At 45.2% G+C, this 72,089-nt stretch overlaps 9 non-coding genes across 9 annotated transcripts; 1 reads left to right on the forward strand and 8 right to left on the reverse strand.

The window, feature by feature from the left end:
* The first annotated feature begins 16,130 nt into the window (after positions 1 to 16,130).
* On the forward strand, positions 16,131 to 16,202 carry trnat-ugu (transfer RNA threonine (anticodon UGU)). Its single transcript has one exon. It is a non-coding gene; the product is annotated as a tRNA-Thr (tRNA).
* Positions 16,203 to 23,854: 7,652 nt separating this feature from the next.
* On the reverse strand, positions 23,855 to 23,936 carry trnas-aga (transfer RNA serine (anticodon AGA)). The gene has a single exon. It is a non-coding gene; the product is annotated as a tRNA-Ser (tRNA).
* Positions 23,937 to 24,604: 668 nt separating this feature from the next.
* On the reverse strand, positions 24,605 to 24,687 carry trnal-uaa (transfer RNA leucine (anticodon UAA)). Its single transcript has one exon. It is a non-coding gene; the product is annotated as a tRNA-Leu (tRNA).
* A 1,299-nt stretch (positions 24,688 to 25,986) lies between these two features.
* On the reverse strand, positions 25,987 to 26,068 carry trnas-aga (transfer RNA serine (anticodon AGA)). Its single transcript has one exon. It is a non-coding gene; the product is annotated as a tRNA-Ser (tRNA).
* A 12,094-nt stretch (positions 26,069 to 38,162) lies between these two features.
* Positions 38,163 to 38,244, reverse strand: trnas-aga (transfer RNA serine (anticodon AGA)). Its single transcript has one exon. It is a non-coding gene; the product is annotated as a tRNA-Ser (tRNA).
* A 2,912-nt stretch (positions 38,245 to 41,156) lies between these two features.
* Positions 41,157 to 41,238, reverse strand: trnas-aga (transfer RNA serine (anticodon AGA)). Its single transcript has one exon. It is a non-coding gene; the product is annotated as a tRNA-Ser (tRNA).
* A 671-nt stretch (positions 41,239 to 41,909) lies between these two features.
* On the reverse strand, positions 41,910 to 41,993 carry trnal-uaa (transfer RNA leucine (anticodon UAA)). Its single transcript has one exon. It is a non-coding gene; the product is annotated as a tRNA-Leu (tRNA).
* A 2,187-nt stretch (positions 41,994 to 44,180) lies between these two features.
* On the reverse strand, positions 44,181 to 44,262 carry trnas-aga (transfer RNA serine (anticodon AGA)). The gene has a single exon. It is a non-coding gene; the product is annotated as a tRNA-Ser (tRNA).
* A 666-nt stretch (positions 44,263 to 44,928) lies between these two features.
* Positions 44,929 to 45,011, reverse strand: trnal-uaa (transfer RNA leucine (anticodon UAA)). The gene has a single exon. It is a non-coding gene; the product is annotated as a tRNA-Leu (tRNA).
* Positions 45,012 to 72,089: the final 27,078 nt, after the last annotated feature.

The following is a 72,089-nucleotide window of genomic DNA, read 5'->3' on the forward strand; positions in this document are numbered from 1 at the left end:
ATTGAACAGTTTGCCGTCTGCTCTCTGCACTGAACCCTAGTATCGGATCAGAAATATTTGTTCATAGAGTAAGACAGCTGCTTGGAGCTGAATCATTATTGGATATTGTCCAATATTACAGAGTGTATTGGTGACCTATCTGTCAGCGCTGCTTTCCACAGATCAGTGTCATTAACTATAACCAGCAGACCTTAAAACTCCTGTTACCTGTGAACAAGTAACTTGAATTGTCTTTCCCAAGGGTTTCTATCTGTTTCAGCATTGTTTTTCCAAGTTGTTTTCTGTTGAGGTTCTGATCAGTTGTTTTGAGAACCGAAAGCCAGTTCGAAGCTTTTCGAAGCTTCTACTCATCGTTGCTTTCATTCTTATCAGTTGTTGTTGAAAGCTGAAGCTTCTCAAAGTTTCTGCACATTGCTGCCTTTGCAGTTTAAACTTTCAATGCCCAAATGTAATGTCCAAAGGGGCAAAGTTAACTCTTTCATTCACGGTTCTCTCTCGTCTCCTCTTCAAATCTGCCGTCATCACCCCATCCTCAAAAAAAATCCATGACCCCTCGGTCCTTGTAAATTACCGCCCCCATCTCCACCCTCCCTTTCCTCTCCTTGAACGTGTTGTCGTTTCCAAAATCTGTGCCCATCTTTCCTGCAAATGCATTAGAAACCTCTCCAATCAGGTTTCCACCGCTGCAACAGCACTGAGACGGCCCGAATCAAAGTCACAAATGACATCCCATGTGACTGACCGTGGAAAACTATCCCTCCTCTTCCTTCTCGGCCTGTCTGCAGCCTTTGACACGGGTGTCCACACCATCCACCTCCAACGCCTCTCGTCCGTTGTCCAACTGGGTGGGACTGCCCTCGCCTGGTTCCATTCCTATCAATCCAGGCTGAGCCAGAGAATCTCCTCCAATGATTTATCTTCCCGCCCCCGCACCGTTATCTCTGGTGTCCCAAAAGGAACAATCCTTGACCTCCTCCTATTTCACATATTCAAGCTTCCCCTCGGTGACATCATCCGAAAACACAAAGTCAGATTCCACATGTAAATGACACCCAGCTGTTTCTCACCACCGCCTCTCTCGACCCCTTCACTGCGAATCCAACGTCCAGTCCTGGATGAGCAGAAGTTTCGTCCATTAGAAAGACTGAAGCCATTGTCTTCGAACCCCATCAAAAATTCCGTTCATTCGCTCCTGATTTCATCCAGTTCCCTGGTCACTGTCTGAGGCTGAACCGGACCAGTAGGCGTTCTATTTGACCCTGAGCTGAGCTTCTGATCCCATAATCCTCTCCATCACCAAGATCGCCGACTTCCACCTCCCGAACATTGCCCGTCTCCGCCCCTGCCTCAGCCCATCTACTGCTGAAATCCTGACCCATGGTTTTGTTACCTCCGGACTCGACTATTAACTTGAGCTCATCCAAAACTCTGCTGCCCACATACAAACTCGCACCAAGTCCCGTTCACCCATCACCCCTCTGCTTGCTGACCTGCATTGGCTCCCGGTCGAGCGAAGCCTCAATTTAAAAATTCCTAAACTCGGGTTACATAGAATTACATAGAATTTACAGCTCACAAACAGGCCATTCGGCCCAACTGGTCCATGCCGGTGTTTATGCTCCACACGAGCCACCTCCCATTCTACTTCATCTCACCCTATCAGCATATTCTTCCATTCCTTTCTCCCTCTTGTGCTTAGTTAACTTCCCCTTAAATGCATCTATTCTATTCGCCTCAACTATTCCTTGTGGTAGCGAGCTCTACATTCTAACCAGTCCCTGGGTAACTCAGTCTCTCCTGAACTGCTTATTGGATTTGTTGGTCATTATCTTATATTTATGACCACGAGTTTTGTCCCTCCACTCCACCACAAGTGAAAAAAAGGAGAGAAAAGAGTCCCAGCCTGTTCAGCCTCTCCTGATAAGTATATCCTCTCAGTTCTGGTATCATCATTGTAAATCTGTTTTGCACTCACTCCAGTGCCTTTAAACCATTGTTATTAATGGAGATCACAACTGTGCACAATACTCCAAGAGTGGACTAACCACTGGTTATAAATCACTGGTCAGGCCTCAGCTGTCCAATTGTCTCCAATTATGGGCATCACACTTTAGGAAGGATTTCAAGTCCTTGGAGAGGGTGCAGAGGAGATTTAGTAGAATGTTCCCAGGGATGAGCGACCAGGCTGCTGCTTTTACTCTCAGTCTGATGTACAATTCCCTGTTTTTCTCTTCCTTACAGTGAACTTAGTAACGATTGTGATCCTGTCTCGAGGAAGCTGCGGTCTCTCCAAATGTGTCACTCGTTACCTGGTGTCCATGGCAGCGGCGGATCTGCTGGTCGTTATCACTGATCTGATATTCAGGCAAATTCCTATTCTTTATTGGACTCAGTTTCAGTTGATTTGGGGATTTAAATTGTGTAATATCCACGCCGTCCTGCTTTACGCAGCCACAGACTGTTCTGTCTGGTTCACAGTCACTTTCACCTTTGATCGATTTGTGGCTATTTGTTGCCAGAAGCTGAAAACAAAATATTGCACCGAGAAAACGGCGGCTGTGGTTCTGGGAACAGTGAGTGTGCTGTTCTGTGTGAAGAACACTTTCTGGTACTTTATGCTTGGAGGTGAATATTGGATAAGTAATTCTCCCTGGTTTTGTTTTGCATCACGTTATGTTCGTTATTCACAGGTGTGGACAGCAATTGAATTCCTTCATTATATTGCAACCCCATTTGTTCCATTTGTTCTGATTCTGCTGCTCAATGCTTTCACCGTCAGACACATTTTAGTGTCGAGCAGAGTCCGCAGGAAACTCCGGGCCCACAGCAGTGGGGAGAGTCCCAGTGACCCAGAGATGGAGAAGAGAAGGAAATCCATCATTTTACTGTTTGTTATATCGGGGAATTTTATCCTGTTATGGGCGGTGTTTCTGTTGTTTTCTGTTTGGAAACGATTATATGTGTTAGACTTTATTCCTGTGATTCTACCTAAATTTGTACAAGAACTGGGATTTATGCTCCAGCTCCTGAGTTGCTGCACCAACACGTGTATTTATGCCGTGACCCAGACTAAATTCAGAGAGGCGTTGAAGAATGTGGTGAAATATCCCTTTACTGGAATTGTTAAATTCATTAAATAATGAGAAGACTTTCCATCATCACAAGGTGTTGGTCTGGTGTTCTGCCCAATCCCCTCATCTCTGTGATACAAACACAGTGCGGCAGGTTTTCATCTTTCACCGCCCTGATTTAGTGACAAACAGGGACGGTGGAGGTGGGGAAGTCCGCGGAGATCAGTACCGCTTGATACCTGCTGGTTTTCAGCCCCGTTAAGTCCTCTGGTGCGGCCTGGGGCGGGTGGATGAAGCTCCCGTCCGCCAGGCTCTTGTTTCATGTGTTTGCACAAAGCGGGCGGGCGGGGCACACATGCAGCCCGTGGTGTGAGGACCAGAGAATCATATTTTAAGAATAATATTACTTCACCTTTGGAACAGGGGAACAGGAGTCGGCCATTTCAACCCTCGAGCGTGTTCCCCCATTCTATTCGATCAAGTTCGATCTGTATATTAACTCAATTTACCCGCCTTGGAATTGTAACACTTAATACCCTCGACTAACAAAAATCGATCAATCTCAGTTTTGAAATTTTCAATTGATCCCCAGCCTCAACAGCTTTTTGGAGGAGAGGGTTCCAGATTTCCACTGCCCTTTGTGTGAAGAAAAGCTTTCTGACATCACCCCTGAACGGACTGCCTTTAATTTTAAGGTTATGCCCCCTTGTTCTGGACTCCCCCACCAGAGGAAATAGTTTCTCTCCATCAAATCCTTTAATCATCTTCAATACGACCATTAGATCAGGCCTTAATCTTCTATACTGAAGGGAATACAAGCCTGGTCTGTGCAGTCTGTCTTCATAATTTAACCTTTTTAGCCCCGGTATCATTCTGATGAATCTTTGCTGTACCCCCTCCAAGGCCCATATATCCTTCCTGAGGTGCGCTGCCCAGAAGTGAATTCAGTCTCCAGATGGGGTCGAACCAGAGCTCAGCACAGCTTTAACATAACTTCCACCCTTTGTGTTCCAGCCCTTTTTGATCAGGCTCAAAGTTCCATTCGATTTTCAATTATTTTTTGTACCTGTCCTTCAGCTTTTCGTGATTTCTGGACTTTGACCCTGCAATCTCTCTGCTCCTCCACAGTCCCGAGCATCTCACCATTTAGATACCCTGATCTATCTTTCTTAGGTCGAAAGCGGATGACCTCACACTTTCCCACCTTGAACTCCATCTGCCACAGTTTTGCCCGTTCATTTGATCTTTCAACGTCCCTTTGCAACTATCTGCTCCCATCTACAATATTTATTGTGCTTCCGAACTTACTGTCGTCAGCGAACTTTGATATACGGCTCTCTATTCCTTCATCCAAGTCATTTATAAACATAGTAAAAAGCTGAATCCCCAGGACAGATCCCTGGGGACACCACCAGTCACATCCTGCTGATTTGAGTCCATACCCATTATCCCCACTCTCTGTCTCCTACCTCCTAACCAATTCCCTATCCAAGCCAATGGTTTGTCTCCAATTCCATGCACTCTCGATTTTGTCAACAGACTCTTAAATGGAACCTTGTCGAACGCCTTCTGGAAGTTCATATAAATAATATCCATAGACACTCCTAATCTACCACATTAATTAGCTCCTCAAAAAAATCAACTAGCTTCGTTAGACATGGTAGCAGGAGAGGTCGATAAGGTGGTTGAGAAGGCAGATGGAATGCTTTTCTTTTGTTAGCTGAGGCATGGAACATGAAAGCAGGGATGTTATGCTGGAACTGTATAAAACACGAGTTAGGCCACAGCTTGAGTACTGCGCACAGTTCTGGTCACCACATTACAGGAAGGATGTAATTGCACGAGAGAGGGTGCAGAGGAGATTTACAAGGTTGTTGCCAGGATTGGAGAATTTTAGCTGTGATGACAGATTGGATAGTCTGTGGTTGTTTTCCTTGAAACAGAGGAGGCTGAGGGGTGATTTGATTGAGGTGTACAAAATTATGTAGGGCCTAGGTAGAGTGGATCAGAAGGACCTATTTCCCTGAGTGGAGGGATCAATAACCAGGGGCACAGTTTTAAAGTGATTAGTAGAAGGATTAAAGCGAAAATGAGGAAAATATTTTCAACCACAGGGCGGTGGGGGCCTGGAACTCACTGCCTGAGAGGGTGGTAGAGGCAGAAACCCTTCACTCATTTGAACAATACCTGGATGTGCACCTGAAGAGCCGTGACTTGCAGGGCTACGGACCAAATGCAAGAAAGTGGGATTAGGCTGGGTGGCTCGTTTCTCAGCCGGCGCGGACAAGATGGGCCGAATGGCCTCCTTCTGTGCCGTAAATTTTCTATAATTCTATGATTCTAAGAGGTCCAGAATCAATTTACAGCTTATTGAGTTAGACTTGTCACTGTCCCGGAAACTCCCTGTCCCTCAGTATCTGTGTCCGGGGAGAAGCTGATGGATTTGTGTGACCTTCTTCAGGTGAATCTTTGTGCTCATCGAGGTGATGGATGTCAGAGCCCGGAAATGGGACATTTAATCAGTCCGAGCACCTCTTGTCAGTATCCGGGACTCTCAGGTCAGGCACAGAGCAGTTCGCATACAGCAACGACAACTTGCATTTATGTCGCGCCTTTAACATAATAAAAGGTCCCAAGGTGTTTCACAGGAGCGATTATCAAACAAAATTTGACTCCGAGCCACAGAAGGAGATATGAGGACAGGTGACCAAAAGCTTGGTCAAAGAGGTAAGATTTAATGAGCGTCTTAAAGGAGGAGAGAGAGGCGGAGATGCGGAGAGGTTTAGGGAGGGAATTACAGGGATTCGGGTCAAGGCAGCTGAAGGCACGGCCGCCAATGGTGGAGTGATTTAGGACAAGGGCAGAAATCTCGGAGGGTTGTAGGGCTGGAGGAGGATACAGAGATAGAGAGGGACGAGACCATGGAAGAATTTGGAAACAAGGATGAGAATTTTAAAATCGAAATGTTCCCAGACCGACCAAAAGCAAGCACAGGGGTGATGGTTGAACAGGAATTGGTGCGAGTTGGAATACGGGGAGCAGAGTTTTGGATCAGCTCAAGTTTATGGAGGGTGGAAGATGAGAGGCCGGCCAGGAGATCATTGGAATAGTCAAGTCCAGAGGTAACAAATGCATGGATGAGGGTTTCAGCAACAGATGAGCTGAGGTGGGCTGGAGATGCGCAATGTTACGGTGGTGGAAGGAGGCGGTCTTGGTGATGGAGAGGATATTTTAGTAAATCTCTCTCTACACTGTCCCATCAAACACTCCCATGGCAGGTACAGCACGGGTTAGATACAGAATAAAGCTCCTTCTGCACTGTCCCATCAAACACTCCCAGGGCAACGACAGCACGGTTTACATTTTTTTTTCGTTCATAGGATGTGGGCATCGCTGGCAAGGCCAGCGTTTATTGGCCATCCCTGATTGCCCTTGAGAAGGTGGTGGTGAGCCGCCTTCTTGAACCGCTGCATTCCGTCGGGTGAAGGTTCTCCCACAGTGCTGTTAGGAAGGGAGTTCCAGGATTTTGACCCAGCGACGATGAAGGGACGGCGATATATTTCCAAGTCGGGATGGTGTGTGACTTGGAGGGGAACATGGAGGTGGTGGTGTTCCCATGTGCCTGCTGCTCTTGTCCTTCTAGGTGGTCAAGGTCGCGGGTTTGTGAGGTGCTGTCGAAGAAGCCTTGGCGAGTTGCTGCAGTGCATCCTGTGGATGGTACACACTGCAGCCACAGTGCGCCGGTGGTGAAGGAAGTGAATATTTAGGGTGGTGGATGGGGTGCCAATCAAGCGGGCTGCTTTGTCCTGGATGGTGTCGAGCTTCTTGAGTGTTGTTGGAGCTGCACTCACCCAGGCAAGTGGAGAGTATTCCATCACACTCCTGAATTGTGCTTTGTTGATGGTAGAAAGGCTTGGTGGAGTCAGAAGGTGAGACACTCGCCGCAGAATACCCAGCCTCTGACCTGCTCTTGTAGCCACAGTATTTATGTGGCTGGTCCAATTTGATTCTGGTCAACGGTGACCCCCAGGATGTTGATGGTGGGGGATTAGGCGATGGTAATGCCGTTGAATGTTAAGGGGAGGTGGTTAGACTCTCTCTTGTTGGAAATGGTCATTTCCTGGCACTTGTCTGGCGCGAATGTTACTTGCCACTTATGAGCCCAAGCCTGGATGTTGTCCAGGGCTTGCTGCATGCGGGTTCGGACTGCTTCATTATCTGAGGGGTTGTGAATGAAACTGAACACTGTGCAATCATCAGCGAACATCCCCAATTCTGACCTCATGATGGACTATAGTGGAATCAACGGATATGGGGATCGGGCGGGAAAGTGGAGTTGAGGAAGAAGATCAGCCATGATCATATTGAATGGCGGAGCAAGCACGAGGGGCCGAATGGCCTACTCCTGCTGCTATTTCTTATGTTCTTATCTTCTTATACAAAATCACAGATGGCGTAATGAATGTTGATTTCAGAGAGTAAGGATGGAGGAAGGAGGGAGAGTGTGTTGAATGGGGAATTTACAGCTGAGAATGGACAGGAGACGACCGAATATTCTACAGAAACACCAACAACTTGTATTTATACTGAGCATTTAACAAAGTAAAACATCCCAAGGTGCTTCACAGGAGTGAAATCAAATAAAATTTGATGGTAGAATTTGAAACTGGTGACATGAAACGAGAATTGTCTGTTCTGAAATTCTATCCTGTAATTAAAGTAGGAACTTTGGTAAACTCCTTTTACAGGATATTAGAAGGGGAGGATTTACAGATGGGAAACTCAAACCAAACATCACGTCAAGGTCTGACAGTCACTCGATTCATCAGGACCTGAATATCATCGGCCTTTGGATGTAGAAGGAAAAATCACCAATCACAGCAGTGAGAAACTGTACACGTGTTCTGTGTGTGAACGTCCTTTCAGCCAATCGTCCAGCCCATGAGACACAAACACAGACGTGCCGGGAATCAACAGTGTAAATCTGGGGACTGTGCGAAGGGGTTCAGTTGCTGGAAACTCATCGACCCAGTCACACGGGGAGAGGCCGTTCGCCAGCTGAGTGTGGGAATGGATTCACTCGCTCATCTCACCTACTGCCACACCAGAATCTTCGTAATGGGGAGAATCCGTTCACCAGCTCTGTGTGGGGGATTCACTCGATCATCCCATTTACTGACACACCGGCAAGTCACACCGGAGAGAGACCGGTTTGAGAAAAAGTACTAGGTAAACTAATGGGTCTTAAGGCTGACTAGTCCCCGGGAACTGATGGCTTGCATCCAATGGTCTTAAAGGAAGTGGCTGCAGAGATAGTGGATTGGAAAACCGCAAACATAACGCCCCTATTCAAGAAGGGAGTGAGACAGAAAGCAGGTAACTATAGACCAGTTAGCCAAACATCTGTCATTGGGAAAATGCTAGATTCCATTATGAAGGAAGTAGTAGCAGGACATTTGGAGACTCATAATACAATCAAGGAGCGTCAACGTGGTTTTATGAAGGGGAAATCATGTCTGACAATTTATTAGAGTTCTTTGAGAATGAAACGAGCAGGGTGGATAAAGGGGAATCAATGGATGCAGTATATTTGGATTTCCAAAAGGCATTCGATAAGGTGCCACATAAAAGGTCACTGCACAAGATAAGAGCTCATGGTGTTGGGGGTAATATACTGGCATGGATAGAGGATTGGCTAACAAACAGAAAACAAGGATAAAAGTGTCATTTTCTAAATGGCAATCTGTAACTAGTGGGGTGCCGCAGGGCTCAGTGCTGGGGCCTCAACTATTTACAATATATATCAATGACTTCAATGAAGGAACAGAGTGTCTTGTGGCCAAATTTGATGATGATACAAAGATAGGTGGAAAAGCAAGTTGAGATGAGGACACAAAGTGTCTGTAATGGGATATTGACGGGTTAAGTGAATGGGCAAAAATTTGGCAGATGGAACATAATGTGGGAAAATGTGAAGTCATCCACTTTGGGAGGAAAAATAAAAAAACAAACTATTATTTGAATGGAGAAATACTACAGAATGCTGCGGTACAGAGGGATCTGGGTGTCCTTGTACATGAAACACTAAAAGTCAACATGCAGGTGCAGCAAGCAAACAGAAGATTGGCCTTTATTTCGAGGGGGATGGAGTATAAAAGCAGGGAAGTCATGCTACAACTGTACAGAGTGCTGGTGAGACCATACCTGGAGTACTGCGTACAGTTCTGGTGCCCTTATTTAAGGAAGGACATACTTGCATTGGAGGCAGTCCAGTCTGCCAGGATAAAGAGAGAGTTTTTGAAATCGAAAAGTTCAGATTTAAATGAGCTGAGTTTTACGAATGCATGAACACAGGTTGTTTCTGGGTGGTGTGGTCAAGGTTCAATCTAATGGCAACTGGTCGGAAAACTCAGTTGCCATTGTGGACGGGCCTCACTGAATGCCTTCAGAGATCTTTTATCCCAACTCCAGAGATTTGAGATGTTAAATTACAATTAGTGAATTAGACCCTGTCTCCAAACCCCCAATTTATCTCTCTCACACAAACAAGCACAAACTGATTTTTATTGTTTCATGTCCTGTAGTGTAAAATGGCTTTTAACAACCGTGAGAGGTCGAAGACCGGCGGCGGTTCAGCCTTTATGAGGGAGATGACCGAGCATGAAGAAAGGGCCACTCAGCTGCAGGGCAACACTTCCAGTTTAGTGCCTGGTGACCGATCAGACACTGGAGCGAGGAAAGGTGAGTTTCACATTCCTCTATTGGCCAGCTGCATGTTTAAAACCTGTGTGTTGTCTGAAGGATGGGAAAAGGAGATTCGAGTCTGACCATGCTCGTGCAGCGTGTGGGCGTCTGTGATGTGACCGATGAACATGCTTCACCAGTGGAACATTTTGTTCTTCCTTCCCACAGGTGCACAGCCGTCTGAGGACACTCGGGCTGCAGAAGGTGGTGAGTCGGCGGCTGCAGAGCTTGATGGTGTTTGTGCTGCAGAGAGTGATGGTGTTTGGGCTGCAGAGGGTGATGGTGTTTGGGCTGCAGAGAGTGATGGTGTTTGGGCTGCAGAGGGTGATGGTGTTTGGACTGCAGAGAGTGATGCTGTTGGTGCTGCAGAGAGTGATGGTGTTTGTGCTGCAGAGAGTGATGGTGTTGTGCTGCAGAGAGTGATGGTGTTTGGGCTGCAGAGAGTGATGGTGTTTGGGCTGCAGAGAGTGATGGTGTTTGGGCTGCAGAAGGTGATGGTGTTTGAGCTGCAGAGGGTGATGGTGTTTGTGCTGCAGAGGGTGATGGTGTTTGGGCTGCAGAGAGTGATGGTGTTTGGGCTGCAGAGGGTGATGGTGTTTGTGCTGCAGAGTGTGATGTTGTTTGGGCTGCAGAGGGTGATGGTGTTTGGGCTGCAGAGGGTGATGGTGTTTTTGCTGCAGAGGGTGATGTTGTTTGGGCTGCAGAGGGTGATGTTGTTTGGGCTGCAGAGGGTGATGGTGTTTGGGCTGCAGAGAGTGATGGTGTTTGTGCTGCAGAGGGTGATGGTGTTTGGGCTGCAGAGAGTGATGGTGTTTCAGTTCCTGAGTCCACCTGCCACCCTCAAGGTGTTGATGTGGGGGGAGCGCTTTACTATGAGGAGCCTCACCTGACCGCCTCTCCAACTCCCGGCCCCTCTGGCTCTGTGCGAGATACACACAATCCCTGAGTCCGACCTGTCGGGGTGTGAGGCACCGATGCGAGTTGGGATAGATGCGCCCCAGTCCCCCGTGAGTCGACGTTGACGTAATCCCCCCTTCCCCCTCGCCCCCCATGTTGATGATGAATTGGGAGAGGACATCATCGGTCAACAAGTGAGACGATTGACGGCTGATGAGAGCGACAAGTGCCGTGACTGTTTCGTCTCCATGAGACAGGAGATCAAGGATGCTGGACACGACATTCGCGCCCAGCTGGCCCATACTTGACTGAACATTGCCCAGCTGGCCCATACTGGACGGAACATTGCCCAGCTGGCCCATACTGGACTGAACATTGCCCAGCTGGCCCATACTGGACAGAACATTGCCGAGCTGACAAATATTCACAAGGCTCTCGTACATTTCATGGAGTTGAATGCGAGCACGGCTGTGCTGCACCCGAAGCCCGTGACACACCCCGTGCCACTTCCTGCCGCAGACAGAGTACAGGCCCAAGAGCCAGGAGCTCTTCCTGCACCTGACGCTACTTTTATTCATGTCCCCGTGGAACAGCAGCACTCCAGCTCCGAACTCCCTGATTACAGCCATTTTGTAAGGCACAGATTTCGTGCCCTTGGCTCAAGAGGGGCTCGATCACACGGAGGGATGGGGGCCAGGAGGAAATAGGATGCTCCTCGAGTGAAGAGTTCGCCTCATCTTGTTCAGAGTGTCACAGCGACCCTCGAGCATGCCGCAAGGGGGCGTCTGTAAATCTCATTTCTGTTTGTTCGGTTGGTGTTTTGGTTGTTTGTTTTTATTCGCTTGTTGATATTTTGTGATGTAATGAATCTCTCCTGATTGTTTGTCTGATAATTTTTGTTGCTGCTGCTGCTGCCCTTCAAACTTAATCAGAAGTCATTTGTAATTGTTCGAAGATTTTCTGAATATAAACCATGTTAGCATCACAATTGCTTTCCAACAAGAAAATTAATAAGTTAACGGAATTTTTATTTAAAGTTTTTCAATACACACCTCAATGTTCACAATAAAGTTTTACAATAATTAACTGCCTCAAAATGTTAATGTAAAGTTTTGCACTAATTTTTTGATGCTGCAATTGAAGCTCACTGTTTCACTTTCAATCTCGCTTGTCCTGTTATCTGCTTTCCTGGGAGGGGGCGAGGAGGCAAGTACCCATTTTCATCGATGTCTAAAAGCATCAGCCACTGGGTGCTCTCCCGCTGCCCTGTCCCCTGCAGCCACGGTTTCCTCGGGGGTGGCGGTGGGGGAACCAACAATGGCCCCAGCAACATCCGGGTTGTCATCCTGCATCTCATCCATTCCCAGAGGCATCTCGTCTTCCTGGTCAAAGGTCAGTCCTTCCCGCAGGGTAAAGTTGTGCAATGCGCATCAGACAACCACAACCCTGGACACCTTGACAGGTGAGTACGGCAAAGATCCCCCGACCTGTCCAAGTATCGAAAGCGTGATTTCAGCTCCCCGATTCTCCTCTCCACGACTTGGCGTGAGCACACGTGGGCACGGTTGTACCTCTCCTGAGCTGGACTATTGGTCCTGTGGTAGGGTGTCATCAGCCACGGCTTCAGCGGGTAGCCCTTATCACCTGAAATCCATCCAGATCCTTGCTGCTCTCCGGTGAAGGTATCATTGCAAGTCTGAGTGGTGAAGGACGAAGGCATCATGGGCACTTCCATTGTGATCTGTATTTACACTCATGATCCACAGGTCGGCATCGCAAAGGATCCTCACATTTAACCAATTAAACCTCTTCCTGTTGTTGTTAGTGACAGGTGCCTCATTGGGTGCCTTGAACGTCACATGGAATCCGTCGACAGCCCCTTGTAATCTGGGAATCCAGCGCTCCTGTGGAACGCGGTAAACCTTTCCCTTTGAGAATCCAGCGATCCTGTGTTACGCGGTAGACCTCTCCCTTTGGGGAAATCAGCGATCCTGTGGAACACGGTAGATCTCTCCCTTTGGGGAATCCAGCGATCCTGTGGATCACGGTAGATCTCTCCCTTTGGAGAATCCAGCGATCGTGTGGAACGCGGTAGACATCTCCCATTGGGGAATCCAGCGATCCTGTGGAACACGGTCGACCTCTCCCTTTACCGCGCTGGGGACATGTCAAGTTTGATCAACTGGGAAACCGCGTGGAATATCGCGCCCGTGACCTCATGAATCCACTCTCACAGGACTCTGGGTGATTGTGTATCTGTGACCTGATGAATACAGACTCCCGCAGGGCTCTGGGTAATGGTGTATCTGTGACCTGATGAATTCAGACTCTCACAGGGCTCTGGGTGATGGTGTATCTGTGGCCTGATGAATTCAGACTCTCACAGGGCTCTGGTGATGTTACACATGTCACCAGGGCCTGACTGAAATGACCCACATGCCACTGACGAGGCCCTGCAGGAAGTAGAATGTGGCTGAAGGTCCTCTTGTAACATCTCATAGAGGCGGCCGATTGCCTCCTTGCTAAAACGAAGTCTCCACACAGATATCTCTTCCGATAACAATGTGGTTGGTGTGGTGTATATGGACTTTCAATTGGCGTTTGATAGAGTGCCGCACGGTCGGCTTATGATCACGATTGCGGCCCATGGAACAAAAGGGGCAGTAGCAGCATGGATATAGAATTGACTTTGGGACAGGAAACAGAGAGAAGTGGTGAACGGTTGTTTTAGGACTGGAGGGAGGTGGATAGTGGTGTTCCCCAGTGTGGGTCCTGGGACCACTGCTTTTATTGATATATATTAATGACTTGGACTTGGGCGTGCAGGGCTCAATTTCAAAATTTGCAGATGAAACAAAACTTGGAATGGTCGTAAACAGCGAGGAGGATAGTGATAGACTTCAAGAGGATATAGACAGGCTGGTGGAATGGGCGGACACGTGGAAGGTGAAATTTAATGCAGAAAAATGCGAAATGATACATTTTATTGGGAAGAATGAGGAGACGCAATATAAACTAAAGGGCACAAGTCTAAAACGGGTCGAGGAACAAAGAGATCGGGGGCTTTATGTGCACAAATCTTGAAAGGTGGCAGGGCATGTTGAGAAACCGTTTAAAAAAGCAATGGGATCCTTGGCTATATAAATAGAGGCACAAGTACAAAAGTATGGAAGTCATGATGAACCTTTATAAAACACTGGTTTGACCACAACTGGAGTATTGTGTCCAATTCTGGGCACCGCACTTTCGGAAAGATGTGAAGGCCCTGGCGGGGTACAGAAGAGATTTACTCGAATGATTCCAGGGATGAGGGACTTTAGTTACTTGAATGGACTGGAGAAGCTGGGGTTGTTCTCCTTGAAACAGAGAAGGTTGAGAGGAGATTTGATCGAGGTATTCAAAATCATGAAGGGTCCAGACAGAGTCGATAGAGAAGAAGTGTTCCCATTGGTGGAAGGGTCAAGAACTAGAGGACATGGCTTTAAGGCGATTGACAAAAGAACCAAAGGTGAAAAACTTTTTTACACAGCGAGTGGTTCGGATCTGGAATGCACTGCCCGAGGGGGTGGTGGAGGCAGATTCAATCATGGCTGAAAAAATGCAGGGCCACGGGGACAGTGACGAGCTGGAATGTTCTTGCACAGGGCCGGTACATACTCGATGGGACGAATGGCCTCCTTTCGTGCTGAAACCTTTATCTAACGGTATGATGTGAATGGGAGAAGAGTGACAATGAGCACTGTCAAAATGTAACCGAAATAACAACTCGCTGGAGTGCGGTTCGAACCCACGAGAACATAAACCCAGCGGATTTTAAGTAAAACGCTTGAACCACTCGGCCACTCTGTTCACTGTGTTTTTATATAATGTGCTTGAGTGTCATTTCTTCCATCTCTTTGTCAGTCAAGGTCCAGAATGAAATGATGTCGGGAGCAGGGAAAGAGAGACACTCTGAAAAGCGTTGAAGAAGTGACACATTACACATACACATACACGGACAGGTACCCACATGTGTAGGTAGAAACGCAGAAATGAAATCTTTGGATAGTAAGCTCTGAACCGTTGTCGGCAGGATTCAAAGCTGCGCGGGGAGATCCCAATGGATTTCTAATCGATCGCCTTAACCACATGGCGACGACGACTTGATTTCAGTTAAATGCTGCTCACTGGAAATTGCAACGATCCCTCCGTGCTGTAACCTTTCTCTGATGCAAATGGATGAAGAGTGACAATGAGCAGTATCAAAATGAAACAGCTACGAGGAGTGTGGAAACACGCTGATATAAAACAATTGGATTTTAAATCCAACGCCTTAAGCACTAACGATCGTTAGTCTTTAGCTTTTTCCACACCGACAGAAGCTTTTAGAGTCCGTTATGTTTCTTGCCAGTTGACTCTCATTTTCTATTTTCCCTTTCATCATCAATTTATTGGTCCTCCTTTGTTGAATTCTAAAATGCTCCCAATCCTCAGGTTTACTGCTTTTTCTGGCAACTTTATTTGCCTCTTCCTTTGATTTAATACTATCTTTAATTTATCTTGTTCGCCACGGTTGGACCACTTTTCCTGTTGGGTTTTTGTGCCTTAAGGAATATATATTTGTTGCAGTCTATCACTATCCTCTTCACTGTTCACTACACTTCCAAGTTTTGAGTCACCTGCAATTTTTTTAATTTTGCCCTGTACACCCAAGTCCAAGTCATTAATATATGTCAAAAAAGCAATGGTCCCAATACCGACCTAAGAGGAACACCACTGTACACCTCCCTCCGTCCGAAAAACTTTCACTTGCAATTGATCTCCAATATTTGATGTGGAAAATACACTGAAAATCTAACTCGGACCATCCGACTTTCCACAATTTAATTTCACTGATATTCCAGCGATTTTAAAACCTGCTCTCTGCGTCACTCTTCACCTCGATTTCAGAACCCGAATAATATGCAAGTAATGAATACGCAGAATCGAGCTGTTTGCAGACCCGGGCTAATTCAGCCGCTCTAAACGGAGAGAAAGAGAGAGAGAGACATACAGAAAGAAATTTGTTTCCAATATTTGATGTGGAAAATACATTGAAAGACTAACTCGGACCATCCCAGTTTCCTGAATTTAATTTCACTGATATTCCACCGATTTTAAAACTCTCTATTAAGGTCTCTCTCTCTGCATCTCTCTCCCCGTATCTCCATCTGTCTCTATCTCTCTCTCTCTCTCTCTTTCTGTCTGTCTCTTTCTATCTCTCTCTCTGTGACTCTTTCCACAACGGCCCGTAAAATAAACTGTCATGAAATTATTCGTTCAGGCGGAATAGTAGAAATCCATTGTTCCTCGATTAGTCGATTGTCGCAATCAGTTGCATAAACCTGTTGATCTGACTTCACCCGCTGAAGAGCATTATCATCGGGGTTTTGCTCGCGGGGTGCGGTGGCCAAGTGGAAAGGCGTCGGTCTTGTAAACCGAAAAGCGCGGGTTCGAACCCCGTCCGTATTTGTTTCAAGCTTGAATTTTTAATGAAATGACCTATTTGATGACAGTTGTTTCACTTCCCACGGGCCACTGTTGAAAGAAGACTCACCGTTCACATTTCCATCTCTCTGTTAGTTCAGATCCAGAATAAAGTGATGTGGGGTGCGAGGAAAAGAGTGAAAAAGAGAGACACTCAGAAAGAGAGAGAGACACTGCGACAGAAAGAGACTGTCTGAGTCTGTGTCAGTCTCTCTCCCTCCATCTGTCCAATACCCGCAGATTTGAGAATCACAGGGTCAAAGAAGGAAACAGATTGGAGAAAATTGAGCCTGTGTCCTGTTTCAAAACCGAATCCCAGGAAAACGGCTCTGGTGGAATCGTTAAATGGTTCAGGTTTTTCAGACGAGTTTGACCTCCTCCCTGAGATGGCGAGACACGGGGACGTGGGGCGATTAAAAGTCTTCGGAAAAATCATTTCTAAATGGATATTCTCCATCGTGGTGAGATATCCCCCCTGAGCCAGGGATTCAATTCCCCGATAGGGAGGAAGCATTTTTAAGACGCTAACTACAAATTTTACTTCTTTGCCTCACTTCTTCTTCAAAAACGACAGAAAAATAGAACAGAAAAAGAATGAAACAGGTGATTGTCACTTTCAGAATATTATTGAGCGGAGACTGTTTGGGGACTGAATTCTTGGGGCCCGTCTGTTGCAGAGCACAAATGTGTTCCGATCTGTTTCCTTCTTTGACCATGTGATTCTCAGATCTGCGGGAAGTAGAGAGAGGGAGGGGGAGAGACAAACAGAGAGAGAGAGAGAGAGACTGAAACAGAGAGAGAGAGAGAGAAAGACTGATCCTGAGAGACACCTTGAAATATTGGGGGGAGAGGGAGAGAGAGAGATTTAACGATTATGCCTGTGTCTGTAATGTGCCTAAATATGTGTGTATGTCTCACTTTTTCTGAGCTTTTCTGAGTGATTCTCTGTTTCTCTGTCTTTCTCTGTCTGAACTCTCCCCCGCGCTCCCCACATCACTTTATTCTGGACCTTGACGAACAGAGAGATGGAAATGTGAAAGATAAGTCTTCTTTCAACAGTGGCCCGTGGAAACCAGGGTTCAATTTCCCCACCGGGAGGTTACATTTTTGTTGCCTTTAAAGCTTCACTTTCATTCCTCTTGCAATTTATCTCCAAGTGGAGGTTTACGAGAAAGATCCCACATACAACAATGAAATGGATGGTCAGTTAATCTGCGCTTTGGTGGTGTTAGTTGAGGGAGGAAGGATAATTTCCTTAATAATGGATTCTCGCATTTTCATTTTAGACACACACATACACAGCCATGTACACACGCAGACACTGATACATAGACAGATACTAACACACACACAGACACACACACACACACACAGGTACACTCACTGACAGACAGACACACGTGTAGATTGAACCGCAGAGATGAAAGGTCATCAGATAAATGATTAAAATAGATTCACTGAAATTTGAATCCTGTTTAACGCCATCTGTGGTGAGTGTCCTTTACTGACCCACACCAGTTCTTCGTTACTGTACTGGTGAGTATCACCGCTTATCACGCAAGTGACCGGGGGTTCAATTTTCCAACGGGGAGGTTGCACTTTCGCTGCCTTTAGAAGTTTCACGTTCATTTCTCTTGCAATTTATCTCTAATATTTGATGCGGAAAATACACTGAAAGGCTATCACGGACCACGAGGCACCGGACACAACAAAGGCAAACCAAGCCCAGTCGACAATGCAAAGTCCTCCTCACAAACATCTTGGGACTTGTAACAAAATTGGGAGAGCTGTCCCAAGAATAGCCTGACATAGCCATACTCACAGAATCATACCTTTCGGCCAACGTCCCAGACTCTTCCATCACCATCCCTGGGTATGTCCACTCCCACCGGCAGGACAGACCCACCAGAGGTGGCGGTACAGTGATATGCAGTCAGGAGGGAGCCCTCAACATTGACTCCGGACCCCATGAAATCTCATGGCATCAGGTCAAACATGGGCAAGGAAACCTCCTGCTGATTACCACCTAGCGCTCTCCTTCAGCTGATCAATCAGTCCTCCTCCATGTTGAGCACCACTTGGAGGAGGCAGTGACGGGAGCAGGGGCACTCTGGGTGGGGAACTTCCATGTCCATCACCAAGAGTGGCTCGGTAGCACCACTAAATTTAGCGAATTGTAATAAACGAAATGGTTGAAATAGAGTCACTGAAACTTGGAGCTCATCTAACGCCATCCGTGGTGATTGTCCTTGACCGACTCACGGCAGTTCCTCGTTCGTATAGTCTGTCCAGCGGGAGACCGGGGAGGCCCAACTTTAACTGCTTTTAAAAGACAGAGATACAATCTGAAAAACGTTGAAGAAGTGAGACACATTACACACACACATATAGAGCGACCTACACACCCAGACACTGATACACAAACAGGTACACACACTGACAGACAGGCGCACCCTTCACCTCGATGTCAGAACCACAATAATTTGCAAGTAGTGAATACGCAGAATCGAGCTGTGAGCAGACCCGGGCTAATTCAGCAGCTCTAAACAGACAGAGAGAGAGAGAGAGATACAGAAAGAAAGAGAAACAGAGAGCGAGACACAAGAAGAGAGACGGAGAGTGAGAGAAGCCTTGATAAGGACGCAGAGGAGGTTTACCAGAATGATCCAATATACAACAATGAAATGGATGGCCAGTTAATCTGCTTTTAGGTGGTGTTAGTTGAGGGAGGCAGGATTGCCGTCCAGGTTTCCAAATTTGCGCACAGCAAGGTCCCATTAATAGCAATGAGAAAGTACCAGGTACATAATGCAGATGTAAAAAGAGTGTCACTGAACAGTATGAAAGTGTAAATTAAAAAGCTACAAGGAGTGGGCTTCAAACCGCAGAACTGCTCGAGGTGTCAGCAGTCGCTCAGTGGGCAGCACTCTCGGCAGCCAGCACACAATCTGCTGAAAGAAGGCTTGTCTTTCACATTTCCATCTCTTTGTCAGTCAAGATGAAATGATGTGGGGAGCGGGGGAAAGAGAGACAGAGAGAACGAACGACAGAGAAACACTCTGATATGCGTTGTAAAAGTGAGACACACACAAGCAGACACCCACACTGACAGACAGACACACTCGTGCAGATTGAAACGGAGAGATGAAAGGTTTGAAAAGAAAGCTCTGAACCGTAGTCGGCAGGATTCGAACAGACGCGGGGAGAATCCAATGGATTTCGGGACGACGACTTCACCTGTTCTAAATGCTGTTTACATTAAAATTACAAAGACCCATCGCTCTGTAACAGACGAGCATTAAGAATCAGGATGACTGTGTGTGTAATGTACCTGTATTTGTGTGTCTCACTTTTTCGAAGCTTTTCTGAGTGAGTCTCCGTTCCTCTGCCTTTCTTCGCTCTGTCACTCTCTCCCGCGCTCCCCACATCACTTTATTCTGGACATTGAAGAACAAAGAGATGGAAATGTGAAAGGGAAGTCTTCTTTCAACAGTGGCCCGTGGAAAGTTAAGTAAATTGTCATCAAATAAATGGTTAAAATAGATTCACTGAAACGTGAAGCTTGTCTGACGCCATCTGTGGTGAGTGTCCTTAATTAGCCCACGGCAGTTCCTCGTCAGTATAGTGGTGAATATCCCCGCCTGTCATGCAAGAGGCCGGGGCTTAATTCCCCGACGAAATATATCAAATCCCATTGCCTTTAAAAGCTTCACTTTCATTTCTCTTGCAATTCATCTTCAACATTGGATGCGTGAAAAAACACTGTTAAACTAACTCGGACTATCCCACTTTCCACAATATAATTTCACTGACATTCCAGCGATTTTAAACCTTCCTCTCTGCGTCACCTTGATGACAGAACCACAATAATGAGCAAGAAATGAAAGGCAGAATCGCGTTGTTTTATTTTATTCGTTCATGGGATATGGGCGTCGCTGGAGAGACCAGCATTTATTGCCCTCCCTAATTGCCCTTGAGAAGGTGGTGGTGAACCGCCTTCTTGAACCGCTGCAGTCCGTGTGGTGAAGGTTCCCCCACAGTGCTGTTAGGAAGGGAGTTCCAGGATTTTGACCCAGCTCCGATGAAGGAACGGCGATATATTTCCAAGTCGGGATGGTTTGTGACTTGGAGGGGAACGTGCAGGTGGTGTTGTTTCCATGCGCCTGATGCCCTTGTCCTTCTGGGTGGTAGAGGTCGCGGGTTTGGGAGGTGCTGTCGAAGATGCCTTGGCGAGTTGCTGCAGTGCATCCTGTAGATGGTACACACTGCAGCCACTGTGCGCCGGTGGTGGAGGGAGTGAATGTTTATGGTGGTGGATGATCCTGAGGACCTTCTGCAGCAGTGTCCTGGGGCTGAGATGATTGGCCTTTGGCAACCACCAATCATCTTCCTTTGTGCTTTGTATGTCTTCAGCCACTGGAGAGTTTTCACCCTGATTCCCATTGACTTCAATTTTACGAGGGCTCCTTGGTGCTACTCTCTGTCAAATGCTGCCTTGATGTCAAGGGCAGTCACTCTCACCCCACATCTGGAATTCAGCTCTTTTGTCCATGTTTGGACAAAGCCTGTAATGAGGTCTGGAGCCGAGTGGTCCTGGCGTAACCCAAACTGAGCATTGGTGAGCAGGTGCCGCTTGATAGCACTGTCGACGACACCTTCCATCACTTTGTTGATGTTTGAGAGTAGACAGATGGGGCGGTAATTGGCCGGATTGGTTGTGTCCTGCTTTTTATGGACAGGACATACCTGGGCAATTTTCCACATTGTCGGGTAGATGCCAGTGTTGTACCTGTAATGGAACAGTTTGGCTGGAGGCGCCGCTACTTCTGGAGCACAGTTCTTCAGCACTACAGCCGGGATGTTGTCGGGGCCCGTAGCTTTTATTGTGTCCACTGCACTCAGCTGTGAGACACACACGCACAGACACATTACACACACGCAGCCATGTACAAACAGACACTGATACACAGATAGATAATCACACGTCCAGTTACACACACTGACAGACAGACACACACGTGTATGTTGAAACGCAGATATGGAAGGTTTGAAAAGAAAGCTGTGAACCGTTGTCGGCAGGATTCGAAGCTGCGGGGAGGCCCCAATAGATTTCTGGTCCATTGCCTTCAGCACAACGACTTAACCTCAACTAAAACCTGCTCACTTAATATGGTAACGACCCATCGCTCTGCAACACACGGGCACCAAGGTTCACTCGGCCTGTGTGTGTAACGTGTATGTTTGTCTCACTTGTTCTGAGCTTTTCTGAGTGGGACTCCGTTTCTCTGCCTTTCTCGCTCTCTGTCACTCTCTCCCGCGCTCCACACATCACTTTATTCTGGACCTTGACTAACAAAGAGATGGAAATGTGAAAGGTAAGTTTTCTTTCAACAGAGGCCCGTGGAAAGTTTGTGTGCAACGTGCCTGAGTGTCACTTCCACGCTTTTCTGAGTGTCTCACAGTCTTTCATTCTCCCTGTCATTTTGTCCCCAGCTCCCCACATCATTTTGCTCTGCACCTTGACTAACAAAGTGATGGAATTGTGAAATGTAAGACCTCTTTCAACAGAGACCCATGGAAAGTTAATCAAACTATCATCGAATAAATAGTTTAAAAAGATTCACTGGAACGTAAAGCATGTTTAAGACCACCTGTGGGGAGAGGACATTCACTTCGTGCATCAGTTCTCCGTTAGTGGGAGCACGCGGAAGACCGAGGTTCAATTGTGCCATTAAAAGTTTCATTTTTATTTTTCTATCCATTTATGTACAATATTGGATGCAGAAAATCTATTGATAAAAGTTTCCCACCTTCCCGAAATTAATTGCACTGATATTCCAGCGAATCTCAGATCACTCTTCTCTGCTCCACTCTGGCCTTTGAGTCTGAAGATTGTGGTTTCAAGCCCCAACCCACCAGAGAGCTGAGCAGAGCAGAAGTTCCCAAACCGGGAACCGGACAAGGTTGTCAAGGGGTCTGAGAAGAGGGAGGCCAGTGAAACTCACAAAACAGGAGATGCCTGCAATACCAATCGTCTCCAGTGGTAGCGCTGCAGCTGTCCCCCCTACTCTCTCAGGTTGATTCAATCACTGTTGCCCACAACAAGAATTTGCATTGATACAGAGACTTTAACGCAACAAAATGCCCCAAGGCACTTCACAGCAGCGTAATTGGACAAAACATTGACGCAGAGCCGCAAGACTTGCATAGTTATCAGCCGTCGCTCAGTGGGCGGCACTCACGGGAGCCAGCACACAATCTGTTGAAAGAAGGCATGTCTTTCTCAGATTCCATCTCTTTGTTCGTCAAAGTCCAGAATGAAAAGATGTGGGGAGCGGGGGAAAAAGTGACAGAGAGACACTCTGAAAAGCGTTGAAGAAGTGAGACACACACACACACAAAACAGACACTGATATACAGACAAATACTCACACAAACAGGTACACACACTGACAGACAGACACACACGTGTTGCTTGAAACGCAGACGTGAAAGGCTTGAAAAGAAAGTTCTGAACCATAGTCGGCAAGACTCGAACCTGCCCGGGGAGACCCCAGTGAATTTTTTATCCATCGCTCGAAACAACCCCCGCCACGACTGCTTGAGTTTAGCGAAATGCTGCCCACTTAAAATTGCAACGATCCATCCCTCTGCAACAGACGGGCACAAAGAACGACCATGCCTCTGTGTGTAATGTGTGTGTGTCTCACTTTTTCTCAGCTTTTCAGTGAGAGTGTTCGTTTCTCTGTCTTTCTCACAATAGTCCAACATTCCGTTTGCCTTCCGGATTACCTGCTGCACCTGTGTGTTGACTTTTTGTGTTTCGTGTACGAGGACACCCAGATCCCTCTGTACCGCAGCATTTTGTTGTATTTCTCTGTTCAAATAATATGTTGCTTTTTTATTTTTCCTCCAAAGTGGATGAATTTACATTTTCCCACGTTATATTCCATCTGCCAAATTTTTGCCCATTCGCTTAACCTGTCAATATCCCTGTGCAGATACTTTGTGTCACCCTCACAACTTGTTTTTCCACTTATTTTCGTATCATCAGCAAATTTGGCCACAATACACTCTGTCCCTTCATCCAAGTCATTGAAATATATTGTAAATAGTTGAGGCCCCAGCTCTGATCCCTGTGCCACCCCACTAGTTACAGATTGTCATTTTGAAAATGACCCTTTTATCCCGACTCTTTGTTTTCTGTTAGCCAATCCTCAATCTATGAGCTCTTATCTTGTGCCTGTTATTCTCTGCGAGGTAAAGGCCAGAAGCAGTGGCTGCAGCGTGGCAGGAAGCGGCAGAAGGCACGGGTGGGTGCAAGCGTGGAGAATAACAAGCAGCAGGGATATCACCTTTTATGTGGCATCTCATCGAATGCCTTTTGGAAATCCAAATATACTGCATCCATTGGTTCCCCTTCATCCACCCTGCTCGTTACTTCCTCAAAGAACATTAATAAAATTGTCAGACACGATTTCCCATTCATAAAACCATGTTGACTATTTTAGATTGTATTGTGAGTCCGCGAATGTCCTGCCACTACTTCTTAATAATGAATTCTCGCATTTTCATTTTACACACACTCGCATTGGTTGAAGAGCAGAGATAAAAGCAATGAAAAGAAAAATCTAAACCGGAGTCGGCAGGATTCGAACCTGCGCGGGAAAACCCCAATGGATTTCTCGTCCATCGCCTTAACCACTCGGCCACGACTACTGGTTTAAAACCTAATGCTGCTCACTTAAAATCGCAATAATCCAGCGCTCTGCTGCACAGAGCCACATAACTGGTATCGGTATCAACCGTCGCTCAGGGCGTCGGATGTCCATGCCAGTTACTCGTTTGCATAGTGGTGGGTATCCCTGCCTATTACACGGTCGACCTGGCTTCAAATACACCTGGACGATGAACTTCTTCTACCTTTAAAGTTTTCATTTTTCTCCAACATTGGACGTGTGAAAAAACACACATAAAATAACTCAGACAATCCCACTTTCCACAGAATAATTTCACTGATATTTCTGCGATTTTGAATCTCACTCTCCGCGTCACCTCGATGTCAGAACCACCATAATGAGCAAGAAATGAAAGGCAGAGTCGCGTTGTGAACAGACCCGGGCTAATTCAGCACCCCGACGGGGGGATGGCGGCAGATTCAATCATGGCTTTCAAAACGGAACAGGATAAGTACTTAAAAGGAAAAAATTGCAGCGCTACGGGGATAGGGCTGGCGAGTGGGACCAGCTGGATTGGTCTTGCATCGAGCCGGCACGGACTCGATGGGCGGAAAGGCCTCCTTCCGTGGTGTGAACTTTCTGTGATTCTGTGATGCAAATGGAAAAGGAGAGTCAATGAGCAGTATCAAAATTCAACTGAGTAATACATACCAGGAGTGGGGTTCGAACCCACGCGGGTATAAGCCCATTGGATCTTAAGTCCAACGCCTTAACCACTCGGCCATCCTGGTGCATTCGCACGTTTGTCCTATGTGTGATGTACCTGACTGTCACTTCTTCTACGCTTTTCTTTGTCATTGAATAAATGGTGGGAAAAGATTCACTGAAGTTTGAAGCGTGTCTCACTCCATTTGTGGGGAGTGTCCATCACCCGCTCACGCCAGTTCCTCGTTAGTGCAGTGCTGAGTATCCCCGTCTGTCAAGCGGTTGATCCAGGTTAAATTCTCCTGTGTCGAGGTTCCAGTGCTGCTGCCTTTAAAAGCTTCACTTTCATTGATCTTGCAATTTATCTCCACTATTTGATGTGGAAAATACACTGAATGTCGAACTCGGACCATCCCACTTTCCACAATTTAATTTCACTGATATTCCAGCGATTTTAAAACCTGCTCTCTGCCTTGCCCTTCAACTCGATGTCAGAACCCCAATAATTTGCAAGTAATGAATACGCCGAATCGAGCTGTGAGGAGACCCGGGCTAATTCAGCAACCAGAAACAGAGAGATAGAGAGAGAAATAGAAAGAAAGGGAAACAGAGAGCGAGACACAGGAAGAGAGACGGAGCCTGAGAGAGGCCCTGATCAGGGCGCAGAGGAGGTTTATCAGAAAGATCCCGCATACAACAGTGAAATGAATGGCCAGTTAATTTGCATTTTGGTGGTGTGAATTGAAGGAGGAAATTAAGCTAATTGTCATCAAATAAATGTTTGAAATATATTCACTGAAATTTGAAGGCTGGCTAACGCCATCTATGGTGCGTGTCCATCACCAGACGACACCAGCTCCTCGTTCGTATAGTGGTGAGCATCCTTGCCTGTTATTCGTTGCACCCGCGGTTCAATTTCCCGACCGGTGGCGGAAATTTTGCTGCCTTTAAAAGCTTCATTTTCCGTCCTGTGCCAGTTCCTCGTTGGTGTCGTGGTGAGGGACAGGGAGAGACAGAGAGAGAAAGGCATCGGAAAGGGCGGAGAGGAGGTTCACCAGAAAGATCTCACAAACAGCAATGAAATGGATGGTCAGTTCATCGGCTTTTTGGTGGTGTTGATTATCGTCCAGGTTTCGAAATTCAAATATACTGCATCCATTGGTTCCCCTTCATCCACCCTGCTCGTTACTTCCTCAAAGAACTCAAATAAAATTGTCAGACACGATTTCCCATTCATAAAACCATGTTGACTATTTTAGATTGTATTTTGAGTCCGCGAATGTCCTGCCAATACTTCTTAATAATGGATTCGAGCATTTTCATTTTACACACACTCGCATTGGTTGAAACGCAGAGATAAAAGCTGTGAAAAGAAAAATCTAAACCGTAGTCGGCAGGATTCGAACCTGCGCGGGGAGACCCCAATGGATTTCTAGTCCATCGCCTTAACCACTCGGCCACGACTACTTGTTTAAAATTTAATGGTGCTCACTTAAAATCGCAATTATCCAGCGCTCTGCAACACAGAGCCACAGAACTGGTATCGGTATCAACCGTCGCTCAGGGCGTCGGATGTTCATGCCAGTCACTCGTTTGTACAGTGGTGGTTATCCCTGGTCGACCTGGCTTCAAATACACCTGGACGATGAACTTCTTCTACCTTTAAAGTTTTCATTTATCTCCAACATTGGACGTGTAAAAAACACACATAAAATAACTCAGACAATCCCACTTTCCACAATATAATTTCACTGATATTTCAGCGATTTTAAATCTCACTCTCCGCGTCACCTCGATGTCGGAACCACAATAATGAGCAAGAAATGAAAGGCAGAGTCGCGTTGTGAACAGACCCGGGCTAATTCATCACCCCGAGTGGCTGATGGAGTCAGATTCAATGATGGCTTTCAAAACGGAACGGGATAATATTGAAAGGAAAAAAATTGCAGTGCTAGGGGGATAGGGCGGGGTAGTGGGACCAGCTGGATTGGTCTTGCATGGAGCCGGCACGGACACGATGGGCCAAAAGGCCTCCTTCCGTGCTGTCACCTTTCCATGATTTTGTGATGCAAATGGCAAAAGAGAGTCAATGATCAGTATCAAAATCTAACGGAAATATCATCTCACAGAAATGGGGCTCGAACCCACGCGGGTAAAAACCCATTGAATTTTAAATCGAAACCCTGAACCACGCGACCATCCTGGTCCTTCCACAATCTTGTTCTATGTGTAATGTGCTTGAGTGTCACTTCTTCTACGCTTTTTTTGTCATCAAATAAATGGTTGGAATGGATTCATTGAAATTTGAAGCGTGTCGAACGCCATCTGTGGGAAGTGTCTATCAACTGCTCAAGCCAGTTCCTCGTTCGTGTTGTGCCCATGTCTCCCCCATGTCTCCATCTCTCTCCCTCGTTATCCCCATCTTTCACGCGGTTGATCAGGGTTCAATTCTCCAATGTCGAAGTCCCGGTGTTTCTGCCTTTAAAAGCTTCACTTTCATTGATCTCCACTATTTCATGTGGAAAATACACTGTAAGTCGAACTCGGACCATCCCACTTTCCACAATTTAATTTCACTGATATTCCAGCGATTTTAAAACCTGCTCTCTGCCTCACCCTTCACCTCGATTTCAGAACACTAATAACGTGCAAGTTATGAATACGCAGAATCGAGCTGTTTGCAGACGCGGGCTAATTCAGCCGCTCTGAACAGAGAGAAAGAGACATACAGAAAGGAATTTATTTCGAATATTTGATGTGGAAAAAACATTGAAAGATTAACTCGGACCATCCCACTTTCCAAAATTTAATCTCACTGATACTCCAACGATTTTTATACTCTCTATTAAGGTCTCTCTCTCTCTCCCCCCATGTCTCCATCTCTCCATCTCGTTTTCTCTCTCTGTCTCTTTCTATCTCTCTGTCTGTGAATCTTTCCACAATGGTCCGTTAAATGAACTGTCATGAAATTATTAGTTCAGGCGGAATAGTCGAAATCCAATGCTCCTCAATCAGTCGATTGTCGCAATCAGTTGCTAAAAGCTGTTGATCTGACTTCACCCGATGAAGAACATTATCATCCGTTGTTTGCTCGTGGGGTGCGGTGGCCAAGTCGAAAAGCGTCAGTTTCATTAAACAGAGAAGCGCGGGTTCGATTTCCGTCCGTACTTGTTTCCACATTCAACTTTAAATGAAATGACCTATTTGATGACAGTTTCTTTAACTTTCCACGGGCCACTGTTGAAAGAAGACTCACCGTTCACATTTCCATCTCTCTGTTCGTTAAGATTCAGAATAAAGTGATGTGGGGTGCGAGGAAAAGCGTGATAAAGAGAGACACTCAGAAAGAGAGAGAGACACTGGGACAGAAAGAGACTCTCTCGGTCTGTCTGAGTCTGTGTCAGTCTCTCTCCCTCCATCTGTCCAATACTCGCAGATTTGTGAATCACAGGGTGAAAGAAGGAAACATATTGGAACACATTGAGCCTGTGTCCTGTTTCAAAACCGACTCCCAGGAAAACGGATCCGGTAGAATCGTTAAATGGTCAAAGTTTTTCCAGCAAGTTTGACCTCCTCCCTGAGATGGCGAGACTCGGGGACGGTTTCGGAAGGCTTCAGAAAATTCATTTCCAATTGGATATTCTCCATCATGGTGAGATATCCCCATTAGCCAGGGATTCAATTCCCGGACGGGGAGGAAGCATTTTTAAGAGGCCAACTGCAATTTTTTCTGCTTTGCCTCGCTTCTTCTTCAAAAACGACAGAGGAAAATAGAACAGAAAATGAATGAAACGAGTGATTGTCACTTTCAGAATATTATTGAGTGGAGACTGTTTGGGGACAAATGTGTTCCGATCTGTTTCCTTCTTTGACGCTGTAATTCTGAGATCTGCGGGTATTATAGAGAGGGAGGGGGAGAGACAAACAGACAGACAGGCAGAGAAACAGAGACTGAGAGAGAGAGAGAGAGAGAGAATCAGAAAGAGAGAGAGAGAGAGGCATAGACTGATCATGAGATACACATTGAAACATATAGGGAGGGAGAGAGAGAGGTTTAACGATTATGCCTGCGTGTGTAATGTGTCTAAATGTGTGTGTGTGTGTGTGTGTTTCTCACTTTTTCGAAGATTTCTGAGTGAGTCTCTGTTTCTCTGTCTTTCTCTCTCTTTCGCTCTCTCCCGCTCTCCCCTCATCACTTTATTCTGGATCTTGTCTAACAGAGAGATGGAAATGTGAAAGGTCAGTCTTCTTTCAACAGTGGCCCGTGGAAACCAGGGTTCAATTTCACGACCGGGAGGTTACAGTTTTATTGCCTTTAAAAGCTTCACTTTCATTCCTCTTGCAATTTATCTCCAAGTGGAGGTTTACCAGAAAGATCCCGCATACAACAATGAAATGGATGGTCAGTTAATCTGCGTTTTGGTTTTGTTAGTTGAGGGAGGAAGGATAATTTCCTTAATAATGGATTCCAGCATTTTCTTTTTAGACACAAAGATACACAGCCATGTACACACGCAGACACTGATAGACAGACAGTTACACACACACACAGGTACACACACTGAGAGACAGACACACACGTGTAGATTGAAATGCAGAGATGAAAGGTCATCAAATAAATGGTTAAAAAAGATTCACTGAAATTTGAAGCGTGTCTAACGCCATCTGTGTTGAGTGTCCTTTACAAACCCACACCAGTTCCTCGTTAGTAAACTGGTGATCACGCGGGTGATCAGGTTCAATTCTCCAACGAGGAGGTTGCGCTTTCGCTGTCTTCAAAAGTTTCAATTTCATTTCTCTTGCAATTTTTCTCTAATATTTGATGTGGAAAATACCGTGAAAGACTAACACGGACCACGAGGCACCGGACACAACAAAAGCAAACCAAGCCCAGTCGACCCTGCAAAGTCCTCCTCACAAACATCTGGGGACTTGTGCCAAAATTGGGAGAGCTGTCCCAAGCAATAGCCTAACATTGCCATTCTCACAGAATCATAACTTTCAGCCAACGTCCCAGACTCGTCCATCACCATCCCGAGGTATGTCCACTCCCACCGTCAGAACAGACCCACCGGAGGTGGCAGTATATGCAGTCAGGAGGGAGTGACGCTGGGGGTCCTCAACATTGACTCCGGACCCCATGAAATCTCATGGCATCAGGTCAAACATGGGCAAGGAAACCTCCCGCTGATTTCCACCTACCGCCCTCCCTCAGCTGATGAATCAGTCCTCCTCCATGTTGAGCACCACTTGGAGGAATCACTGACGGGAGCAGGGGCACTCTGGGTGGGGAACTTCAATGTCCATCACCAAGAGTGGCTCGGTAGCACCACTAAGTTAAACAAATTGTAATGAACTAAATGTTTAAAATAGAATTAGTGAAACTTGAAACGCATCTAACGCCACCTGTGGTGATTGTCATTGACCGACTCACGGCAGTTCCTCGTTCGTATAGTCTGTCTCGCGGGAAACCGGGGAGGCTCAACTCTTACTGCCATTAAAATACAGAGAGACGCTCTGAAAAACGTTGAAGAAGTGAGACACATTACACATACACATATATACAGCCGCGTAAACACATAGACACTGATACACAAACAGGTACACGCACTGACAGACAGGCGCACCCTTCACCCCGATGTCAGAACCACAATAATGTTCGAGTAATGAATACGCAGAGCTGTGAGCAGATCCGGTCTAATTCAGCAGCTCTAAACAGAGAAAGAGAGAGAGAAAGAGAGAAAGAAAGACAAAGAGAGACATGCAGAAAGAAAGAGAAACAGAGCGAGACACAGGAAGAGAGACGGAGAGTGAGACAGGCCTTGATCAGGGCGCAGAGGAGGTTTAGCAGAAAGATCCCACATACAACAATGAAATGGATGGCCAGTTTATCTGCTTTTTGGTGGTGTTAGTTGAGGGAGGAAGGATTACCGTCCAGGTTTCCAAATTTGCGCACAGCAAGGTCCCATTAATAGTAATGAGAAAGTCCCAGGTACATAATTCGGATGTAAAAACTGTGTCACTGAACAGTATGAAAGTGTAAATTAAAAAGCTACCAGGAGTGGGCTTCAAACCGCAGAACTGGTCGAGGTGTCAGCAGTCGCTCAGTGGGCAGCACTCTCGGCAGCCAGCACACAATCTGCTGAAAGAAGACTTGTCTTTCACATTTCCATCTCTTTGTCAGTCAAGATGAAATGATGTGGGGAGCGGGGGAAAGAGAGACAGAGAGAAAGAAAGAAAGAGAAACACACTGAAAAGCGTTGTAAAAGTGAGACACACACAAGCAGACACCCACACTGACAGACAGACACACTCGTGCAGATTGAAACGGAGAGATGAAAGGTTTGAAAATAAATCTCTGAACCGTAGTCGGCAGGATTCGAACATACGCGGGGAGAATCCAATGGATTTCGGGTCGACAACTTGACCTGATCGAAAAGCTACTCACCATAAAATTACAAAAATCCATCGCTCTGTAACAGATGAGCATTAAGAATCAGGATGCCTGTGTGTGTAATGTACCTGTATTTGTGTGTCTCACTTTTTCGAAGCTTTTCTGAGTGAGTCTCCGTTCCTCTGCCTTTCTCTCTCTGTCACTCTCTCCCGCGCTCCCCACATCACTTTATTCTGAACATTGAAGAACAAAGAGGTGGAAATGTGAAAGGTAAGTCTTCTTTCAACAGTGGCCCGTGGAAAGTTAAGCAAATTGTCATCAAATAAATGGTTAAAATAGATTCACTGAAACCTGAAGCGTGTCTGACGCCATCTGTGGTGAGTGTCCTTAATTAGCCCACGCCAGTTCCTCGTTCGGACAGTGGTGAATATCCCCGCGTGTTATGCGAGAGGCCGGGGTTTAATTCCCCGACGAAATATTGCCTTTAAAAGCTTCACTTTCATTTCCCTTGCAATTTATCTTCAACATTGTATGTGTGAAAAAACACTGATAAACTAACTCGGACTATCCCACTTTCCACAATATAATTACACTGATGTTCCAGCGATTTTAAATCTTGCTCCCTGCGTCACCTCGATGACAGAATCATAATAATGAGCAAGAAATGAAGGCAGAGTCGAGTTGTTTTATTTTATTCGTTCATGGGATCTGGGCGTCGCTGGAAAGACCAGCATTTATTGCCCATCCGTAATTGCCCTTGAGAAGGTGGTGTTGAGCCGCCTTCTTGAACCGTTGTGGTCCGTGTGGTGAAGGTTCTCCCACAGTGCTGTTAGGAAGGGAGTTCCAGGATTTTGACCCAGCTACGATGAAGGAATGGCGATATATTTCCAAGTCGGGATGGTGTGTGACTTGGAGGGGAACGTGCAGGTGGTGTTGTTCCCATGTGCCTGCTGTCCTTGTCCGTCAAGGTGGTAGAGATCGCGGGTTTGGGAGATGCTGTCGAAGATGCCTTGGCGAGTTGCTGCAGTGCATCCTGTAGATGATACACACTGTCGCCACTGTGCGCCGGTGGTGGAGGGAGTGAATGTTTAGGGTGGTGGATGGACCTGAGTAACTTCTGCAGCAGTGTCCTGGGGCTGAGATGATTGGCCTTTGACAACCACTGACCATCTTCCTTTATGCTCGGTATGTCTTCAGCCACTGGAGAGTTTTCACCCTGATTCCCTTTGACTTCAATTTTACGAGGGCTCCTTGGTGCCACACTCGGTCAAATGCTGCCTTGATGTCAAGGGCAGTCACTCTCACCCCATCTCTGGAATTCAGCTCTTTTGTCCACGTTTGGACAAAGCCTGTAATGAGGTCTGGAGCCGAGTGGTCCTGGCGTAACCCAAACTGAGCATTGGTGAGCAGGTGCCGCTTGATAGCACTGTCGACGACACCTTCCATCACTTTGTTGATGATTGAGAGTAGACTGATGGGGCGGTAATTGGCCGGATTGGTTGTGTCCGGCTTTTTATGGACAGGACATACCTGGGCAATTTTCCACATTGTCGGGTAGATGCCAGTGTTGTAACTGGACTGGAACAGTTTGGCTGGAGGCGCCGCTAGTTCTGGTGCACAAGACTTCAGCACTACAGCCGGGATGTTGTCGGGGCCCGTAGCTTTTGTTGTGTCCACTGCACTCAGCTGTGAGACACACACGCACGCAGCCATGTACAAACCGACACTGATACACAGATAGATAATCACACGTCCAGTTACACACACTGACAGACAGACACACACGTGTAGGTTGAAACGCAGATATGGAAGGTTTGAAAAGAAAGCTGTGAACCGTTGTCGGCAGGATTCGAACTTGCGGGGAGGCCCCAATAGATTTCTGGTCCATTGCCTTCAGCACAACGACTTCACCTCAACTAAAACCTGCTCACTTAAAATGGCGAACGACCCATCGCTCTGCAACACACAGGCACCAAGGTTCACTAGGCCTGTGTGTGTAATGTGTATGTTTGTCTCACTTGTTCTAAGCTTTTCTGAGTGGGTCTCCTCTTTCTCTGCCTTTCTCTCTCTCTCTGTCACTCTTTCCCGCGCTCCACACATCACTTTATTCTGGACCTTGACTAACAAAGAGATGGAAATGTGAACGGTAAGTTTTCTTTCAACAGAGGCCCGTGGAAAGTTTGTGTGCAACGTGCCTGAGTGTCACTTTCACGCTTTTCTGAGTGTCTCGCAGTCTTTCTTTCTCCCTGTCATTTTTTCCCCTGCTCCCCACATCATTTTGCTCTGTACCTTGACCAACAAAGTGATGGAATTGTGAAATGTAAGACCTCTTTCAACAGAGACCCGTGGAAAGTTAAACAAACTATCATCGAATAAACAGTTTAAAAAGATTCACTGGAACATACAACATGTCTCAGACCACCTGTGGTGAAAGGACATTCACTTCGTGCATCAGTTCTCCGTTAGTGGGAGCACGCGGAAGACCGAGGTTCAATTGTGGCATTAAAAGTCTCACTTTTATGTTTCCGGCCATTTATCTGCAATATTGGATGCAGAAAATCTATTGATAAAATGTTCCCACCTTCCAGAAATTAATTGCACTGATATTCCAGCGAATCTCAGATCTCTCTAATCTGCTCCACTCTGGCCTTTGAGTCTGAAGATTGTGGTTTCAAGCCCCACCCCACCAGAGAGCTGAGCAGAGCAGAGGTTCCCAAACCGGGAACCGGACAAGGTGATCAAGGGGTCTGAGAAGAGGGAGGCCGGTGAAACTCACAAAACAGGAGATGCCTGCAATACCAATCGTCTCCAGTGGTGGCGCTGCAGCTCTCCCCTCGACTCTCTCAGTTTGATGCAATCACAATTGCCCACAACAAAAATTGGCATTGATATCGAGTCTTTAACGCAGCAAAACGCCCCAAGGCGCTTCACACCAGCGTAATCGGACAAACAATTGACGCAGAGCCGCATGACTGGTATAGTTATCAGCCGTCGCTCAGTGGGCATCAGTCTTGGCAACTAGCTCACAATGTGTTGAATGAAGGCTTGTCTTTCACATATTCCATCTCTTTGTTAGTCAAAGTCCAGAATGAAATGATGTGGGGAGCGGGGGAAAGAGTGACAGAGAGACACTCTGAAAAGCGTTGAATAAGTGAGACACACAGGGACAGACACAATACACACACGCTGACTCAGCAGACACTGATACACAGATAGATACTCAAACACACAGGTACACACACTGACAGACAGACACACACATGTCGGTTGAAACGCAGACGTGAAGGGTCTGAAAACAAAGCTCTGAACCTGCACGGGGACACCCCATTGAATTTTTTATCCATCGCCCGAAACAACTCGGCCACGTCTGCGAGAGCTCAGCTAAATTCTGCTCACTTAAAATTGCAACCATCCATCGCGCTGCAACAGACGGTCACCAAGAACGACCGTGCCTCTGGGTGTAATGTGTGTGTGTCTCATTTTTTCTCAGCTTTTCTGTGTGAGTGTCTTTCTCTCAATCGTCCAATATTCCGTTTGCCTTCTGGATTACTTGCTGCACCCGCATGGTGACTTTTTGTGTTTCATGTACGATGACACCCAGATCCCTCTGTACTGCAGCATTTTGTAGTATTTCTCCGTTGAAATAATATTTTGCTTTTTTATTGTTCCTTCCAAAGTGGATGACTTCACATTTTCCCACCTTATATTCCATCTGCCAAAGTTTTGCCCATTCGCTTAACCTGTCAATATCCCTTTGTGTCACCCTCGCAACTTGCTTTTCCACCTATTTTCGTATCATCAGCAAATTTGGCAACAATACACTCTGTGCCTTCATGCAAGTCATTGATATATATTGTAAATAGTTGAGGCCCCAGCACTGATCCCTGCGGCACCCATCAGTTACCGATTGCCATTTTGAAAATAACCCTTTAATCCCGACTCTTTGTTTTCTGTTAGTTAGCAAATCCCCAATCGATGTAATACAGAGAAATGATATTGGGACAAAGCATCAAGATAATGAAACAGTTTGGGTGGAGATAAGGAATAATAAGGGAAAAAAAAACATTAGTGGGCGTAGTATATAGGCCTCCTAATAGTCGCAACTCTGATGGAAGAAGTATTAATCAGGAGATAGTCGGGGCATGTAATAAGGGAACAGCCATAATTATGGGGGATTTTAATTATCATATTAACTGGACAAATCAAATTGGGCAGAGCAGCCTTGAGGACGAGTTCATTGAATGCATCAGGGATGGATTTCTTGAGCAGTATGTAACTGATCCTACAAGGGGGCAGGCAACCTTGGACCTGGTCCTGTGTAATGAGTCAGGATTAATTAATAATGTCCTAGTTAAGGATCCCCTTGGAACGAGCGACCACAACATGGTTGAATTCCATATCCAATTAGAGGGTGAGAAGGTTGATTCTCAAACAAGCGTACTGAGCTTGAATAAAGGAGACTATGATGGTATGAGAGCGGAATTGATTAACGTGGACTGGGAAAATAGATTAAAGGGTAAGACGGTACATGAGCAGTGGTGTTCATTTAGGGAGTTATTTTACAACTTTCAAAATAAATATATTCCACTGAGGAAAAAAGGGTGTAAAAGAAATGACAGCCATCCGTGGCTAAGTAAAGAAATCAAGGATAGTATCCGACTAAAAACAAGGACATATAAGGTAGCCAAACTTAGTGGGAGGATAGAAGATTGGGAATTCTTCAAAAGACAGCAAAAAGTAACTAAAGGATTGATTAAGAAAGGGAAGTTAGATTATGAAAAGAAATTAGCAAAAAATATAAAAACAGATAGCAAGAGTTTCTATAGTTATATAAAAAGAAAAAGGGTGGCTAAGGCAAACATAGGTCCCTTAGAGGATGAGACCGGGAAATTAATGGTGGGAAACATGGAGATGGCAAAAATGCTGAACAAATATTTTGTTTCAGTCTTTACAGTAGAGGACACTAAGAATATCCCAACACTGGACAAACAGGGGACTCTCGGGGGGGAGGAGCTAAATACGATTAAAATCACTCAGGAGATGGTACTCAGTAAAATAATGGGACTCAAGGCGGATAAATCCCCTGGACCTGATGGCTTCCATCCTAGGGTCTTGAGGGAAGTGGCAGTAGGGATTGTGGATGCTTTGGTGATAGTTTTCCAAAATTCCCTGGACTCAGGAGAGGTCCCGGCAGATTGGAAAACTGCTAATGTAACACCGTTATTTAAAAAGGGTAGTAGGCAGAAGGCTGGAAATTATAGGCCAGTTAGCTTAACATCTGTGGTGGGTAAAATTTTGGAGTCTATTATTAAGGAGACAGTAACGGAACATTTAGATAAGCATAATTTAATAGGACAAAGTCAGCATGGCTTTATGAAGGGGAAGTCATGTCTGACAAATTTGCTTGAGTTCTTCGAGGATATAACGTATAGGGTGGATAAAGGGGAACCAGTGGACATAGTGTATTTAGACTTCCAGAAGGCATTCGACAAGGTGCCACATAAAAGATTATTACTTAAGATAAAAAATCAGGGGATTGGGGGTAATATTCTGGCATGGGTGGAGGATTGGTTATCGAACAGGAAGCAGAGAGTTGGGATAAATGGTTCATTCTCGGACTGGCAACCAGTAACCAGTGGTGTTCCACAGGGGTCGGTGCTGGGTCCCCAACTCTTTACAATCTATATTAACGATTTGGAGGAGGGGACCGAGTGCAACATATCAAAATTTGCAGATGATACAAAGATGGGAGGGAAAGTAGAGAGTGAGGAGGACATAAAAAACCTGCAAGGGGATATAGACAGGCTGGGTGAGTGGGCGGAGATTTGGCAGATGCAATATAATATTGGAAAATGTGAGGTTATGCACTTTGGCAGGAAAAATCAGAGAGCAAGTTATTTTCTTAATGGCGAGAGACTGGAAAGTACTGCAGTACAAAGGGATCTGGGGGTCCTAGTGCAAGAAAATCAAAAAGTTGGTATGCAGGTGCAGCAGGTGATCAAGAAAGCCAACGGAATGTTGGCTTTTATTGCTAGGGGGATAGAATATAAAAACAAGGAGGTATTGCTGCAGTTATATAAGGTATTGGTGAGACCGCACCTGGAATACTGCATACAGTTTTGGTCTCCATACTTAAGAAAAGACATACTTGCTCTCGAGGCAGTACAAAGAAGGTTCACTCGGTTAATCCCGGGGATGAGGGGGCGGACATATGAGGAGAGGTTGAGTAGATTGGGACTCTACTCATTGGAGTTCAGAAGAATGAGAGGCGATCTTATTGAAACATATAAGATTGTGAAGGGTCTTGATCGGGTGGATGCAGTAAGGATGTTCCCAAAGATGGGTGAAACTAGAACTAGGGGGCATAATCTTAGAATAAGGGGCTGCTCTTTCAAAACTGAGATGAGGAGAAACTTCTTCACTCAGAGAGTGGTAGGTCTGTGGAATTTGCTGCCCCAGGAAGCTGTGGAAGCTACATCATTAGATAAATTTAAAACAGAAATAGACAGTTTCCTAGAAGTAAAGGGAATTAGGGGTTATGGGGAGCGGGCAGGAAATTGGACATGAAGCTGAGTTCGGATCGGTCAATGCCCTGTGGGTGGCGGAGAGGGCCCAGGGGCTATGTGGCCGGGTCCTGCTCCGACTTCTTGTGTTCTTTAGATTTGTGGTTGGGATCAGATCAGCCATGATCTTATTGAATGGCGGAGCAGGCTCGAGGGGCCGATTGGCCTACTCCTGCTCCAATTTCTTATGTTCTTATGTTCTATGAACTCTTATCTTGTGACTGTTATTCTCTGCGAGGTAAAGGTCAGAAGCAGTGGCAGGAAGCGGCAGAAGGCACGGGTGGGTGCAAGCGTGGAGAATAACAAGCAGCAGGGATACCACCTTTTATATGGCACGTTTTCGAATGCCTTTTGGAACTCCAAATATACTGCATCCATTGGTTCCCCTTTATCCACCCTGATCGTTACTTCCTCAAAGAACTCCAATAAAATTTTCAGACACGATTTCCCATTCATAAAACCATGTTGACTATTCGAGATTGTATCATGAGTCCGCGAATGTCCTGCTCCTACTTCTTAATAATGGATTCGAACATTTTCATTTGACACACACTCGGATCGGTTGAAACGCAGAGATGAAAGGTCGGAAAAGAAAACTCTGGACCGTAGTCGGCAGGATTCGAACTTGCGCGGGGAGACCCCAATGGATTTCTAGTCCATCGCCTTAACCACTCGGCCACGACTACTTGCTAAAAGTACAATGCTGCTCACTTAAAATCGCAATAATCCAGCGCTCTGCGACACAGAACAGCAGAACTGGTGTCGGTGTCAGCCGTCGGTCAGGGGGTCGATTGTTCACGCAAGTTACTCGTTTGTATAGTGGTGGGTATCCCGACCTATTACATGGTCGACCTGGCTTAAAATACACCTGGACGATGAACTTCTACGACATTTAAAGTTTTCATTTATCTCCAAAATTGGACGTGTGAAAAAACACTGATAAACGAACTCGGACAATCCCACTTTCCACAATCTAATTTCACTGATATTTCAGCGATTTTAAATCTCACTCTCCGCGTCACCTCGATGTCAGAACCACAATAATGAGCAAGAAATGAAAGGCAGAGTCGCGTTGTGAACAGACCCGGGCTAATTCAGCATCCCGAAGTGGCTGATGGAGGCAGATTCAATGATGGCTTTCAAAACGGAACGGGATAAGTACTTGAAAGGAAAAAAAATTGCAGTGCTCGGGGGATAGGGCGGGGTAGTGGGACCAGCTGGATTGGTCTTGCATGGAGCCGGCACGGACACGATGGGCCAAAAGGCCTCCTTCCGTGCTGTCACCTTTCTCTGATTCTGTGATTCAAATGGCAAAAGAGAGTCAATGATCAGTATCAAAATATAACGGAAACAGCATCAACCACAAGTGGGGCTCGAATCCACGCGGGTAGAAACCCATGGGATTTTAAATCTAACGCCTTATCCACTCGGCCATCCTGGTCCTTTTACAATCTTGCTCTATGTGTAATGTACTTGAGTGTCACTTCTTCTACGCTTTCCTTTGTCATCAAATAAATGGTTGGAATGGATTCAATGAAATTTAAGCGTGTCAAACGCCATCTGTGGGGAGTGTCCATCAACTGCTCACGCCAGTTCCTCGTTCGTGTTGTGCTGAATATCCCCATTTGTCACGCGGTTGATCAGCGTTCAATTCTCCAATGTCGAAGTCCCGGTGTTTCTGCCTTTAAAAGCTTCACTTTCATTTATCTCCACTATTTGATGTGGAAAATACACTGAATGTCGAACTCGGACCATCCGACTTTCCACAATTTAATTTCACTGATATTCCAGCGATTTTAAAACCTGCTCTCTACCTCACTCTTCGCCTCGATTTCAGAACACTAATAATGTGCAAGTTATGAATACGCAGAATCGAGCTGTTTGCAGACCCGGGCTAATTCAGCCGCTCTAAATAGAGAGAGAGAGACAGACAGAAAGGAATTTATATTCGAATATTTGATGTGGAAAAAACATTGAAAGACTTACTCGGACCATCCCACTTTCCAAAATTTAATCTCACTGATTCTCCAACGATTTTAAAACTCTCTATTAAGGTCTCTCTATCTCTCTCTCCCCATGTCTCCATCTCTCTCCCTCGTTTTCTCTCTCTGTCTCTTTCTATCTCTCTCTCTGTGAATCTTTCCACAATGGCCCGTTCAATGAACTGTCATGAAATTATGACTTCAGGCGGAAAAGTCGAAATCCATTGCTCCTCAATCAGTCGATTGTCGCAATCAGTTGCTGAAAGCTGTTGATCTGACTTCACCCGATGAAGAGCATTATTATCCCGTTATCGATCGAGGGGTGCGGTGGCCAAGTGACGAAGCATCGGTTTGCTAAACAAAACCGCGCGGGTTCGATCCGCGTCCGTACCTGTTTTCAGCTTCAAATATTAATGAAATGATCAATTTGATGACAGTTTGTTTCACTTTCCACGGGCCACTGTTGAAAGAAGACTCACTGTTCACATTTTCATCTCTCTGTTCGTTGAGATCCAGAATAAAGTGATGTGGGGTGCGAGGGAAAGAATGATCAAGAGAGACACTCAGAAAGAGATTCTCTCGGTCTGTCTGAGTCTGTGTCAGTCTCTCTCGCTCCATCTGTCCAATACCCGCAGATTTGAAAATCACAGGGTCAAAGAAGGAAACAGATTGGAACACATTGTCCCTGTGTCCTGTTTCAAAACCGACTCCCAGGAAAACGGCTCCGGTTGAATCGTAAAATGGTCAATGGTTTCTCTGTCTTTCTCTCAATATTCCGTTTGCCTTCTGGATCACCTGCTGCACCTGTATTTTGAATTTTTGTGTTTCATGCACGATGATACCCAGATCCCTCTGTACTGCAGCATTTTGTAGTATTTCTCCATTGAAATAATATTTTGCTTTTTTATTTTTCCAGCCAAAGTGGATGAATTCACATTTTCCCACCTTATATTCCATCTGCCAAATTTTTGCCCATTCGCTAAAACTGTCAATATCCCTTTGTAGATACTGTGTGTCACCCTCGCAACTTGCTTTTCCACCTATTTTCGTATCATCAGCAAATTTGGCCACAATGCACTCTGTCCCTTCATCCAAGTCATTGATATATATTGTAAATACTTGAGGCCCCAACACTGAGCCCTGCGGCACCCATCAGTTACCGATTGCCATTTTGAAAATGACCCTTTAATCCCAACTCTTTGTTTTCTGTTAGTGAGCAAACCCCCAAACTATGAGCTCTTATCTTGTGCCTGTTATTCTCTGCGTGGTAAAGGTCAGAAGCAGTGGCAGGAAGCGGCAGAAGGCACGGGTGTGTGCAAGCGTGGAGAATAACAAGCAGCAGGGATATCACCTTTTCTGTGGCACCTTATCGAATGCCTTTTGGAAATCCAAATATACTGCATCCATTGGTTCCCCTTTATCCACCCTGATCGCTACTTCCTCAAATAACTCGAATAAAATTGTCAGACACGATTTCCCATTCATAAAACCATGTTGACTATTCTAGATTGTATGATGAGTCCACGAATGTCCTGCTCCGACTTCTTGACAATGGATTTTCATTTTGCACACACTCGTATCGGTTGAAACGCAGAGATAAAAGGATAACTCTAAACAGTAGTCGGCAGGATTCGAACCTGCGCGGGGAAACCCCAATGGATTTCTAGTCCATCGCCTTAACCACTCGGCCACGACTACTTGCTAAAAGCACAATGCTGCTCACTTAAAATCGTAATAATCCAGCGCTCTGCGACACCGAGCCGCAGAACTGGTGTGGGTATCAACCGTCGGTGAGGGGGTCGGTTGTTCACGCTCGTTGCTCGTTTGGATCGTGGTGGGTATCCCTACCTATTACTTGGTCGACCTGGCTTCAAATACACCTGGACGATGAATTTCTTCTGCCTTCAAAGATATCATTTATCTCCAACATTGGACGTGTGATAAAAAGACTGATGAACGAACTCGGACAATCCCACTTTCCACAATCTAATTTCACTGATATTTCAGCGATTTTAAATCTCACTCTCCGCGTCACCTCGATGTCAGAACCACAATAATGAGCAAGAAATGAAAGGCAGAGTCGCGTTGTGAACAGACCCGGGCTAATTCAGCATCCCGAGTGGCTGATGGAGGCAGATTCAATGATGGCTTTCAAAACGGAACGGGATAAGTACTTGAAAGGAAAAAGGTTGCAGTGCTAGAGGGATAGCGCGGGGGAGTGGGACTAGCTGGATTGGTCTTGCATAAAGCCGGCACGGACACGATGGACCAAAAGGCCTCCTTCCGTGCTGTCACCTTTCTCTGATTCTGTGATGCAAATGGCAAAAGAGAGTCAATGATCAGTATCAAAATGTAACGCAAACCGCACCTACCAGGAGTGGGGTTCGGACCCCACGCGGGTATAAAACCATCGGATCTTAAATCCAACGCCTTAACCACTCGGCCATCCTGGTCCTTTCATAATGTTGCTCTATGTGTAATGTGCTTGAGAGTCACTTCTTTTACGGTTTTGTTTGTCATCAAAGAAATGGTTGGAATGGATTCAATGAAATTTGAAGCGTGTCCAACGCCAACAGTGGGGAGTGTCCATCAACTGCTCACGCCAGTTCCTCGTTCGTGTTGTGCTGAATATCCCCATCTGTCACGCGGTTGATCAGCGTTCAATTCTCCAATGTCGAAATCCCGGTGTTTCTGCCTTTAAAAGCTTCACTTTCATTGATCTCCACTATTTGATGTGGAAAATACACTGAAAGTCGAACTCGGACCATCCGACTTTCCACAATTTAATTTCACTGATATTCCAGCGATTTTAAAACCTGCTCTCTGCCTCACTCTTCACCTCGATTTCAGAACACTAATAATGTGCAAGTTATAAATCCGCAGAATCGAGCTGTTTGCAGACCCGGGCTAATTCAGCAGCTCAAAATAGAGAGAGAGAGACATACAGAAAGGAATTTATTTCCAATATTTGATGTGGAAAAAACATTGAAAGACTAACTCGGACCATCCCACTTTCCAAAATTTAATCTCACTGATACTCCAACGATTTTAAAACTCTCTGTTAAGGTCTCTCTATCTCTCTCTCCCCATGTCTCCATCTCTCTCCCTCGTTTTCTCTCTCTGTCTCTTTCTATCTCTCTCTCTGTGAATCTTTCCACAATGGCCCGTGAAATGAACTGTCATGAAATTATTAGTTCAGGCGGAATAGTCGAAATCCAATGCTCCTCAATCAGTCGATTGTCGCAATCAGTTGCTAAAAGCTGTTGATCTGACTTCACCCGATGAAGAACATTATCATCCGTGTTTGACTCGTGGGGTGCGGTGGCCAATTGGAAAAGCGTTGGTCTCATTATAATAGAAAAGCGCGAGCTCGATCCCCGTCCGTACCTGTTTCCAGCTTTAACTTTTAATGAAATGACCTATTTGATGACAGTTTGTTTCACTTTCCACGGGCCACTGTTGAAAGAAGACTCACTGTTCACATTTCCATCTCTCTGTTAGTTAAGATCCAGAATAAAGTGATGTGGGGTGCGAAGAAAAGAGTGGGAAAGAGAGACACTCAGAAAGAGAGAGAGACACTGGGACAGAAAGAGACTCTCTCGGTCTGTCTGAGTCTGTGTCAGTCTCTCTCCCTCCATCTGTCCAATACCCGCAGATTTGAGAATCACAGGGTCAAAGAAGGAAACAGATTGGAACAAATTGAGCCTGTGTCCTTTTTCAAAACCGACTCCCAGGAAAACGGCTCCGGTTGAATCATTAAATGGTCAATATTTTCTTCTTCTTTCTCTCAATAGTCCAATATTTCGTTCGCCATCTGGATTACCTGCTGCACCTGCATGGTGACTTTTTGTGTTTCATGTACGATGACACCCAGATCCCTCTGTACTGCAGCATTTTGTAGTATTTCTCCGTTGAAATAATATTTTGCTTTTTTATTGTTCCTGCCAAAGTGGATGACTTCACATTTTCCCACCTTATATTCCATCTGCCAAATTTTTGCCCATTCGCTGAACCTGTCAATATCCCTTTGTGTCACCCTCGCAACTTGCTTTTCCACCTATTTTCGTATCATCAGCAAATTTGGCAACAATACACTCTGTGCCTTCATGCAAGTCATTGATACATATTGTAAATAATTGAGGCCCGAGCACTGATCCCTGCGGCATCCGTCAGTTACCGAATGCCATTTTGAAAATGACCTTTAATCCCGACTCTTTGTTTTCTGTGAGTTAGCAAACCCCCAATCTATGAGCTCTTATCTTGTGCCTGTTATTCTCTGCGTGGTAAAGGTCAGAAGCAGTGGCAGGAAGCGGCAGAAGGCACGGGTGTGTGCAAGCGTGGAGAACAACAAGCAGCAGGGATATCACCTTTTATGTGGCACCTTATCGAATGCCTTTTGGAAATCCAAATATACTGCATCCATTGGTTACCCTTTATCCACCCTGATCGTTACTTCCTCAAATAACTCTAATAAAATTGTCAGACACGATTTCCCATTCATAAAACCATGTTGACTATTCTAGATTGTATGATGAGTCCGCGAATGTCCTGCTCCGACTTCTTGACAATGGATTTTCATTTTGCACACACTCGGATCGGTTGAAACGCAGAGATTAAATGACAAAATGGTAACTCTAAACCGCAGTCGGCAGGATTCGAACCCGCGAGGAGAAATCCCAATGGATTTCTAGTCCATCGCCTTAACCACTCGGCCACGACTACTTGCTAAAAGCACAATGCTGCTCACTTAAAATCGTAATAATCCAGCGCTCTGCGACACCGAGCCGCAGAACTGGAGTCGGTATCAACCGTCGGTCAGGGGGTCGGTTGTTCACGCTCGTTGCTCGTTTGGAAAGTGGTGGGTATCCCGACCTATTACATGGTCGACCTGGCTTCAAATACACCTGGACGATGAACTTCTTCTGCCTTTCAAGATATCATTTATCTCGAACATCGGACGTGTGATAAAAAGACTGATAAACGAACTCGGACAATCCCACTTTCCACAATGTAATTTCACTTATATTTCAGCGATTTTAAATCTCACTCTCCGCGTCACTTCGAAGTCAGAACCACAATAATGAGCAAGAAATGAAAAGCCCCGAGTCGCGTTGTGAAGAGACCCGGTCGAATTCAGCATCCCGAAGTGGCTGATAGAGGCAGATTCAATGATGGCTTTCAAAACGGAAAGGGATAAGTACTTGAACGGAAAAAAAAGTGCATTGCAAGGGGGATAGGGAGGGGTAGTGGGACCAGCTGGATTGGTCTTGCATGGAGCCGGCACGGACACGATGGGCCAAAAGTCCTCCTTCCGTTCTGTCACCTTTCTCTGATTCTGTGATGCAAATTGCAAAAGAGAGTCAATGATCAGTATCAAAATGTAACAACTACCAGGAGTGGGGTTCGAACCCACGTGGGTATAAACCCATTGGATCTTAAGTCCAACGCCTTAACCACTCGGCCATCCTGGTCTTCTCAGAATCGTGTTCTGTATGTAATGTACTTGAGTGTCACTTCTTCTACGCTTTTCTTTGTCATCAAATAAATGGTTGGAATGGATTCAATGAAATTTGAAGCGTGTCTGACGCCATCTGTGGGGAATGTCCATCAACTGCTCACGCCAATTCCACGTTGGTGTCGTGTTGAATATCCCCATCTGTCACGCGGTTGATCAGGGTTCAATTCTCCAATGTCGAAGTCACGGTGTTTCTGCCTTTAAAAGCTTCACTTTCATTTATCTCCAATATTTGATGTGGAAAATACACTGAAAGTCGAACTCCGACCATCCCACTTTCCACAATTTAATTTCACTGATATTCCAGCGATTTTAAAACCTGCTCTCTGCCTCACTCTTCACCTCGATGGCAGAACCCGAATAATGTGCAAGAAATGAAGACGCAGAATCGAGCTGTGAGCAATCCCGGGCTGATTCAGCAGCCCGCAACAGAGAGAGAGAGAGAGAGAGAAACAGAAAGAAAGAGAAACAGAGAGCGAGACACAGGAAGAGAGACGGAGAGTGAGAGAGGCACTGATGAGGGCGCAGAGGAGGTTTGCGAGAAATATCCCACATACAACAATGAAATGAATGGCCAGTTAATCTGCGTTTTGTTGGTGTTAGTTGAAGAAGGAAGTTTCGAAAATTGTCATCAAATAAATGTTCAAAATAGATTCACTGAAATTTGAAGGGTGTCCAACGCCATCTGTGGTGAGTGTCCATCACCAGATTACACCAACTCCTCGTTAGTATTGTGGTGAGTATCCTCGCCTGTAACTCGAACACCCGCGGTTCAATTCCCCGACCGAAAGTGGAACTTTTGCTGCCTTCAAAAGCTTCACTTTTCGTCCTGTGCCAGTTCTTCGTTGGTGTGGTGGTGAGGGACAGAGAGAGAAAGACATCGGAAAGGGCGGAGAGGAGATTCACCAGAAAGATCTCACATCCAGCAATGAAAAGGATGGTCAGTTCATCTGCTTTTTGGTGGAGTTCATTATCGTCCAGGTTTGGAAATTTGCGACCAGCAAGGCCCCACAAACAGCAATGACAGAGTAACAGGTGCATGAGGCAGATGGAATAAGAGTTTCAATGAGCAGTATCAAAATGTAACGGAAATAACAGTTATCAGAAATGGGTTTCTAACCCACGCGGGTATAAACCCGTTGGATTTTTAGTCTAATATTTTAACCCCACGCCTCCATGCTTGTCGATGTGTTGAGATGGTGCTGAGTATCCCCGAGTGGTTAAAGCGATGGATTGGAAATCCATTGGGATCTTTCCGCGAAGGTACGGATCCTGCCGACTGCGGATGCCATTATCAGCGGTTGAACATGCAGCAAACTTCTCATTCTTCAGTGAATTAAAAATGCACGGCTTTGAACACTTCGAGTTTAATGCGCGTTGGAATTGATCTGCAAGATTTCACGAAATCGACGACAGAAATAGAACAAAGAATGTGCCAAATGACCGATAGTCTGTCTCTCTCTGTGTGTTTGAGTCACCCGATGTGTTTATGTCTGTTTGGGTGTGTGTGTTGGTGTGTGCGCGCGCCACACATTTTCTCCGTTTTTCTGAAGGGGTCTCTGTCTCTTTCTTTCTCTCCCTCACTCTCTCCCGCGTTCCTCACATAATTTGACTCTGGACATGATCCAACAAAGAGATGGAAAAGTGGTCGTTCATCTTCTTTCACCAGTTGCCCGTGGAAAGATAAATAAAGTGTCATTAAGCACCAGGCCGAGCGGTTAAGGACTTAAGATCCAATTGGTTCACAACCGGGTGAACCCCACTCCAGGCAGCTCTTTAATTTAATCCCGTTACACTTTCATACTGCTCAATTCCACTCGTTTCCCATCTGCATTATGTACCTGTTACTTTGTCATTGCGGTTTGTGGGACCTTGCAGTGCGCATGGCTGGAAACCTGGACGATAATCTTTCCTCAAACAATATCACCAAAAAACAGATGAACTGTTGGTTCTGATATCGAGGTGAAGGGTGAGGCAGAGAGCAGCTTTTAAAATCGCTGGAATATCAGTGAAATTAAATTGTGGAAAGCGGGATGGTCCGAGTTTGTCTTTCAGTGTATTTTCCGCATCCAATATTACAGGTAAATTACAAGAGAAATGAAAGTGAATCTATTAAAGACAGCAAAAGTGTAACCTCCCTGTCGGGGAATTGAATCCTGGTCTTCCGCGTGGATTTTTCTCTCTGAATACACAGATTCCAATGTTGAAAACGTGACAGGAACATTCTCTCCAACACGAATTATATATAAGACACTTGGAAATCCATGAACAGACATTGATAGCCTCATGGTAGCACTGGGTCTGGATATGGAATGGCCGGTTCAAATCACTGGAGAATGACAAGAATCCCATCGTTTTAATTCTGTTTGGGAATCAAGTCACTTATTTAAATTTTTTAAATAAAGCATGAAGCAATATAAGGGCATAAGAACATAAAATAGGAGCAGGAGTAGGCTACTGGGCCCCTCGAACCTGCACCGCCATTCAATAAGATCATGGTTGATCTTCGACCTCAACTCCACTTCCCGCCCGATCCAAATATCCCTTGATTCCCCGAGAGTCCAAAAAATTATCGATCTCAGTCTTGAATATATTGAATGACTCAGCATCCACAGCCCTCTGGGGTTGAGAATTCCTCAGATTCACAACCCTCTGCGTGAAGAAATTCCTCCTCATCTCAGTCTTGAATGGCCGACCCCTTACCCTGAGACTATGCCCCCTACTTCTCGACTCTCCAGCCAGAGAAATCAGCCTCTCGGCATGTACCCTGTCAAGCGCCCTCAGAATCTTATATGTTCCAATGAAATCACCTCTCATTCTTCTGAACTCCAGAAAGTATAGTCCCATTCTACTCAACCTCTCTTCATAGGACAAACCTCTCACCCCAGGAATTAATCTAGTGAACCTTCGTTGCACCGCCTCAAAGGCAAGTATATCCCTCCTTAGATAAGGAGACCAAAACTGTGCGCAGTACTACAGGTGAGGTCTCACCAATGCCCTGCACAACTACAGTAAGACTTCCTTACTCTTGTACTCCAACCCCCTTGCAATAAACGCCAACATGCCGTTTGCCTTACTCATTGCTTGCTGCACCTGCATAATCACTTTTTGTGTTTCTTGTTGGAGGACACCCAATTCTTCCTGAACACCAAATGTTACTAATTTCTCAACATATAAAAATATTTTGCTTTTCTATTTTTCATACCGAATTGTAAAACCTCACATTTCCCCACATCATACTCCACCTGGCACCTTGTTACCCATTCACTTAGCCTGTCTATATCCCTTTGCAGACTCTTTGTGTCCTCCTCACAGCTTACTTTCCCACCTAGCTTTGTATCATCAGCAAACTTGGATGCATTACACTCGGTCTGTTCATCTAAGCCATTGATATAGATTGTAAATAGCTGAGGCCCAAGCTCCGATCCTTGCGGTACCCCACTAGTTACAGCCTGCCAACCTGAAAATGACCCATTTATCCGCACTCTATTTTCTGTCCGTTAACCAATCCTCTATCCGTGCTAATGGATTATCCCAACTCCATGAACCCTTACATTGTGCAACAACCTTTGATGTGGCATCTTATCGAATGTCTTTTGAAAATCCAAATGTACGACATCCATTGGTTCACCTTTATCTATCCTGCCAGTTGCATCCTCAAAAAACTCTAATAAATTTGTCAAACACGATTTCCCTTTCATTAAACCATGTTGACTCTGCCGAATCATATTATGATGTTCTAAGTGCCCTGTTAACACTTCCTTAATAATGGATTCCAGCATATTCCCGACAGCAAGAGGTCAGGCTAATTGGCCTGTCGTTCCTTGTTTTTTCTCCCCCTCCCTTCTTGAAAAGCGGGATAACATTTGCTGCATTCCAATCCACTGGGACCATTCCAGAATCTAGAGATTTTGGGAAGCTCATAACCGATGCATCCACTATCTCTGCAGCCACCTCTTTTCGAACTCACGGATGTTGGCCATCAGGTTCAGGGGATTTGTCGGCTTTTAGTCCCATTAGTTTGTCCAGTACTTTTTCTCCAGTGATATTAATTGTATTAAGTTCCTTCCTCTCATTTACCCCCTGGTTCCCCATTATTTTTGTTGTGCTTTTAGTGTCTTCCACTGTGAAAACAGAGAAAAAAATATTTGTTTAACGTATCTGCTTCTTCCTGATTACCTATTATAATTTCTCCTGTCTCAGCCTGTAAGGGACCAACGTTTACTTTTGCTACTCTCTTACTTTTTACATCGAAACATAGAAACAAAGAAAATAGGAGCAGGAGTAGACCATTCGGCCCTTCGAGCCTGCTCCGCCATTCAATATGATCATGGCTGATTCTTTATCTCAATACCATATTCCCGCTCTCTCCCCATACCCCTTCATGCCTTCTGTGTCTAGAAATCTATCAATGTCCTTCTTAAATATTTTCAGTGACATGGACTCCACAGCCTTCTGGGTAGATAATTCCATTGGTTCACCACCCTCTGAATGAAGAAATTTCTCCTCATCTCAGTCCTAAATGTCCTGCTCCGTTTCATAGCCTGTGACCCCTCGTTCTGGACTCCCCAGCCAGGGTAAACATCGTCCTTGCATCCAGCCTGTCTCGCCCTGTCAGAGCTTTATACGTTTCAATGAGATCCCCTCTTTTTCTTCTAAACTATGGTGAATACAGGCTTAGTCGACCGAATATCTCCTCATACATCAGTGCTGCTATCCCAAGAATCAATCCGGTGAAACTTCGCTGCACTCCCTCCGTGGCAAGTATATCCTTTCTTAGGTAAGGAGGCCAAAACTGCACACAAACAGGTGTGGTCTCACCAAGGCCCTGAAAACTGCAGTGAGACATCTTTTCTCCTGTACTCAAATCCACTTGCAATGAAGGCCAACATACCATTTGACTTCCTAACTGCTTGCTGCACCTGCATGCTTCCTTTCAGTGATTGGTGTACAAGGACACCCAGGTCCTTTTGTACATCAACGTTTCCCAATCTATCACAATTTAAATAATACTCTGCCTTTCTGTTTTTCCATCCGAAGTGGATAACTTCACATTTATCCACGTTATACTGCATCTGCCATGTATTTGCCCACTCAATCAACTTGTCTCAATCGCCTTGAAGCCTCTTTGCATCATCCTCACAACTCACCATCCCACCTAGTTTAGTATCATCAGCAAACTTGGAAATATTACATTTGGTTGCCTCATCCAAATCAGGGGACCAAAGAACGGATCCCTGCGGTACCTCACTAGTTGCCACCTGCAACCCCGAAAAGGACCCATTTATTCCTACTCTCTGTTTCCTGTCTGTTAACCAATTTTCAATCCATGCCAGTATATTAACCCCAATCCCATGTGATTTAAGTTTGTACACGAACCTCTTATGTGGGAGTTTCTCAAAGGCCTTCTGAAAATCATAATGCACCACATCCACTGGTTCCCTCTTATCTATCCTACCAGTTACACCCTCAAAAACCTCCAGTAGGTTTGTCAAACAAGATTTCCCTTTCATAAATCCATGTTGACTTTGTCGAATCCCATTGATATTTTCGAAGTGTCCTGTTATCACATCCTTTACAATCGACTCGAGCATTTTCCCTACTACTGATGTTAGGCTAACCGGTCTGTAGTTCCCTGTTTTCTCTCTCCACCCTTTTCCAAATAGTGTGGTTACCTTTGCCACCCTCCAATCTGCAGGCATTTCTCCAAAAACTATACAATTTTTGAAGATGACAACCAATGCATCCACTATTTCCATAGCTAACTATTTTAATACTCTGGGATGCAGATTATCAGGCACTGGGGATTTGTCGGCTTTCAGTCCCATTAATTTCTCCAGCACTATTCTTTTACAAACACTAATTTCCTTTAACACTTCCTTCTCACTAGACCCTTGGTTCCCGAGCATATCTGTGAAGTTGTTTTTGTCCTCTTCCGTGAAGACAGAACCAAAGTATTTGTTTAATTGCTCTGCCATTTCCTTGTTCCCCATGATAAATTCTCCCGTTTCTGACTGTAAGGCAACTACATTTGTCTTCACTAATCTTTTTCTTTTTACATACTTGCAGAAGCTTCAACAGTTTGCTTTTATGTTCCTTGCAAGTTTACTCTCATGCTCTATTTTCCCCTTTTAATCTTTTTTGCTGAATTATAAACTGATCCCAATCCTCAGTCTTGCTACATTTTCTCGCAACTTTATATGACTCCTCTTTGGATCTAAAATTATGCTTAATTTCTTTTGTTAGCCATGGTTGGGCCGCTTTCCTTTTGTGTTTTTGCGCCAGAAAGGAATGTTTAATTGATGCAGTTCATGCATTCATTCCTTAAATGTTAACCATTGCCTATCCACCAATATGGTAATCCCCAATCTATCACAGCCAACTCACTCCTCATTCTTCGTAGTTTCCTTTGTTTAGATTTAGGACCCTAGTTTCGATTGGACTATTTCACTTTCCATCTAAATGAAGAATTCTATCATGTTATGGCCATTCTTTCCAAAAGGACCACGCAAACAAGATCATTAATTAACCCCTTCTCATTGCACAATATCCAATTAGGGATAGCCTGTTCCCGAATTGTCTCCTCAACGCACTGGTCTAAAAAACCATCTCAGACTCACTCCGGGAATTCATCCTCCACAGTATTATTACCAATTTGGTTTGGCCAAGTCAAGATGTAGATTAAAGTCACCCATGATAACTACAGTACCCTTGTTACATGCATCTCTCATTCCCTGTTTGATGCCATTCCCTATATTACCACTGCTAGTATTGATTCATGTTATCATGAAGAATCTTTTTTGTTTTCATTTTATTCCGTTTACCTTATTGTATGGACACTGCACAAATGGCGGATGAAAATTAAATCAGCAATCATTTTGAGAGAATTGTTGTAACCTGGAGTTCAGGTTACATGAGCTGATGCCTGATTGCTGGACGCTTAACTTTCAAATATTGATTGGTAAAAAATGGTCCTTGCCTGGGCACAGTTTGCACTCCAGGGATTTGAGCATAAAATCTCGGCTGAAACACCAGTGCAGTGCTGAGGGAGCGCTGCACTGTTGGAGATGCCGTCTTTGGGATGAGTCGTTAAACTGAGGACCTCACAGGTGGATGTAAAAGATCCCATGGTACTATTCGAAGAAGAGCAGTGGAGTTCTCCCCGATGTCCTGGCCAATATTTATCACTCAACCAAGACCTAAAATAGATTATCTCATCATGTTCTTCATTGCTGTTTATGGGAGCTTGCTGCTCAAATTGGCTGCCTGCATTTCAACAGTGAGTACAGTTAAAAGTATTTCATTGATTGCAAAGCGCTTTGGGACAACGTGACACTGGGAAAGGCGCTATAGACATGCAAGACTGTCTATCTTTCTCATTCTGCATGGGGTCATTTGAGTGATATAATCTGATACACCCCTCTACCCATGATTCCTCTCTTGATTTGTGCTTTTTGCATGCATAAATATTGATTTTTTAAATGTATATACGTGTAGATTGCCCACGTCTATTTTTCTGATTGGATGAATTTTGATGAAGAAGATTCTCCACGCCCGAAACGATAACCTTTGTTCTTTCAGATTTAGAATATTTTGCTTTTTGTTGCAGTGCTGTGGGACCCTGTCCAGTTTACTAACACAGCAGAAGGGGTAAGAGTACAGGCTGATTTAATACAGAATACAGCAGGTCACTGGGAAAGTTACACACTGTACAGAGCAGCTGATAAAACTCCTGCTGTAAATAAAGGGCAGGGTCAGTTACACAAGACTGAGTGACTTTATTGTGCAGCCTCCAGGCATCATCTTTACAACTGTCAAAATTAAACCCAAAACCTGTTCCCCCAGAACAGACATTAACTGGCTCGCCTGCTTCATCTGCTGCTGTTCTGCTTCTGCACTCACCCACTCCAAGCTGATTACAATGAGTTGTTTTATGATTATTTCGTGCTCTCTGTGTGTTAATCACATTCCTGTCTCTACCTTGCTGTTTTTGTTATCTGTCTGCCTTTCACTGGTTCTGTCTCTCTGTCAATATATTTATCTTTCTCAGTCTTCTTTCTGGCATTTTTCTGTCTTGTTACTGCACCCTCTTTTAATTTCTATCTCTGTATCACTGTTCCATTTCTACATTTTTTCTCTGTCACCCTTTGCTTCTCTCTTTATATCTCTATGTTTCTGTCTTCCATCTTTATCTCTTCTTTCCATTTGCCTCGCTGTCCCTCTCGCTCGTTCTCTCCCCACTCTCTCTGTCTATCTCTGTCTTTTTTGCCTTCTCACCCCCTTTTCAACTCTTTCTCTCTCTTTCGCTCTGCCTTTCACTCTCTCTGTTCTGTCTCTCCTTTTCTTTATTTCTCTCTTCACTTTCTCCATCTCCTTCTTTTTTATGAATTCACAATCAACTTTAATTTCGTTGTTCGCAGACTACGTAAATGTATCATTAATTCTTGCACATTAGTCCAACATTATCTTTTATACAAATGAAGAAAAAGTAACAGTAAAATTGGATGTTTTTTTCAACATAAAAATACCCATTTCTTGTGTTCAGATACATATATAGTAATTATATTCATAAACATATTTATTTACATAGCTGTCTCCGCAGTTCAGAATTAATTCATTGTGTAAAGTATTTTGAGATGTGTTAATATAAAGGGCACTGTACAAATTCCGTTTTAATGAATTACATTGTCCATTTGTAGACCAGCAAATATCCGCCTCTTTCTTTTGTTGTCTCACTTTGTCTCTTTTGCTGTCTGTCTCTCTCCTGCACTGATTCTTTCTGTGTCTCCAGTTCTCTTTGTTTCACTTCTTTTGTCTCTATTGTCCTGTTTCAATCTCTCTTTGCAATTTTCCCTGTGTGCCTCTCACTTTCTGTCCACTTTCCTTCTGCACCTCTGAGTTTCTTTCTCCATTTGTCCACCTGTTTCTCTCAACTAGCTCTCGCTGGTAAACTCCCTCTCTTTCTCTTAATCTGTGTTATTCATTTCCTGTCTCTGATTTCTAATGGAAATATGCTCCTTTCCTGTTTGTGCTTTTTCTCCCAGTATTTCTTTCTCATTATTTTTTTCTCCTTTCATGTTTTTCCATCTCTCTTGTCTTTTCTATTTATCTTCCTGTCCCCTCTCTGTTTCTGCCCTTTATTCTTTCTCCCTCTCTCCCTCTTTTCTGTTTATTTCTTTTTCTTTCTGATTGTCTCGAGATGTTTCTCCATCCAAATCTCTTACTCTGTTTCTTTCCGTCTTTCTTTAACTTGTTAACAGACCTTTTCTCTCTGCCGCTTTCTGCTCTTCGGTCACTTTCACTTTCTTTTTCTCTCCGTCTTCCTTTCTATCTCTTTTTTCACTAGTTCTTTCTCAATGATCTGCTTTTCTCTCTGTTTATGGCTCTAACTGTCTCTCATTTCCCCTTTCTATCTGCCTCTATATGTAATTTTATCTCTGTGTGTAACCCTGTCTCTTCCTCTCCATGCCTTTATCAATCTATCTATCCATCTATCTATCTATCTATCTATCTAACTATCTATCTATCTGTTTGTTGGTCTGTCTGTCTGTCTATCTCTCTCTGTCATTCTATCTCTCCATTTATGTGGAGTGCACCCATTCTGATCAGACCCACAGTAGCTACTTTCATTGACAGGTTTGCCCATTTTGCAGGGCGGCCATTTCGTTGAAGTCCAGTTGAGCTCTTTCGTGCCGCCTGTTGGAGCAACAATTCATGTGTTGTCTGCAGAGCGAATCACGCCTCAATGCGGCAGATTATCAATATAATGTAACATCAGAATCAGATGTAAGATTATTTCAGCGAATATAAAATGTACTTTCCATCCGGTGGGTAGTGCAGGGGGTGGAGTATGAAATGGCTAGAAATAGTTATTGTGCTTGAAACCCTTCAGCCCTTTCTACGATTTAACGAATTTAACAATTAGATTGAGTGGGTATTTCACCGCGTTCTTCAGCTCCTCTCTGAATTTAGCCTGGGTCAGGACATAAATACACGTGTTTGTGCAGGAACTGAGAAGCTGCAGCATTCCTGATGTGGCTTCTGTGATATAACGAGGGTCAGTGAATGAATTTTAATACCGAGTGTCTGAAATTCGCCGATAAATGTTATTTACAACCTGGGTCACCCATAATAGGATAAAACTGCCCGATATACTGAAGAGTAAAATGATGGATTTATTTCGGTTCTCCATCTCTGGATCCTTCTGATTCTCTTCATTGCTGCGGCCCCGGAGTCCCCTGCGGACTCGACTGGCCACGAAAATACGTCTGACCGTCAGAACATTGAGCAGCAAAATCAGAAAGAACGGGACACAAGGGGTTAAAATTAGGTGAACGAACTCAAATGCGGCCCACACTGGGGAAGTGCGGAAGTTCAGTTTAAAGACACAATACCGGGGAACATTATCAATTATAAGGTAAGGTTGATATATAAAGTACCAGGGAACTGTCTCTAAACAGCCCAACACACTCACTGTTCCTATAACTGCAGCCGCCATTTTCTCGGTGCAATATTTTGTTTTAAGTTTCTCACAACAAATGGCCACAAATCGATCAAAGGTGAAAGCGACTGTGAGCCAGACAGAAACCACTGTGTCTGCAGAACCCAAGAACATAATGGGACGACACACGGGAGTAATGAACAAGAATGAATTGGGGAAATAACTTAGACCAACCCGTGTCAATATCAGATCAGTGATAACGACCAGGAGATCGGCCACTGCCATTCCCAGCAGGTAGCGACTGATACACTTGGAGAGCCCGCACTTTCCTCGGGACAGGATCACAATCGCCAACAAGTTAACTGTAAGAGAGAGAAAAGGAAGCAAAGAAATTACTGATCAGACCTGGAGCCAAAGCAGCAATTTGACAGGATCTGGGGTTAAATTTCCAGCTTTGTTGCTGCATCGAACGGTGGAAACTGATTCATTTACCTGGACAGCGCTTTCAGGCTGAGAGATGTTTTTAAACTCAATGATCAATAATGAATTGTGAAATCGATAAAGAAAGTGAATGAATGAGCACCGGATCCACTGGAAGGGCCGAGTGAGAGCGCAGTGCCAGTGGGGAAGAGAGAAGGAGTTTTACCGAGCGGGAATCCGGGTTAAAGCCGAATTTGGGCTCCAGACTGACGGGAAAGAGAGCGAAGGCCGGGAAGGTAAGTGGACAAGGGAGGTGCAGCTGGTTTGTTGCCCTGGGTTAAGAGAACCGACAGAGGTTGGCACTAAACGGGGAAAGGCCGAAAGCGGTGGCCGTGAGTTTGAGGCTTCGGATCAGATTGGAAGAGGCAACTGGAGACCGAGGCAATGAGTGAGATTGGGAGGGAGACAATGAAAAGGACATGTCGGAGCAGGAGGGGAGTTAGGAGCAGGTTGTTTGGGAAAGCGGATAAACTGAAGCAATGGATGAGGAGACAGAGGATTCAATGTGGTGGTTGGAGAGGCTGGGATTCACAGGGAGAGACTGCAGCAGAGTGTGAGAGGAAATCTAATCTATCGGTCCCACTAACACAATCCAACTAATACATTGAACGGTTCATTTCGGTGGTTATTGGTGTCAGGGAACAGCTGGTTGGATATAAAATGTGTTCATTAAATTTACTTTGCATATTCAATTAAAATTAAATTAAAATATATGAATTAAATCAACCTCGTTCTTCAGTGAATTCTGCTGATTCTGAGTTTTTGAATACAGTATCCTAATAATTCATTAGGATCAAGAAATCACTAATTCTATTCTTTAAATACATTTGAATTATGTTTATTTATTCAGTCAGTGAATTAGGAAAAGTAACAATCACCAAAACAGACTGAGGCCCTGATAACGATAAATACACCCAGCGAGAGTGCAATAAAACTCTAACAATCTGACAACTTCCTATTGACATCCTCAAGTCACATTTCCTCTTCATAATTGCACTGGAAGCTTCAACAGTTCATTCCGATGAATGATTCACCGCATGGCCGCTTTATCTCTGTCTCTCTCCCATTCTCTCTCTCTCTTTCTCTCTCTCTTCTCACGTTCTTTCTCCCCCTCCCTCTCGTTTTCCGTCTCCGTCTCTGTCTCTATCGCTTCTCTATCTATTATTCTGCCATCTCTACTCTTTCTCAATGCCCCTTTTCACATCCGATTCAATCCTAACATCCTGCAGCGCATTCTGTTCCACGGATCCGATTCTCAGTGTCAGTTTGTTAAATTGTGAATCCTCTGTGGAATAGTTTAATGTTACTACAGAAGATCCAAGTCTCCACCTGTTCACCTACACTGTTAACTTCATCTGCAAATCATGGAAGAAACAGAATCAAATGTCTCTTCCAGACAGACCTCACAATAATTGAAATTCCTTCTCCTGTAATTATAAAGTGCACCATTAGATGGAGCTGTTGTTCAAATCACAAAACGCCAACATCACCGCTGCTGCAAAGAATCGACAGATAAATCGAAGGGCTCAGGATTCCAATGGATAAAGTGCAAACTGATTTATCATACCCCCAAAACATTGCATTTTACAATGAACTCATCCACCGTGACACAGAGAAGGAGATGTGAAAGAGTCAGCAGCAAACTCAGTTCAGTAGCCAGAACTTTGGAGCTGCGCCAGATTCACACAATGAAATAATATTTCATAAGAGTGAGAACCAATAAATACATTGAAATCCCAGTTAAACTGAACCATGTTACTGGGGAGGGAGGACATTGCGCTGCCTCCTTGTAACACTGAGACCGTGAGCTGTCTCGTTATCAATCACTCAAAACATATTTTTGAAAAAATACTGCAGGACACGTTCGTTCCACAACATGAAACTGTTCCGAGCTCCTGATGGTCTGATACCAGCTCTTAGCCCAGACACCTGATTCCAATACATTTAGTACAGAGAATAATTCAGTGACAATGCCAGTGTTGGACATAAAAAGTTCATTACAGAGATAATGGAATTGCTACAAGACCTAAAGTTTACAATTGAAGAGATGCCATTATTGAACAGTGCACTTAGTGCAGACAATTATCCAGTAACAAGGTCAGGGTTGGATATACAAGGATCATTACTGCTCAGTCCTGCAACTGAAAGAGCAGAGACTCCATCAGTCAACTGGTAGAAGAGAACAGGCGACTGTGTGAGACATTCAGTGAGCAAAAATATTTTGCCAAGTACAGCAGCACAGTTAACACCGATTTACACCATTAACAGCTGAGATAACAGCTTACCCGGCACTCCAATTACTGCAAGGGCAGGATAGTAAATATCTTCTATCTGATAAATTATTGGATATTCCATTTCTGTGAGAAGCAGTCACTTCCGTTGTTCTGGAAACCATAACTCTGGCAGGTACTCTGAGCTGATACATTCCAATGAACCCTGATTTATACAGGGGACAAGACTCCACTGACACGGTTATACTCCTGATCATTGCTATTAGTTACAGTCACTTAAACAAACACATTACATCAGCAGCTTTGACTCCGATATAAATAATGCGGTGGATATAACACAAACATCTCAAAGTCCAGGACATTATCTTAATGAGACCTCTCTCAGGAATAAAGTTAAAATCTGTGCTCATACAGGACTGATCCAACAATAATGAGCGGCTTCATTTACAGTTTTCATATAATTGTATTGGCCATATTCACTCTTGGCGATTCATTTATAATTTATACCGATTTATCCGCAGTGTACATTAAATCCAGTGTCTCAACCAGACCCGTTTCACTCTGGTCCTGCAGTTTACTAGTTATAATATGAATTCTGAGTCTCTGACACGAGGAGATTTAAAGGGCAGGTTGAGGATTGCAGCCTAGAAATGACTGTGGGTGATATTAGGGGACGGAGACTGAAAGTGCCCCATTGAGATTCCTCACTTATCGTAACTTCGACGTCGTATTCGACCCCGTGCTGAGCTTCTGACCCCATATCCTCTCCATCACAAAGACCGCCTACTTCCGGGTCCGGAATCACTCCCGTTCCACTCGCCCTGCCAATCTGCTGCTAAAACCCTGAGCCATGCTTTTCTACCCTTTCTGGCCTTTGTTCTCCTCTCTAATATCTCCAAAAACTTCAACTCATCCTGAACTCTGCTGTCTGTCACCTTTCCCTCACTAACTCCTTCACCAATCATCCAAGACCTTAATGAGCTGCATTGGCTTCCAGTCTCCGAAGTCTTTATTTTTTTCTTTCTTAGAAACTTAAATACTTCAGAACCTCAGCCCTCCATATCTCTGCAAACGCCCCCAGCTTTACAGCCCTCTCTCTTCTCCTCCACCCATGGCTGCTTGTGTATCCACACTCTCTTTGGCCGACTTTTGGCAGATTATTCTTAAGCCACATCCACGCCCCAGAATGTGCTCCCTAACTCCCCCCATCTCCATTACTCCCTTTCAGGTGTCAGCTGTGATTCAGTGGGTGGGACTCTTGCCTCTGATTTAGAAGCTGTGAAGATTGTGCGTTCGTAGACACACTCCAGAGAGTTGAACACGAAATGTTCAGTTCAGTGCTGTACTGAGGTAATGCTGCACTGTCAGAGGTGCCGTCCTTCAGATGAGACGTTAAACCGAGGACCTGTCTGTCCCCTCAAGTCGATGTACAAAATCCCATGGCACTATTGGAAGAAAAGCAGGGAAGTTCTCCCCGGTGATCTGGCCAATATTTATGGCTCAACCAACATCACTAAAACTAGATGATCTGCTGAATTTCACATTGTTGTTTGTTGGATCTTGCTGTGTGCAGTTTGGCCGATGTGTTTCTTACATTACAACAGTATTTCTTCGGCTGCAAAGCACTTTGGAAATAGTGAGATCGTGAAATGCGCTAAAAAATGCAACTTTCTTTCTTTCTTTCCATCCATCGCTTGCTCCAATCTTTTGTAATTTCTACGAATATCATCTTTGGCTGGGGTCCATTTTTGTCTGATTATATCTCCGTGAAGCACCTTTAACTTTTATCCATGTTGAAGGCGCTTTATCAATCCAGGTAGTTATTGTTATACTTTACATCCTCCTCTGTCTTCATCCCACCATGGCTGGCCATTCCTTCACACAACTAAAACCAACCTGATCCCCTCCGTCTCTCGTTTTACACCCCCCTTAAACCTTCCTTGCCGAAGGATTTCATCATACCTCCTGATTCCGTTTGTGCCTTTTACTTCCAGCCCCTGTGAATCCCCTTGGGAATGTTTATTACATTAAAGGCGGTCTGTGAATGCAAGTTGTTGTTGATTTTCATTGGAATGTGTTCATTAGTTGTCCACAGTATGAGCAAAAGTAATTTCTGGGCTAATATTCTTGTATCAGAAAGAGATTTATATAATAGGCGGATTTGATGAGATACATTAACATCGGCAGCTACTCGGAGAAATCTTTTTGTTCGAACAACATAAGTTGGTTTGTCCACAGACAGCACATTGAAATAGGTTTGTCCCACTGTGAGGTAACATTTAGGGAGTCTGCTATCTCAGATGAGACCAGCTACAGTGACTAAGATGAAGATTTATTAGTTATTTGTCTTTTTTCTCTTTGGTTATAACTCATTTTACTGCACCCTGACTGATGACTAGGATGACGCTTAAATAGTTATTCTCTTCGGTTCGGGACTGATTCACTTTTTGCCATCCAATCTCCGATATCACTGCTCCCTGGGGCAGATTGAGAAAGACCCCGTATGTTCTGACATTGTGGTGTCTTGGTATGACATTAGATTGCTGTTTTTGGCATGGAACGGAGAGAGAAATCCATTGGATACGTGTAGACCAGAGTTTCTAACCTTATTTGTGGAGACACTCGTCGAATCCATCATTAAATCTGAAACTGTGGAGCAGGTAGCAGTGCTCGGGTTAATCAAGGAATGTCCATGTGCCAAACCCTGCTAAGTCCCACTGTTTGTAGAGATGATTTGGACTTAGACAATCTCTAATTTTGCTGAGAAACAAAACCAGGGTTTGGCAAAATGTAGGGAAGACTATAACAACATCAAAGAACGATGCAGGCAGCTTGTCTGGATTGAGCAGACACGAGGCAGCTGTATTTTAATGTAAAGTGAACGATATTGGAAGCAAATCAATGAATTTGTGTATACAGTTAATGAAAAGACGCCGAATGATGTTGAATAAAAGTGAGAATTATGTACTCAAATGTGTAATTCCATGGAATTTTGACGGCAGCTTCATCAATCATAAACAAATGCAAACAGCATTATGAATTTTAGAAGTAGGGTCACAAAGTACAAATATAAAGAAGCAATGACAAATTTGTACAAAACATGGGTTGGCCCACATTTCCAGAGTATTGTGTGCAGCTTTGTGCATCCCATTATAGAAACTACATTAAAAACATAGAGAGCACAGTGTAGATTCACTCCAATGAAGCCTAGGAAGGGAATCTGTATTCGGGTTAGATATTGGAACTATTTCCACAGAAATTGGGAAGACTTGGGGAGAAACAGCGTAAAGGGCAAGGAGGATGAAGAAATCCTAAAATGTGCAAAGGGAACTGTCTTAATCTGTATGTTTCTAGGCCAAAGAGGAAGGAAGCAGTGCTGGATCCAGTTCGATGGAATGAAGTAGGGCAAGTGGATTGTGTTTCATTGGGACAACATCTGGGTAATAGTGATCATAATATAGTTAGTTTTAAACTAGTTACAGCAAGGGACAAATGAAAATCAGCAGTGAAAATACCCAACCGGAAGAGAGAAAAGGTCAGCGTTTTGAGAAGCGATCTAGCACAGCTGAAAATTGTTGTTGTAACAAGCTGTTTTGGGGGGCGGGGTCGACGCTATTCGACCCCACTTGTGGTGCTTGCCATATCTCTAACTTTAATCACTCATGAGCATTGGAACAGGAGGAGGCCATTCAGACCCTCCAGCTTGTTCCGCCATTCTATTAGATGGTGGCTGATCTGGACCTCAACTCCATTTACTCGCCTTTGTTCCATATCCTTTGATCCCCTCACCCAACAAAAATCTTATCAATCTCAGTCTTTAAAGCTTCAATTGACCCCCAGCATCCACAGCCTTTTGGGGGAGACGGTTCCAGATTTCTGCTACACTGTGTGTGAAGAAATGCTTTCTGACATCTGCCTTGAACAGCCTGGATACAATTTTAAAATTGGCCCCCTTGCTCTGGATTCCCCCACCAGAGGAAATAGTTTCTCCGTATCTCCCCTTTCTAATCCCCCTATCATTTTAAACGCCTCGATCAGTTCTCCGCACAACCCTCTAAACTATAGGGAATACAAGCCAATTTTATGCAACCTGTCCTTATAATGTAGCGATTTAAGCCCCTGTATCATTCTGGTGAATCTGCGCTGCTCCCCCTCCAAGGCCAGTATATCCTTCCTGAGGTTCGGTGCCCAGAACTGAAGACAGTCTCCTGATGGGGTCTGACCAGAGCTCCAAACAATTGAAGCATAATTTCCACCCCTTTGTATTCCAGCCCTCTTGAGATAAAGGCCAACAGCCCAATAGGCTTTTGATTAATTTTGGTGAATTGTGTACTTGAACCCCACAATCTCTCTGCTCATCCACGGTTCCTAATCTCTCCCCATTAAGAAAATATTCTCCTTAGTTTTTCTCTGACCTAAAGTGGATGGTCTCACACTTGCCCACATTAAACATAAATTCTCCCCCAGTTTTGCCCACTCACTTAGTCTGTCTGTTTCCCTGGTTTCTAGTTTCTGAACAGGATCAGATTCTGTTTTCAGTACAAAGTAGTAGGTGATTAAAGCTCCCCTTTTATTTGGTCTGGGGATCGAGGGATATGGAGCTAAGACGGGGAAATGGAGTGAGATACAGATCGGCAAAGATCTAATAAAGTGGCGTTGAAAGGCTCGAGGTGTTGGATGGACTCCTCCTGTTCCTTTGTAACAGGCTTGAGAGGCAGAATGGCCTCCTCCTGTTCCTGTCTAACAGGCTTGAGAGGCAGAATGGCCTCCTCCTGTTCCTGTGTAACAGGCTTGAGAGGCAGAATGGCCTCCTCCTGTTCCTGTGCAACAGGCTTGAGAGGCAGAATGGCCTCCTCCTGTTCCTGTGTAACAGGCTTGAGAGGCAGAATGGCCTCCTCCTGTTCCTGTGCAACAGGCTTGAGAGGCAGAATGGCCTCCTCCTGTTCCTGTGTAACAGGCTTGAGAGGCAGAATGGCCTCCTCCTGTTCCTTTGTAACAGGCTTGAGAGGCAGAATGGCCTCCTCCTGTTCCTGTGTAACAGGCTTGAGAGGCAGAATGGCCTCCTCCTGTTCCTGTGTAACAGGCTTGAGAGGCAGAATGGCCTCCTCCTGTTCCTGTGCAACAGGCTTGAGAGGCAGAATGGCCTCCTCCTGTTCCTGTGTAACAGGCTTGAGAGGCAGAATGGCCTCCTCCTGTTCCTGTGCAACAGGCTTGAGAGGCAGAATGGCCTCCTCCTGTTCCTGTGTAACAGGCTTGAGAGGCAGAATGGCCTCCTCCTGTTCCTGTCTAACAGGCTTGAGAGGCAGAATGGCCTCCTCCTGTTCCTGTGCAACAGGCTTGAGAGGCAGAATGGCCTCCTCCTGTTCCTGTGCAACAGGCTTGAGAGGCAGAATGGCCTCCTCCTGTTCCTGTGTAACAGGCTTGAGAGGCAGAATGGCCTCCTCCTGTTCCTGTGTAACAGGCTTGAGAGGCAGAATGGCCTCCTCCTGTTCCTGTGTAATAGGCTTGAGAGGCAGAATGGCCTCCTCCTGTTCCTGTGTAACAGGCTTGAGAGGCAGAATGGCCTCCTCCTGTTCCTGTGTAATAGGCTTGAGAGGCAGAATGGCCTCCTCCTGTTCCTGTGTAATAGGCTTGAGAGGCAGAATGGCTCCTCCCGTTCCTGTGTTACAAGCTGGAGGAGCTGAATGGCCTCCTCCTGTTCCTGTGTAACAAGTTGAAGGGGTTGAATGGCCTCCTCCTGTTCCTGTATAAGGGGCTCGCGGGGCTCAATGCACTCTTCCTGTTCCTGTGTCACAGGCTTGAGGGGATTAATGGGCATCCTCCTGTTCCAATGTAACAGCGAGGGGATCTGACGAGGCTTCCTACTGTTCCTGTGTTGCAGATTCGAGTGGCTGAATCATGGAATCATAGAAAGTTACGGCACAGATGGAGGGCATTCGGCCCATCGTGTCCGTGCAGGTCTAAAAAGAGCTATCCAGCTTACCCCCACTTTCCAGCACTTGGTCTATAGCCGTGTAGGTTACGTCACTTCAAGTGTAAATCCAAGTACTTTTTCAATGAGTTGAGGATTTCTGCCTCTCCCACCCTTTCAGGCATTGAGTTCCAGACCCCACCAATCTCTGGGTGAAAAAAAATTCTTCTCAGCTCCCCTCTAATCCTTCTACCAATCACTTGAAATCTATTTCCCCTGGTCAATTACACTTCCGCTAAGGGAAATAGGTCCTCCCTATCCACTCGATCCAGTCCAGTCATAATTTTATACACCTCAATTAAATCTCCCCTCAGCCTCCTTTGTTCCAAAGAAAACAACCCAGCCTATCCAATCTTTCCTCATAGCTAAAATTCTCCAGAAGTGGCAACATCCTCGTAAATCTCCTCTGAACTCTTTCGAGTGCAATCACGTCGTTCCTGGAACGTGGTGGCCAGAACTGTCCGGAGCACTCAAGCTGTGGCCTGACCAATGTTTTATACAGTTCGAGTATAAGCTCCCTGTTCTTCTATTCTATGCCTTGGCTAATAAAGGAAAGTATTCCATATGCCTTTTTAACCACCTTATCTACCTATCCTGCTACCTTCAGGGGTCTGTGGTCATGCACTCCAAGGTCCCTTTGTTCCCCCTAAACCTCTCAGTATCCTCCCATTTATTGTGTACTCCCTTGCCTTGTCTGTCCCGAAATGCATTACCTCACACTTCTGTAGATTGAATTCCATTTGCCACTTTTCTCCCCATCTGACCAGTCCGTTGATATCTTCCTGCAGTCTATAGCTTTTCTCCTCACTATCAACCACACGGTCAATTTTTATATCATCTGCAAACTTCTTGATCAAGACTTTCAATTAGAAAAACGACCCAAGGCGCTTCGCAGATGCATAATCAGATATAAATGGACACTGAACTACAGAATGAGGTATTAAGAGGTTCTGCCGAAAGCTTGGCAGAAGAGGTGGGTTCCAAGGAGGGGCTTGAAGGAGATGGAGCGGTTTAGGGAGTGAATTCCACAGCTTGGGGCCTAGACGGTTGGAGGCACGGCCGCCAATGGTTGGAAGAAACGTGTGGGGGGTGGATAAGACGCCAGAATTGGAGGAGTGCAGAGATCTCGGAGGGTTGTCGGGCTGTAGGAGGTGACAGAAATAGAGAGGAGCGACTTCTCATCCTCGGTGATTTCAATCTCCATCTTTACTCACCATTATCTCTCTTCTCTGAGTTCACTGCCCTCCTATCCTCCCTTAATCTCTCATATGAACATATCTCGAGAGTGAGGCCATGGAGGGTTTTAAACACCAGGATGAGAATTTTAGATTGGAGGCGTTGGGGAACTGGAATACAATGTCGGACAGCGAGGACAGTGGTGATTGGTGAGCGGGACTTCATCTGTGTGTTCCAAAGCAGACATGTTCATTGTGATGTTTTAATGCTTTTTGTTTACTAACATGGTTAAATAGACATGTAATAATCAAGATCGCTGATTTACAGTTCGCATGCTAATAAGCACAGAATCATCAAATTTGAGCCGAAGAATATCACTAACAATGTCATTGTACCACATTTGGAATGGGAACCGCCTTTGCAACTTGGCACGATGCAGTTGCATTCTCCTGCCAGTGAAGGCGCTGCAGTGCCACTGCTGGTGGGAGGGTGTAATTGCAGCGTGACAAGTTTACAGAGGCGGTTCCCATTTCAAAAGCGGCCTTGTGCTTTGAAGAACATAGAAATTCCAAAAGGAAAGAAAGACCAAGGTCCATCTAGTTGACCTTCTACCATCCTGGGTAGTCGCATGATATAATGATAATGGAGTTGTTGACTAATCATGACAATCAATCTCTATCAATTAATCTACATCAGACCCAGGCACGTGGAGAGGGAAACCCCAGTGGTGGAGAGCTTGAGGAACCATAGGTCCAAAGTCACCAGTTCCTCCCAACCATGTTACACTTACCACATGTCATGTCCCATATTACTCTTATACTGGATCCGATATTTTCTGAATGAAATCGATCCAACTTACAGTTGAATGAATCGATACCAACTGCTTCCACTGTCTCCCTTAGGGAATTTGTTCCACACATTGGCCACTCGCTCACTGAAATATTGTTTCTGCAGATTAGTTTTGAATTTATCCCCTTCAAGTGCAGACCGTGTCCTCTGGTCCTACTGTTTTGGACAAGGTAGAATAGCTTGCCATGGGAATTTAAAATTAGGGTTGAACGAGGTTAGGACTCCTTGTGCCATTATCCTCTGCCACCTAATCCCTCTTCACCCGATCACCGCTTACGAGCAATGCCACGAGAGGTCGACTAGTCTGTAACAAAGATACAGTCGGACTGGTTCACTCGCTGTGCATCAGTGGGCCAGCTGACGGATGGGAACATGGGATTAACCAGGGTGTTCTCCAGCTCACTTGTGAGCAGCACCAGTGGAGATCCTTAATCTCAATAACTTACCGTTATTTAATGCTGCTGCCACTCTTTAATCCCCGCATATATTCGACATCAACAACAACTTGCAATTATATGGCGCCTTCAATGTAGTAAAACGTTCCAAGGTGCTTCACATGAGCGATCATCAAATAAACTTTGACACCGAGCCACATAAGGAGATATTAGGACAGGTGACCAAACGTTTGGTCAAAGAGGTAGTTTGTTAGCATCATCCTAAAGGAGGCGAGAGAGGTCGAGAGGCGGAGAGATTTCGAGAGGAAATTCCAGAACGAAGAGCCTCGGCAGCTGAAGGCACGGCCGCCAATGGTGATCCTGGAAAAGTGAGCAGTTTTGGCAGAGGAGATCAGGACCCGATAGTGCTTTATGTGGTCCAGCCAGATCTGGCGATGAATGGCTAAACCAGTTGTCCAGCATAAACTTTCCATTCTGCGTCCCCTGGACTTAAGGGAGCGGAAACAGGGGCCGTACTAGGCGGAGCGACCCGGGTGAGAGAGAATAATGGTTTTAATGGGGACAAGGGCATCAAAGGTGGAGGTGAGGTTGTGACTGAGCAGATCAGTAGCTACAGAAATTTCGTGGAGAATGGAGGGGCAAAGGCTAGACAGTTGTGAATTTGAAATTGCCTTTATAAGTGATTTGGTGTAGAGTTTGTTCCAGGGACGAACACAGAAAGAAGTGCAGTTGGGAGGGGGTGTGTCGATACGGTTGGAGAGGGATACAACTTAGTGGTCAGAGATGGCCGTATCCGTGATTGACACGATAGGAGTAGAGAGGTCACGTGAGATGGCAAGGTCGAGGCGGTGGCTATGAATATGGGATGGGGAATTGATATGGTGGGAGAGCGACCGTATGGTAAAGGATTGGTTAGCTGACAGGAAACAGAGAGTAGGCAAAAATGGGTCATTTTCAGGTCAGCAAGTTGCAGGAAGTAGAGTGCCAGAGGGATCAGTGCTTGGGTCTCAAATATTTACAATCCATATCAATGACTTGGATGAAGGGACCGAATGTGTAGTTGCTAAATTTGCTTATGACACAAAGGTAGGTAGGAAAGTAAGTTGTGAAGAGGACATAAGGAGTCTACAAAGGGATATAAATAGGTTAAATAGGTTGAGTGGGCAAAAAATTGGCAGATGGTGTATAATGTGGGAAAATGTGAACTTGTCCACTTTGGCAAGAGGAATAGAAAAGCAGTACATTACTTAAATGAAGAGAGATTGCAGAACTCTGAGGTACAGAGGGATTTGGGTGTCCTAGTACAAGAATCACAAAAAGTTAGTATGCAGGTACAGCAAGTGATTGGGAAGGCAAATGGAATGTTGTCATTTATTGCAATGGGAATGGAATATAAAAGTGGAGATGTTTTGCTACAGTTGTACAGGCATTGGTGAGACGACATCTAGAATACTGTGTGCAGTTTTGGTCTCCTTATTTAAGAAAGGACATAATTATTTGGGAGGCGGTTCAGAGAAGGTTCACTCGACTGATTCCTGGGTTGAGGTGGTTATCTTATAAGGAAAGGTTGGACACGTTGTGCCTGTATACACTGGAGATAAGAAGAATGAGAGGTGATCTTATTGAAACATATAAGATCCTGAGGGGACTAGAATGGGCAGCTGCTGAGAGGATGTTTCCCCTTGTGGGAGAGACTAGAGAGACTAGGGCCACAGTTTAAAAACCAGGGGTCTCCCATTTAAGACGGAGATGAGGAGAATTTTTTTCTCTCAGAGGAACGTGAGTCTGTGGAACTCCCTTCCCCAGAGAGCGGTGGAGGCAGGGTCATTGAATATTTTTAAGGCTGAGTTAGATAGATTCCTGATTATCAAGGGAGTCAAATGTTATAGTAGGGAGACGGGAAAGCAGGGTTGATGTCACAATCAGATCAGCCATGATCTTATCAAATGGCAGAGCAGGCTCGAGGGGCCGAATGGCCTACTTCTTCTCTTAATTCGTATGTTCGTACCAGTGAGGAATATGTCGCGCCATGAGGTTACAGATTGTGTTGGAGTATAATTCTGCTGCTGCTGCTGACGGCCAAAAGCACCCCCTGGATGCCCAGTTCGTATGTTCATATGAGAGATTAAGGGAGGATAGGAGGGCAGTGAACTCAGAGAAGAGAGATAATGGTGAGTAAAGATGGAGATTGAAATCACCGAGGATGAGAAGTCGCTCGGTGTAGAGGTTGAGGGAGGGAAGCAGTGACGATATCTCGGTGAGAAACGTGGCGTGGGATTTGGGTGGCGGTGGAGAACGAGGATTTTTTCGGAGAGGTGAGAGGAGCGGAACAACGTGAGATGCTCAAAGGAGGAGAAGGTGCCAGAGGAGTAGGGGGTCAGACATTGGTGAAATTTGGTGATAAGATGCACACCGCCACCGCGGCGGTCTGGGCGGGTCAAGTGATAGATATAACCAAGCGTCAGGCTTAATTAAGGGGGAAGGTGTCATCACCCGTCAGCCAGGTTTCTGTCAAGGCCACGATATCGATGCAATCATCCACATTAAGATCATGGATGGCAAAGGCTTTGATCACAAGTGAACGGACATTCTGGAGGGAGATGCGGAGAGGGGCGACGATAGCTGATCCGCTGGCAGAATGGACAGTGTCAGGGCTGGGAGGGGTAAGTGGGACAGGAAGGTTAGCCCGCAGCGGATACGTTGGGTTGGAAGGTCGGTGAGAGAGTCGGAAGGGGCAGTTGGGGTTGCTGCTCACAAGGAGGGAGCGACCAGTGTCTCGATGGGCCCTTCAGAGGATGTCAAGAGAGGCACAGAGGGAAGATGTGGGATTATCTAAGAGGGAGTCAAGCCTGGGATGGCGTTTGGAGAGTAGGAAGGTGGAGGAGTGCTGGAGGGTTGGGATAGGGATTGGGGGTCAGAGTACCCGAGAGGAGAGAAATGAAAGGAGGCATGACGACAGGAGGGAGGGGCCTAGAAGGGGTAAAGAGAAAAGAAGAAAAAAGGGGAAATAGAAGCGATGGGCTCGGGTCTGGAGCGGCCGCAAAAACACACACGTGAATGGACACAGGGAAACTCAGGTTACATAGGCCCGGTTACAGAGCAAGATTGGGATAGAAATGTCCTGGCAATAAACAGGACATCGAGAAGACAATAGGAGGGAGAACAAAGTTACAGTTGGAAGTCCCTTGGTGGGATAAAGATGACGTAGATAGGGTGGAGTCAGCTTGGAGCATCAACGAACTGATGTCCTGGTTCGGAGACAGGAGCGGAGGGAGAGAGAATCCAGAAGCTGTTTGAAGTATCAGAGAAGGCACTGCTGGAGGTATTTCCGTGAGAATGAAGAGCTCGGATGTGTGCAGAATCGATCGCGGGGCAGAAAAACGGTGTCGAAGTTGGAGGTCATTGTAAGATCCAGAAGCGGTGGAGAGATGGTCTACGGCCCAGGAGAGTGAATTTCTGGTCAGGAATTCTCACTTCAGTAAAATAAAACTGAAAAACCAGTCGGACCAATGGGACAGTCATCAGCTCAGCAGATAACAGCAGTGGTGAGGGTTGGGCTGTGGGCTGGTCAAAGTTCCCTGAAAACTTAAGCAACTGAATAGCAGATCAGAGTCACAGCAGCTGAGTCTTGCAGTGTAGTCCAGTGGAGAAGCGTCGTCTTGACGGCAGAGAAGTCCAGAAATTTGGAATCCAAATTTGAGCAAAGATCCAGCGCTCAGTGATGAAAACAAAGAGCAGGCATGGTCGGGGGATGGGCAGTGGGTCCAGATAACTTTAAACTTGTAGCTTGAACTTGTAGTTCGGGCTCAAATGCACCCACTATTGGAGCCAGGGGAACTAAAAAAGTGGAAAAGAGATGATTGGGGGAGAAAGGACAATGGATGGCAACGGATTGTCAAGGATAGAGCGACAGAGCAAAGGGAGCTCCCCAGGGAGCAGCCAAACCTGGACAGGATCTTCGCCTCAAGAATGTCCGGGGAATAGAGGAATAGGTGATCAATGTATCTTTACCCCTAACCCAGGTTTATGGTGAATGGGACAGAAATCCAAGGATTTATCTGCAATTTCAGACTTACTTCCCTTTGGTTTAAACTTCTCATCGAGGCTGCTGCACGGAGTCACAGACAATGCCTCGCGCCTCTTTGTGGAAGGCGGCAGACACTTGTATTCCTGGTAAATGTGGAGGAAGATCATTTAAAATGGGATTAATCTGTCCGTCAGACTCATCTTCGTGGGCACAGGATGGCAGCTGGTGGGCGGTGAACAATGATGGGAGAATAATGGGCGGTCAGTGTGTGTCCCATTTCAAAGACAATCGTTCGTTCAAGAGGAAAACCATTCACCAGGGTTAAAATAAGTTACCATTGTTGGAAAATAACTGTGGTTCTCTATAGGTTTTATCATTAAACAATGATAATATGGCTATTACAGGCATTATGGGTAAGTGGAGTTAGCTTCGGAACATGAAGAGGCCATTCAGCCCCTCGAGCCTCTATTTTTTTTTCTGTTCCAGTATTTATCCAATTCCCTTTTGAGAGTTACTATTCAATCTGATTTCACTGTCCTTTCAGGCCATGGATTCCACATCATTACAAAGATCTGTATTAAAACAATGTTTCTTCATGTCGCCTCTGGTTCTTGTGCCAATCACCTTAAATTTGTGGCTTTCGTTACCGACCCAACTGCCAATGGAAACAGGTTCTCCTTGTTTATTCTGTCAAAATTGTTCATGATTTTGAACACCTCGATCAAATCTCCTCTTAACCTTCTCGGCACTAAGGAGAACAATCCCAGCTTCTCCAGTCTTTCCACACAACTGAAGTCTTTCATCTCTGGTACCATTTTAGTAAATCTCTTCTGCACCCTCTCTGAGGCCTTCACATCCTTCTTCCTGTGTGGTGCACATAACTGAACACAATTGTCCAGCTGAGGCCAAACCAGTGTTTTATAAATGTTCAGCATAACTTCTTTGCTTTTGTACTCTATGCCTCTGTTAATAAAGCCCAGGATCCAATGTGCTTTTTCAACAGACTTTTTAACTTGCCCTGCCAACTTGAAACATTTGTGTGCATAACTCCCCAGGTCTCTCTGTTCCGGTACCCAGTTTGAAATTGTACCATTTAGATTATATTACCTCTCCTCATTCTTCCTAACAAAATGTATCACTTCACATTCTCTGCATTAAATTTTATCTGCCATGTGTCTGCCCATTTTACCAGTCTATCCATGTCCTCCTGAAGTCTGTTGCTATCCTCCACATTGTTTCTTGCATTCCTGAGTTACGTATCATCTGCAAACTTTGAAATTATACCCTGTGTACCGATGTCCAGGCCATTAATGTATATCACATAGAGCAATGGTCCTAACACCAACCCCTGAGGAACACCACTGTATACTTCCCATCTGTCTGCAAAACAACCGTTCACCACTACTCTCTGCTTGCTGACCCGAAGCCAATATTTTATCCAAGCTGCCACTGTCCCTTTAATCC

The sequence above is a fragment of the Heptranchias perlo genome, unplaced genomic scaffold (assembly GCF_035084215.1).
Source record: "Heptranchias perlo isolate sHepPer1 unplaced genomic scaffold, sHepPer1.hap1 HAP1_SCAFFOLD_56, whole genome shotgun sequence".
Lineage (NCBI taxonomy): Eukaryota > Metazoa > Chordata > Chondrichthyes > Hexanchiformes > Hexanchidae > Heptranchias > Heptranchias perlo.